Raw genomic sequence first — 72,089 nt, 5'->3', positions numbered from 1 at the left:
CTCACTGGACCATTATTCCATCATCATCATTTTATCACGGTATGATACAGATTTAGCCTTGAGTAGACCTGTTCGTGGGCCGGGTAGCCCAACGGCTTCATGTAATTGGGCTTGTGGGCCTGACCTCGGGCCTAACACAGTAAGCCCGACTGTGTTACGGGTAGGGCCCAGGATTTGTCAAAAAAGCCCGGCCCGACCCGACTCAACATTATATATTTTATAAAATATATAATATGTATTTTATATATTATATAAAATATATAAATAATATAATATTTATTGAAATATATTTATTTATAATTTAATATATACATTTTTTTATTTTTTTCTTTATAATTTCTCTCTCACTCACACTCTCTCTCTATTCAGCCACTTCAGCAGTAGTAACAAAATGGGATAAATTTCGGGTTCGGGCCTAGGCTCGGGCTTCGGGCTTTTTATGAGGGCCGGGCTCGGGCCCAAGTTGTAGGCCCGATGGTCGAGCTGGGCTCGGGCTTGGGTCTTAGAAAAATCTGTTAATACAGAGTGAAAGCCTGGCCCGGGTCTAGCCTTGAGTATGTTGGGCAGGCTTAAGTTAAGGGACATCACCGCCATTTTCACCTATACAATTTTTGGGAGAATTGATATCATCTTTAGGTAGATCTCTAAAAGCTTAACGTACTCTTTGAGGAGGGGTGGTCGACCTCCTTGGGTGGCTAACCTTGGCACTGTTAGACCATCATCCTTTGTAGGGCGCCCCTAGTTAATGGCTAGCATGGCTACCAGGGTTTCTCATGGGCGCACACATGTTCATGGGAACAGTGCATGGATCGGCATTGCGCCTCCACTCATTAAAGGGAGGTTTGGCATACGGGTTTGGCTTAAGCATGTCCCTACACCTTGTCAGCCCCTTGCCTAAGTTGAATGAGCTACTCCATTGCCCATAGCGCATATGTGTGTTTCGACCCAGCGGTTGCCTATCATCATTAGTACATCAGGTGCCCGTCATCATCGATATACAGGAGTTCCTTCACATCGGTGCCAAGTCGCCTCTCATCTTGGCCATCCACCTTTAGCACGTAAGTGACGCCTCCCATGGATTGGCAAGTACCCCGGCCATGAGCCTTGAGGTCATGATTCAGTACTACTGAGCTTGGTGAAACTATCTCATCTGACAACTCCTGGCCGTAAGCGCACATAAGGCTTAGGCTTGTCTTGGACGCTGCACACGTTTCTTCTGCGGTAGATCTACCCCGTGACAATCTGGTATCACGTGTTCTGCACGTATAACTTTGTAAAGCAAGTGATGACATGCTCCTTGGAAGAGAAAACAAGCAGGAATTCAAGCAGCTGCCCCGGCTGCTGGACTGCTGGTCCACCGAGAGAAGGTATCTAGTCAAAGCTGAGTGATTTTAAGATCAGCGAGGCGCCAGCACTGGATTTACGGAATACCGGCATCTCTTTACTGAGGGACCCCTTCTGCGACTCCTTACGACCATGTGATGGCGCGAGTTGCTAAAATGTTTAGACCATGTCTGAAGCAAAGAAGATGATTCGATAGCCTTTCTTTTATTCCATCTTTCATGAGTGTGATATATATTAACCTGCTCTCTTCCCAGGGCCTCCACACAAATAACAATCTTCACTAAACAAAACCAACCTCGCACTCTGTCTGTGTTCACGTAATGGCTGTAGTAGAGTCTGCACCCAAATCGTCGACAACGCGATTGACAGAGGAACCACCAGCACCACAAAAACTGCAACCGAGGAAGAGAGATAGTAGCCTGTTTGGCCCACTTGACGATAGCGGCATGATAATGGCGGATGTCATCGCTACCCATGCTTCAGATGGTCGATTGGTCGACGTTAAAACTAAATTGCTTCTGCAAGTCGTCGAGGACATCTTGGAGCGTGCCTCACCAACTCGTGCTGCTCATGTGGTAATATATACGTTTAATTCCCTCATAAACAGTTTATATTAATTTGACAGGATTAGTTGATGCCAGAGTTAAGATCAAAAACCAATTAACAGATGGGCTTCTGTCAAGCGGAGTCCAGATTTTTTATAGGTTTCAGAATGACATTGAGGTAAAGGTTGTCTGTACTCTATAGTCGGGACTGGGTTTGTGAATTAATACAAACTCAAATCCCTGGATTTAAACCAGGTTGGCACCATTATCCAACCCAATTAATCGAATCCTCTATACTCCGACTGGGGAGAAATCCTTCTTCCCTCAGCTCTATATAGGCAGTAAGAATACTGGCTACTAAATTATTGTTCGTGGTTTAATTTTTGTGTAGACGCAAGCCCACATGGAAGCCGTGGAGTATATGACTGAAGAGGGTATACACGGAGTGGTAGCGGACACCATTCGGAAGATTGGATCTGAGGTTATTTAGTTATATTTTATTGCATATTGATTCCTTTTAAGTTTTACCCTTTTTAATTTGGAACTAAGGCATATCCCATTCTATATTATAGTTTTCTGTTACCACTAGTTAACAAATTAAAATGTATAAACAATTGATGGGAAGCAGATTCAATTTCACTGCTCCGGCACCGGCAGAAGGGATTTACATCCGTTGGCTTTAGACCTGTTAACCACGTTATCGATGTACTCGTGGGACACCAAGGCAGTTATAGTCATGGCAGCATTCGGCATCAACTATGGCGACTTCTGGTTAACGTCGCAGATTTGCACCACCAACTCCCTGGCTAAGTCCCTTTCTGTACTTAAACAAGTACCCGAAGTATTGAGCCATGTAAACAAAATGCTGAAACCTCGTTTGGATGCTCTCAGCAATCTCATCAGGGGAATGCTAGACTTGACAAAATCCTTGACAGAGTTCTATGATCTTCCCGTCGGATATCTTTCGGGCTTTCCCGCCATGTCAATGGCCTCGAACCTTGTCCCTACTGCTGTGTATTGGATTATCAGAAGCGTTCTGGTCTGCACTTCCCAGTTCAATTCTATATTGAGCGTGGGTCATCATCAGTAAGTGTACTCTTTGACCTACAGTTAATTAGAACGGTTATGACGGCCGTTGTAATAAATTAAACTTTAACGGAGATAGCTGCCAACAGTTAACGTTTGTGATACATTTATAGGGACATGGGCTCGTGGGATGTTTCGACATTGGCTTACAAGCTTGGCGACATTCATGCACACCTCAAAGACCAACTAACACGTTGCCATAAGGAAATCGGTGAGTGCTGGTTCCACTAAGTTACTTTGCACAAATATAGCACAATCGAATTCAGATAGTAGTAAATCATAATCAGTAATCCCATCCCATAAGTTTTTTTTTTGTTATTGAAGCATAAATCTACAAAATTAAATATACCATCATTGCCATCATCATCATCATCATCATCCAACCCTTTTATTAGCAATGTAACATTGCTGACAGAAAGATACACTGTGTAATGATGCAGAGGAGAGGAAACTGAATGAGGTATATCAGACGCTGGTGCGCCTCTTTGATACAACTCAAGTTGACAACCTCAGGGTTCTCAGGGTGTTGATACACTCGATTGATGACCATCAGCCTTTGCTTGATGGTTTCACCAAGACAAGGGTTTGCTTTAGATCTCTCTCTCTCTCTCTTTCTCTCATATATATATATAAGAACAAAAATAATAATAAAGCCATTGTCATATAAAAAGTAGAGATAATAGAAATTAACAATAGATTGGGTTAACATAATCTGCCATCCAAGAAACTGGGCCAACCAGAGTGCACATGTTCCATAAACAGGCCTTAAAATTAGATATCGAACTAGATCACTGGCCTTAAAACTGTGGTCATTGACACATTGATGAGCGGTACTACTGGTCGTGCTATCTGAAAACTGTAGGAAATCTGGGCTCCTGAAATTTTGAATGTATTTGGAAAAGTAACTTCTCTTTGTTTGTGATTGTGAGTGTTAGAGTTTCTTAAAAAAAAACTCTACCGTGCATGACACAGGTTGGGGTGGAAGTACTAGGCAAGAAGACTGTGGTACTGTTGATATCAGACCTTGACATTACAGCAGAGGAACTTACGGTTCTCGAAAATGTATACGGTGAGTTATCCCAACAGACAAAATCTGAGAAAGCCTATGAGATGGTATGGCTACCAGTTGTGCAGAATTCAAGTGGATGGATGCCAGCAAAACAGCAGGAAACGTTCAAACGGCTTCAATCCGCCATGCCTTGGTACTCACTGCACCACCCTTCACTGCTTCATCCAGCAGTCATCCAATACATGAAGGAGGTATGGCAGTATGAGAAGAAACCTCTTTTAGTGGTGTTGGATCCTCTAGGACGTGTGGTATGTACAAATGCGATCCACATGATGTGGATATGGGGGAACGCTGCCTTCCCCTTCACCAGGAAGAGAGAGGAAGATCTGTGGAATCAAGAAAGATGGAGCATGGTGTTCGTGGTGAATGGAATCGATGAAACAATGCTTTCTTGGGTAAACTAATTTTCTATTCTCTCTCGCACTGCATCTGCATGGCTGGGTTTGCAGTAGGGGTTGGCTTATGTGATCACAGGCCACCCATCAATCCATCATCCACAGTTTGTCTATTTTAATTTTGTATAGATGAATGCAAAGCCTTGATTCTTCATAATAAATCCCACATCGACCAATTATAGGAATCAAGGCTTTGCATCAACCAAAGAGAATGAATTAATTATGCGCTGTTACCTGAGTTGATTCTAATTAAATTTTTTATGATCAGATAAGAGAAGGAAAACCCATCTGCCTGTATGGAGGAGAAGATATAAACTGGATACGGAAATTCACATCGACAATGCGAAGCGTTACAGATGAACTGAAAATCAGCATAGAGATGATGTACGTGGGAAAGAGCAATCCCAAGGAGCGGGTGCGAAGCAACATCAACGCCATTTCATCAGAAAAACTGAGTTACTATTTGCCGGAGCTGACGTTCATATGGTTCTTCTGGGTGCGATTAGAAAGCATGTGGTACTCCAAGACGCAACAAGGTCGAACCATCGCCGACGACAACATAATGCGAGAGGTGATGTCGTTGCTCACCTTCGACGGTAGTAACCAAGGGTGGGCCATCCTTGGCCACGGCAATGGAGAGATGACAAAAGCTTCAGGCAATAGAATGCTGGAGGCGCTTGAGAGTTTCCCTACGTGGAAGGAAAATGCGGTGAGGGATGGGTTCATACCAGCGCTGGCTCGAGTCCTCGCGTCCTACCACAGCAAGGAGCACTGTGCATCCCTTGTGCTTCCGAGGGCACTAGGGAAGGACGTCCATGAACACATCACTTGTGCTGAGTGCAATAGGCCCATGGAGAAGTACGTCTTATATCGTTGCTGTGATGAATAATGATATGATATGAGCCCATTTTCCTCTACGGATTTCGGCCGGCCACCAAATATGTCTCTCTCTATTTTGCTTAATTGCCCCCAAAAAATAAAAATATATATAAAAGAGAAAAACCCCTGTCATGATCTATATTTGGTTGTAGTTTTTTGGTAATGCTATTGAGTCGTGGTTGTCTGCTTCTACTGTATTATTACTATGTCTATGACTATCTGGTGGTGTAACTTAGTGTGCCTTTTGGTGCCATAGATTAAATAAGAGCTTTGATTTCTTATACTTGAAGGTTGAAACACGGTAATTAGGATCTCTCTCTCTCTCTCTCTCCCTTCTTGTTGAGGTCTGCAGTTTATAAGAGCTTTGATGGTGGAGTACTCTTGAAAAACTAAGATGCCGTTTGGTGAGTCTTTCTAAAAAAAACTTTCAAATTAAAGTTCGTTAGGTCAAAAGAATTGCCTAGCCTTTGAGAGTTGGTTTTTGGAGATCAATACCACCTGGTAACTTGTGCATTTGAAAGATCTTTTCAGAACATAGCAAGACAAAAGACTGGTAATTAGTTTTGTCTGAAGGCATATGTTCATAAGACGCACGGAGTCCCATTAATACCTATACAAGTGCAAAGTAACAGATGGATCCACAAAAGAATTAATATTTTTTAAGAAGTCATAAATATATTTTTTCTTTTAGCATTTTTCATCATTTTAAATAGTTTTAATAATTATAAATTTTTTATTTGTGATTTTTCAATTATTTAGAAAATATTACTTTGAAGTATTGCATTTAACTTGTTTTTAATTACTTATGATTCATTATTAATTTGTATGAAATTTATTATTATTTATTATTTTATAAATATATTAATAATTTTAATATGCTTCTTTATTATAAATAAATTTTAGTAAATGTTTTTTTATAATTTTATAATTCTTAATATGCAATACTTTTATAGAAATATATTTTACACATTTGATAATTGTTTAATTGCATCATTTATTATTTTTCAATTTTATAATATGTATTACTTCTGATTAATGTATTTTGTATATTTTAAAGTTACATATTATTAATTTGTTATTCTCATCCATTATTTAATAAATTATAAAATTAATAGCTTTATTAATTATTATAAACAAATTTTTAAAACATTAGAGAGTTCTTGTAAATTTATTGCAATCCAAGACAAACGCGCTAGCGCTTGGAAGCTAAAAAGAGATTTTGAAAGCTTGAAAAATCAGGATGCTTCATTTTAAGCTTATATCTTTTGAATTTGGTCATTCAGACGAAGGAGCCTTTTGGTCTTTAGCTTTATCCATGAGTTAGAGGCTAGAGCCTTGTGGTTGTGGAAAGAACCAACAAGAATAATTAACTGTGTCCCGCAATGACTCGTACGTTCAGTGATGATGCAATTAATAATGACACTTTAGTTTTATTGGTTATAGGGAAAAAAGAAAAAATGATTTCAAGGGAGGATGAGGATATTACTTGACCAGGCTTTATAGTTCATTCCTCAGATCTTGATGTCTCCGGTTGTAGTGACTCTGTGTTGACCAGATTTACAAAAGGATGGTTACGGGCGGATTGTTTTAATCCAAATATTTTATTTCTTTTATGAATGGCGGATATTTTCTAATTAATCCGATTTGTTGTGTTAACGAATAACGTTGTCTTCATTCTGATTCTGAACTTTCTGCAGGTCTATGGCTTTAGAAAGTAAAGTTTGAGCCACTGACTACGTACTTGGTTATTATCTGTCAATTCTCTTATTGCATGCAACATGAACTTCTGCTAAAGGAAAAATCTATGATATCGGATGAGAAGGACCAATCAACTTTCGAGTTTTTGTTTCGGTGAATACGGATTATGGCAAGTAACCGGTTTTAAAAATAAAAATTAAAATCACATTTGATTCTTAAAACAAGAATTAAGAAAAATGTTAACTTACGGAAAATTATTGACCGTCATTCTCCCTGATATCTTCAGCTCACCACCCCTGTTGAATCATCGCTGACAGTAATGGTTTCTCTTCGGTGTCACCTCGTCACCCTTGTGCTTCTTCAAGTGTTCCTATTGGTCTTTCACCCTGTGGTAAGCATTGTCTCTCTTCCTTTCTTTTCTTAATTTTGCTCTTGCAGATTACTTTGATGGGTTTGTACTGATTAGTTTTATTTCTCTGCCAATTTATATATGTTCATCATTCTTTCATTCTTGCATGATTTGGGTCTTCATTGCAAGTCCGAGTTGGCCGATTAATGAGATTTTTCTGATAGAATAACGTTCGTTTGGTCGGGAGGAAGATCCTGATGCATGATTCTCCTAAAACGTCATTAAGTGACGATCTGAACACATTGTGTCTGAAAAAGGGCCTGGATAGGGGAGAAAAATGCATGTTGCAAATATCCATTTGTGACTGGGTATCATGTTCTGCAGTGTTACTGATTCTCTCTTTGGTACTTCAATGATTCAAAGAACTAGTTTTGAGATTTTTTGCGTTTTTCTTGCTAGGCTCTTGTAAATTTGATTTGTTTAGAAAGAGTTATGGTCATTTTAGTTGTAGGGTGCAAGTCTGTGATGAGATTACAAAACTTTTATTTTCAGGTTTTTCTTGCAGTTGTTTTTAGTTTGTTTAGTTGCAGTAGAATTAGTAGGGTGTTGTTAGAATTGTTTTTAAGTGTTACAGTCCTTATTTGAAAATCCTGTGGATTACCTACAGGTTTGCCTTAATTTTTCACTAATTAGAAATTTTGGTTCAGTTTCCTAGTTGAGTTTGGTACCATTACCTTCTTTGGATCGTTTTCTCTTTGTTAAATAGGTTATATCTGGCGTAGGACCCATAGAATGGTGGATATCATTAGTCTGAATGTGCATATCAGCATATTCTAGTTTGCAGCTTTGAGATGTCATGCTATTATACAAATACCTCATGTTTTCTTTAAAATGTAGATTCAAGATTGAGGCTAATGGGTAACTGTGTAATTGATATTGCTATAGTTTTCCAACACCACCATTTCTCCCTGGAAGTTGATTATGTCTTTTCTGATCCTTCCCATCTCCTTATTATAATCCACCTCTCAAGGTTGATCTCCATTTGGTCCATATGTTGTAATCACCTTCTGGATCCTCTGTTTTAGCTCCTATATCAGCATTTCCGACCAATTATTAGTTCAACTGTCTTACTATGTGGTGATCTCCAAGGAGAATAAGAGACTTTCAAATAAGCATTTGGCACTACCAGTTGTAAAAACCTCTGCATTTGTATTGTGAGTGCAAATAGTAACGGTAGTTGAGAGTTTCACCACATGAAGGATCACAAGTAACATAATATTCAACCACAATAAGGATCTTCAAATCAACACAAACACTTGTGAGTTTAATTAACTTATTATGAAATCTTTTAGGTGCAGCAGAACTATTGAGTTTCCATTGAATTGGGTACTTGAAATCAATGGCTGAACATGTGGTCTTTGTGAACCTTTCATACTAAATCTTACCAACAGCAATGGGTAGCTGATGTTATTCCATAGCATTTGGGATTAAGGATTTTTTTTTTGTTACATAAAGGTTGTACGTGTTGTACAGAAAGTAAATTGCCAAATCAATAATTTATCTTCATAAACCATGTTTTTTTCACTGACAACACACATTTGAAATCCATCCAAGTAAATATACTATGCTGGTGTTTGGTACCATGGTTGTTTCTACTTGAAATGCTGCAACACCAGCATCACTTAGGCATTTTGAATTTAAATATCAATTTATGTTTGGTTGATATTGTTTTGAGTTACAACAGTGATAAAACATTTCTACTAGAAACATAAACTTAGGGCTGTTGGGGGAAACACTGATGTTTCCTCCATCAGCTGACCATTTGAAGAAACAGTCCAATGACCTAGCTCTTAGTTGGCATCCTAAGTAGCAGTGTGGAAATATATTCTGGTGCATCACATAGTAGAAAAGATGGATATATACCATCGAATACCCATAAAGACTGCTTCGAAAACAAAGTTTTTTTTTTTTTCTTTTTTAGTGGTGGTGGGGGGGGGGGGGTGGGGTATAAGCTTCTAGAACCATTAGATCTGATATAGATATTAATCTGTGTAATATTAAGCAACTCATCAGAAAGCATTTATTTTTAAATTTGACCATATGGATGAGAGTCAGTATAGTAGGATGGTGTCACATTGAATATAATCATTTCATTTAAACATTTTAAGTAGCAATGCCCATACAAAACACAATACTGCTCAAAATGAGCTCGGATCTTCTAACCACAAACTCTTCCGACATCCCTACCCACAAGACACTACAGCTGTTCATGGGGAGATGTTTGCAATACAAGCTGGTAGTGTCTTGTGAGTTGGAGATCCGGAGTGGCTCAAAACTTGTTCAATGCCTAGTCATTAAAAGTACCAACCAAGTCAAAATGCCTGAAATGGTAATGGTACCAAACACAACCTATGAAAGGCAATTTAAGAAGGTAATTCCATATGTGATCCTCAAAACCCCAAGTTGGATGAGAATGGTGTTTCAAGGATTGGTTCAATCTTTAGATCTTGATCTGCTTGCATTATTTACATGTATGGGAGCATTTGCATGGTTGTCATTGCCATGAGCCAATCTGTTGATGATATTGATATATTGCCTTGTAAATGGGATTCATACTTTGTTTCTTATCTGTTTAAACATTAATTCCTGTTGGTATTACTTGCAACAAGAGGGTTATTACCTGAGTCTCTGTCATAGGGTATGTGTATTTTGCTTCTGCCAGTAGTCGTTTGTGAATTGTAAGTAGGCTTCTTATGTGGGCCAGTTGTGCTTTAGCCTTTAGGTCATGGACTTTTTTCATTGTTATGGTTTGAGTTTGTGAAGGGGATATAGAATTCATATATTATGTATATTGCATGGTGTTGGCTTCTGCTGCTAAACAAGTAAATGTACTTGGGTATTTAGGTATTAGGGAGTGTGTTGTCTCTTTGAAAGGGATACATCATTTCGAGAATGTCTCTTTGCCCACAATATTTCACTCGAGAAGTAATTATTGGTAGCCAAATGAGCACCGTGTCTGTAGTTTTTCTGGCTGGATTTTTTCAGAAACCGGTAAGCCTGCTATGAAAATGATCTCAGGTTTCAATTTTTGGGGATTTAGTAAACTGTTAGTGTGAAGGGTAGTGGTAAACGTAGCAGATATGGCCTACTAATATGGCAAAAATACTTGTTCTTGGTGAGTTGGTGTGGAGTAGGATACCCTAGAACACTGCAGCAATTTGTCTTGGCCCAAAATAATTGTTGTCTTCCTACCCCATATTTAGCAAGAATATCAGCCAAATTATTGGCAATCGTGATCCATTGAAATTTCATTTTCATATCCTTAGTTAACCACCTAAATTTTTTATCTCATTACTATAACTCCTCGTTTAAGCTTCCCTTCTTTGTAGCCATCCCAATATCAACTTCGAATTACCTTACACAATCAGTCTTTTAATATTCAGACTTCTTGCTTTTTTGTTTTCCCTCTAGAGTGGCCAACACTTGGTTGTGGAATCCCACAGGGGCTTTAATGTCTGTTTATTTTTTCGATATATGCGGCCCCAATGGCTGGTGGTTTATTTCCCAAGAGAGAAAATAATATTTATGAATACTAAGCTTTTTTGCTTCAAAGCTTAGAACAGAGGATTCGTTTTAACACCAGATTTAGCTCCTAAAACCCCGGGGGGGGGGGGGGGGGGTATTGTTGGATAGTGAGCTGGATTGTTAAGTAAGGAAGTTAAAGGATGATTGGTTGAGCTTTCAATTATATTTTCTTTTATGATACTTGGAGTTGGGGAAAACAAGTATATACATGAACTTTGGGATCTCTGTGAACTTAGAGTATGTTAGCCACTTTATTTTACTTTAGAAAAGATTTGGTTTTTGATTCACCCTTAAGCTGCTCTAAAGAAATGCAGAAAAGAAGACAAATATAGTTTGAATTAAATCAATCATCCTAGTGTTGATGGAATCACTGAACGTCTAATATAATAATCAATCAAACCAACCAAATCGTTTGCATTGGAGATCTAGAGAGAGAGAGAGAGAGGACTGCATGCAGTTGTATTAATCAAGGAATATTATTGTTTTGAAAAGGCAATAGTTCCTTATCAGAATTGGATTATTGTTTGAGTTTAATAGCTTTTGGTCCAATTCATTGTATTCTACCATATGCCACAGTCATAATAAAAGACAAGTGAATAATCATAATCACATTATTCTTTAAAATTTATTTTCCAAAAATTATGGTTAACCTATTTAGTACGTTTCTAAATGTGTTTTCTGATATGCTTTCTTGTTTGGTATTATTGTTAGGTTCCTGACCGATTGGGTGCACCACGTGAAGCATCATAACATGAGCTAGCATCCTTGTATAGGTATTGCATTTTAAGCCTTGCATCTTCTTGTAATATTCTCTGAAAAGGTTATATGTCACTATTCTTTTTAAAGGATTTGGTTTTATAAACAGTAAATTTCTCCCTTCTGTGCTATATTTGTTTTGCAGGTGATGAAGATGTAACTCTTCTTCCCCTGTTTTTTTTCCTATTTTACTTTATTCCTTAATATATACCCATAGGAATCAAGAAGCCACACAATTTTTTGACAAAAAATGCAAATACCTAGCTTTCTATAATTAGCCAGAGCAAGATATTTTTGTAGTAAACTTTTAGCCTGTAACAAGTGGCTGTTTGATTGCAGAAAATATGGAATCGACTGCCACCTGTTGGATTGCAGAAAATATGGAATTGATTGTTAGGAAGATGTTTAGTGATTGCAGAAAATATGGAATTGACTATTAGGGAGATGTTTAGTGATTGCAGAAAATATGAATCGACTGTTTGGGAAGTGAGGTTATTTACTAAAATATGGAATCGATTGTAGAAAATATGAAGAAGAAGAAGAAGAAGAAGAAGAAGAAGAAGAAGAAGAAGAAGAAAATACCTGTAAATGAGAGCGAGGGAGATGAATAACCTCTTGCTGCTGATTGAATGCATTGTGATCTATGGATTTACGATTTCCAGAGGGAGAAGTTTGAACAGAGTAGGGAACCGGAAGAAGATAAAGAATGGGAAAACGGAAGATTCGGTTAACGGATAGGTTAAACAATGTTTTAAATTTTAATTAATATATAAAATAATAATTACTGGTTACTTAAATAAATCCGGTAACTGCCGTATACGTGGCAATAGTAGAGATTTTAGATATGATATGGTTTTTCATATCATAGTCGGACCCTCTGCTAAATTATACTATCACAATTCCAATTGATATAGGCGCACATGACAAGGCCTCGGATTGTGCCATGTGGCATTTGCCCAATGTGATTCTGGCCGTTCAACTCTAATTGCCTTTAATGATTCTATGGCAAGGTTAAAAGGGGTGTCCGGTTTAAGGTAAATTCTGGTCCGACCCCTTTCAAGCATTTGACTAATTTGATCGTTGAAATTTCTACCCTTGAAATAATACCTGGGGCATCTGATGTATACTTTCTTTTAATTCACAGATTGACTTAACAACTTCGACAGAAAGTGAAACTACCTTATTGCTCTCGACCCCATCCTTGACAGCAACACCAAGTCACCAACAAACAAGTAACAAGGCAACACAATCTTCACGGAGTGTGGTTGTGGTGATCGCAGCGTCTGGGCCACGGTAGATATTGGAACCAATCCCTTCTCCACACCATGACCATGACACAAGCTTGAGAGATGATTCCACACACCATTAAATATTTAAATCTGAGGGTCGTCTATTCTAGTAGACTTGACTGGTAGATGGAAGCGATGGCCGATGGCCCCCAAATATACAAAGAAGCCAGCGAACAGCGACGTAAAGCGCACTGTCACAAATGGATTGGATTAGATATTTTGAGGTGCTCCCGACCTGTGGCTGTAGTGGCTTGTTGGGTTGGGACAATATTGAAGATATCGTACTGCCCAGCATGCATGCCGCATTGTATACGAAATTGTGATTTGCTCCTCACACCAACCCCACACTCATCGCAGATCTCAATTTTGGGCTTCGATGTATCGTGACTCGTGAGATTGGTGTGAGGTGGGCTTTGTGATGAATAAATCTCATCTGCTGTATTTGTATACGTCGGTCCTACCAATGGGATTTGATTTATCTAATCTCCCGAATCAAACGAAGTCAATGTCGGGAGATGTAAGTTAAGCGGGCCAGTTAGAATCTGCGGTCCCACCATGATTTTCAAAATCGGATAGGACCAGATAGTGGGGCCAGAAAAACTGGAAATCGGTCAAGTGATTGGTTTTGTTTTCATCAAAATCAGATTTTTACCAAAAAAAAACATTGATTTGATCAATAAACCGCTGATTCAAGCGGTTGAATTATTGAAACTATTCAATGATTTTAACCATTTCTTATTTTTTATTTTTTTTACTTTTTTGTCAGAATGAACCGACCGTTTGACCTGAAAACTGAACCCCTGACTAATTCGTTATTCAACCATCTATGCATGTAGAGAGCAGAATTATTGTATAATTCTGTCTAAGTCTACCCACAATACAGTATTTCTGTAATCCTATCTACTGGAAACATCTCTTCGCACATAATAGTTGGTAGAATGGTAGGAGAATGAAGTGTGTTTCCAAAAAGTGTGGCTACAATGTTGTATAGGTAGATGTCGGCAGAAGATCCGGATTTTTTTTTAAAAGCCAACAACCGTACTTTTGTCTTGGAGTCATGAATAAATGAGATTGGCTTCTGTCAAGGAGATAGGCTACAGTCGGTGTAAGGTCTGTTCGAATAACTGTTATCCGGTTTTTCGGTAAAGCAAACTCGCATCGGGAATATTTCTCCATAAAATAAAACACACGAGTAGAAAAATATTTTCGATGCAAGATTATAAAGATTATTCGAACGGGCGTTGCCTTTAGGGAAGCCAAACTCTGAATAAATTCCCTTTCTCTCTAAGGCTGTGTTTGCTTTGATAATTGATAGCATGGTTCTATGTCAGTTTTTTAACTGTTTGACACGTTAAATATTAAAGATTTGGAATAATTGTCAAGTTCAATGATTGTAATAGTTTTGAACTGTTTTACACCTTATTAGCTAGCAATGCAACATTGATTGTTGGAAAATTACAATTTTTCTTGTTCAGTCCATTCAAAATTTCAAAAATTTTATTTAGTACAGTTGGAACAATAACAAATCACAAGCGGGGAAATAAATAAATCAAAATTCAACGGGTAGTAATTCATAGGTGGAATTGTAAATTGTTGGTAAATAAAACCCAAAAATCTCTGACGTGGATTGAATTCTAAATTTCAAAATTATATATGGCCAAGGTTCAAAATTCCACAGTTATAGCGTTCATTTTCGTATGTATCGGACTGTTTCGGTCCTATATTATTAATACAGTTCCAAAACAGTAATTTCATTAAATTATATTTAAGGAGGGCCAAATTATCACTCATTAGTTTTGTATATACTCCAATGTTTAAGTGCAATTTCTCTCTTTCTCTTTCATTAATTAGTTAATTATTCCTGTAATTAATGCATAATTTTAAATTTGAATTTCGATTTTAGCGTCTAATTGGAATTTTCTTCTCATTAATTTTGTTAATTAATAACCAAATTCTCATTTAACAAAACTACAAACTTTGCAATAGCTAGATAAATTATATTGATTATTTTAAAACTAATGTATATCAATATACACTTTAGGTTTTTTTTTTCACATTTTAGTTATTCTATCATTTGTCAATAGTTACTGTGTCCCGATATCTCAAATTTTATATAAACCATTAAATTATAGTTTTTTTACTTCTAAATAACTTATTAACAATCATATAAAACTTGTAACTATTGTTATTGATATAATTTTTAGGATTTATTTAAGTTTTTTAGTATATTTATGTGTATCTTGATTTTTTGTTCATATACATACATATCCAAAGCGTATCTCGACATGTCTCTTAAAATTATCTTTTCGATACACCTTATGTTTCCGATACTTTAAAGTTTAAACCTTGCATATGGCTATGAGTAACTTGTACTTTGGGGGCAGTGTCACTTAGGAGTTAGGACCTTAACTGTTAGGAGACATTTTTTTATTTTTTTTTGGATTTAGAGAGGAGGAAGTTGGTCAATTGACCAAGAAATCCATGATTTTTTTTTTTAGATTTGCATGGGAACCATGGAAAATTTTAATTTTCTTGGGTATCATTTACCAATCTCACCCACCCAGGGGGAGTTACCAATACTTGGATGGGACAAAAATACCCCTTTTAATAATGAAATTTTATGGTTAAAATGGCCATTATCTTATTTACCTAGAAAATAAAAGAACATGCGAAAATGTTTTTAAAATCCCAAGAACATGCCTAACTTATAGAAAATTGACATATAAATAAAAGAACATGTGATGTCTTGTGCATAGGTCATTCTTGAAGATGATAATAGGGGTAGAGCAAAATTGACATATAAATCTTATACCCACATTTCTATTTTTAGTAGGGTTGTCAATGGGTTGATTCCAATAAATTCGGAACTAACATGACAAGTGATGAGGGGTGATTTGGCACGATCTATCCATACATGGACACGTGGAGATAACCTACTGATTGGACATCGATTTAGCACTTTCTACCACCTCAGTAGGACAGGTCACCTCGGCCAGGACCGAGGTCTGAGCAACTCGTTGTGTCCTGAACTGCCAAAACGACATTTAGCCAACTTCTAGAAACTAGCCAGTTGTCTCTGAGCTTCACGGGATCACGCCGCACGTCCTTAGGTCTTATTTTCTTCCCACCTGGATCAGACAGACACGATAAGCCTTATTGGTTAGTGTGAAGTCCACCTCCTAGTGCGGAACGGATACCTAACAGTGCGGGCCAAGGATCTCAGAGGTGTTTCATGACGCCCACGACAACTCATCTATATAAAGGCACTTACCCCAGTGATATAAAATACACACAATAAGCCTTATTGGTTAGCGCGAAGTCCACCTCCTAGTGCGGAACGGATACCTAACAGTGCGGGCCAAGGATCTCAAAGGTGTTTCGTGACGCCCACGACAACTCATCTATATAAAGGCACTTACCCCAGTGATATAAAATACACACAATTTAGTGCATTCTGGCTCTTTTACTACCAAGCTTTTAGCTTGTATATGCTAGATATTAACTTAGTATATGTTTGGCATCGATGTTGTAGTTGCAACACCGTTTTCTCTGCTGATGTGTGGGTTGGAAGCACCGTTTTCTTTGGAATCATTGTTGCCAAGTAGGACGTTTCCTAGAGCAACAACTTTTTTCTATTTGGTACCAATGCTCCAGTAAATGTTTTTTGCACTTCTACCCATTATCCAGTGCCACATCACTACCACATTACTGCCCTCTTGGTAGCAATTAGCTGTAGCTCCGGGAAATGCCAAATTTGGCATTGTTCCGGCCATGTCTTCCCGATTTCCAAGGCATGGCTTGGAGCACCGTTTTTTATGAAAAAACGGTTCCGAACAGATGACTGTTTCCTGGAGCACTATTTTTTCCTACATAGCACTGGTGTGGCGTCGTTGCTCCAAGAAACGGCAACGATGCCAAACAGCCGCTTAAGCATCAGAGCAACCACGCCAGGTAAGCCACCCCAAGTTCTTTGAAGCTTTTCTGTCTTGCAATTCGACCGGCCAACCAAGTGACTGACGTTCGAGCTGCCATCCAAATAGGAGCAACCAGATCACGCACCATCAACAAGAATTATTAAGGATTCGAAACTGAATCGGACTCGATGGGGTTTGTAATTTTAGACCCATAACCAAATTGACCGGTTCTCAGAAAATTGGGTTTTGACTGAATTCAAGGTAGTTCTTGAACTGAGGTCGCAGTCAGATAATCTTGCCATCTAGAACCATGCTCCAAGATCTGAAATCAAGAAAGCAGTCAAAGGCTCGAGGAGTTATCCCCAGGTAGGTACTCTGACGCTCAAACTAGTCGAGAAAAGTGGGTGATCGGGCCAAGCAATTAGAGAATGGTGCTGGTCCAAGCAGAGTAACGGTATGGAAATTGAAAGTGCCCGGGTTGCTTTACCCGGGGTGGGCACTCCGATGCTTAAGTTAGCGAATTAGAGATTTTAAGATAGGTAAATGTGAGAGAGCTGGAGAGCTACGAGAACTAAATTGTGCATCTCCCCCCCTGGAGTTGGAGGTAAGGCCTTTATATAGGCATTGTTTGGCATGAGCATCATGCAACACGTCCGGGATCTCCGGGAGGACGTGCCTAACTACTCCGAAGTCCTCAAAGGTAGTCGAGCACGTAGGCCAATCTTTGCGCCTTACTCAGTTTCTCCCAAAACATTCAATGTGAGAGCTAACTTCCGAGAGACCCAGGAGTGATGGGATGCATGTAGAAATCGATGGTGAGCATGTCTCGTAGGTCGCCACCTGGACCTCAATCAGGTCGGCAAGCCCTCGAGGGAGGTCGCTCCCCACGTCGACGTCGCTTCAGCCGATATTGACGAGGTACCACATGCCAGCCTTGGATGAGGTGTTGCTAGCCGCCCTGAGTCGTGGACGAGGTCGCTGGCTAGGTTTCTACTAGGTTGGGGGTGGAGGCAGGTCGCTAGGTCGGTGCTAGAGGCAGGTCACCAAGTCGACGGTGGAGGCAGGTTGCCAAGTCAGCAATAGGGGCAGGTCACTAGGTCGGCACTAGAGGTAGGTCGTCAGGTCGGCACTAGAGGCAGGTCGCCAGGTCGACGCTAGAGGCTGATCGCCAAGTTGGCAACAATGCCAAGTCGCTAGATGGGACTCCTTCATTTTGGTTAAGGCAAATTGTCGCATAAGTACTTCTAAGTATCACCCAATTGTTTCGAGATGCCATGTATCATAATGTTAGTGGAGGACTAAATCTTCCCACATCAATCTCTATTGGGGGACTGATCTTTTAATCCTCGTCTCTTGTTTAATTTGTAAGCCTAGACAGGTTAATGATCCGTACTTGGCGAAGCAGAATTGATGTAGCCGATTACTTTGAGTTGGGATAAGGCTTACAAGATGATGTTTGTTCTGAGCCCAAAACTGTGCAATCGATTATTACCATTCCAATGGGTTTAATGGCAAATGGGAAAAATGTTTCGTTGTAAAGAAACCGGGTTCAGTCGGTGCAAAGCCCGTTCTAACACTTATTATAGGCTTGCATTGAAAATGTATATTTATGGGAAGAATAATACAATAATTTTATAAATTAAAGAAAAGATAAATTAAAAAAAAAAAGATAATTTAGACATTTAAAAAATTTTGATACATTTAGATGAAAATCTTTTTTGAAATTAACTGATATAACGTTTGTCTAACGGCTAAAATTCAAAAAATCCTTATAGCAAATTAAAATATAGAAGGGTTTTGGTCGCTAACCCTAAAATCCAGTAAGTGCTTTACTGTCTGTTTCTCTCTTTGACCGAACAAATCTAAAAGGGTGATCTAATTTCATTGGCCGGTTCATCCCCACCCGTCAATACGGCAAACAGAAAATGGGAGACGAAAAAAAATCTCTTTCCATCATCCATCATGTATCACATTTATTGAAAATGACTGCTTCCATACAAAAAAAAAAGTAGTGAAGCCAGTCTTTTCGTAGTATTTTATTATTACTTTCTCCAAATTCCAACGAGGATTTACTTCTTGCCTCACGCAACTACAATTTTACTATCCGATTTTACTATTACATTTCATTGGTTGCAGTCAACTCGTCTCTCGTCAACGACCCCACCATGAAACCATCCTTCTTAACATTATTGGCAAGATTAGCCATAAAATTTTTTATTTAATTAATTGAACAAATATAGATTTTTTATTTAACATTTGATTGTTAATAACGAGTAGGAGTGTCAATGGACCGGTTTTGGGTTGAATTCATCTAAACCAAAATCAGTTTGGACGGACCAACAGGATATATTAAATTGGATCAGTCCAGATTTAATGGTCCAAAGTATTTATTTGATTCGATTAGACCTGCTCCATCAATAATTAATTTATATTTAATTGGGTTAGATTGAACCAATATCTCGTCTATTGGTAGGAGATAAGGATTTAAGTGTTAATGGACAATATTCTGATTGAAATAAATCTAAATTAAAATGAATTTAAATAGGTTGGACGATCCAAACATTAAATTGAATAGATCCAAAACATTCATTGAATTGGATTGAACCTGATCCATTTATAATGGATACATAGTGGACTGGATCAGATTGGATCAAATTCAGTCCAACTGACACTATTATTAACCAGATGAGTCATCCTTTCTACCTTCTCTATTAAGAGTTCGGCTTCAGTCGGGGCAAAGCCCATTCGGGCAGCTTTTACTGCCTTGCATTGAGAATATCTTCGTATTTGTGTGCTTTACTTCATGGGGAAGATATTATAAGGGTGTGGGCACAAATTTGCCCTGATAGAAGCCGATCTCATCTATTAAATACCCTTTTGAATGCCACTTCATCATATTTAGATACAAGGGCCCTCCGATTGGTTTTGTTTTGTTTTGTTTTTTTTAATTTATTAATTTGATTCAAGATTGGATACGTGGATGAACCCATATTGAAAACTTGGGCCTTTTGGGCCAATAGGACTCAAAAAATGAAAAGGACATAAATTAACCGAATCGTGAGCACATTTGTTTTGAATTGAACCGATCTATTTGGTCTTTTAATTTTTTGAACTGAAACCGAATCGATGCAACCGATTAACCAAATTTTCAGTTTTTTTATGCACTTGAAATTAAAAAAAGAGGGAAAAATAACTTGAAACATTTCCTAAATTTTTTATTAAGCATTTTTATTAACTGAAATTGTCAAGGACTAAAATTTGATCATTCCTTGTTTTTTCAAAAAGCTAGCTAGCTACTCATATTCATCATTCAGCTATGAAGAGAAAAGAAAAACAGAAAAAAAAAGGAACCCTAAATAAAGAATTCATTTATATATCATCAGTTTTAACAAACTTCCTCCGTCTTCCGTAATTGAAGCGATTACGATTTTTGGTAATAAAAAATCCAAAAGACTTCAATATTATCTCAGTTTCAAAAACAATGGCGGACTTTGAAGTGGAGGAATTAAATATACAGAATTATAACAGTTTAAACAAGAAGGAATCATGAGAATAATAAGATACATACCTGGAAACATGTTCCCAAATGAAGTCAGAAAACCTAACTCAATTTTCATGTTAGATTTAGCTCTCAAGAGTGCAAGTATTTCCTTTTCCCTCCATGGATCTATCAGTTCGAAAGTGGATTTGAATCATAGGAGCTCCATACTTCGAGTCATTTCCCTCTCTTCTTCTTATTCTTCATTTTGAAGGGGAAAAACTTAGTAGAGCTAGAACTGAGAGAGATGAGAAGTGAGAATAGTGAACAGAACCGAGAGAGATGAGAGATTGAGAGGTTGGAGGTCGTCGGTCAGTCTGGCCCGTTGGGGGAAGAAGAAGAAGATAGATGAGAGAAAATGACTGAGACTCTAGGAGTCTGAGAGAGAGAACTAAGAGTGAGAGACACTAAGACAGTTGGTGTGTTGGCCAGAGGCCGTCGGTCAAAGGCTCGGAGCGTGGAGGTCATTAAACGTCGGTTGCTCGGTCGGAGGAAAGAGGCCATCGGTCCGTTGGGGAAGAAGATAGGTGAGAAAAGAGAACTGAGAGAGGGAAAGAGGAAAGGCTGATTAGGTTAAAATCCAATCCTTTATTTGATTATATAAATTATATATTATTAGTATATACCGGTTGATTCTGTTAACCACTATTTTTTTAGAACCGAAACCAAACCGAAACTATCGGTTTTTTAATAATATCAAACCAAAACCAAACCATCCAGTTTGATTAACCATTTTTTCAGTTCAATTTTAGTCAATTGTTTTGGTCGATTGAGTTTTTCGGTTCTTTTTCATCACCCCTAATAAAAAATTGAGCCTTTTGTGCCCAACCATCTTCATGCGTGGATGTACCCATATGTGATAATGTCTCAGCCTCGGATCATGATATGGGGCTCCAAAGTCTAAACCATCTGATCTGCAATTCAAGTGTTCCGATAGGGGTGTCAATTGAATTAGATTTACTCAAATCCAATCATGTCCAATATGAATCCATTACAAATGGATTAGGTCGAATATAATTTATTGAATACTTTGGACCATTTTGGATCTGTTCAAAGTCTGAACCATCTAATCTGTTCAAATTGGTTTTAATTTAGAATCTTTCCAATCCAAACCTAGTTCATTGACACATATACTTATCTTCAATCAATTGACCAACTTGGTTCAATCTGATCCAATCCAATACAAATTTATCATAAATGGACCAGACCCAATCCAATCCAATAAATACTTTAGACCATTAGGTCAGGACCTGTCCAATTTAATGTCTTATTGATCCATCCAGTCCATTCCAATTGATTTTTTTTTTTTTTATTTGGATGGGTCCAATCCAGAACTGGTCCATTGACATCCGTATTTCTAATTAGACCTGGCAATCGGGTTGGGTGGGTTGGGTTCGGGTTGTGTTAAGGTATTTTGGGTTGATTTAGGGTCGGGTTGGGTTGTCAAATACTAGACCTTAACCCTAAATGTTCGGGTTAGGGTTGACCCATGGGTCAATTCAGGTCATCCCAAAAAATAATTGAAATTTAAAAAATAAAGAAAAATTACATGAAAATGTCAAAATTAAAAGAATTAACCTTAAAATTCAAAATATAAAATAAAAACTTGAACATTTAACAATTTAAAGAATAAAAAATAAAAAGTAAAGACTAAATAAAAAAATTAAAGAGTGAAAACTTCTAACAATGCATAAATAATCTTAATTAGACTTGACAATCGGATCAGCAGATTGACCCATGACCCAATCCAACCCAGTTTTTTTCATGTTAAGTCGGGTCTGGTCATTTTCACATTCGGGTTACTAAATATGAGACCCTAACCCTATTTTTTCGGATTGGATTGGGTTGGGTTCGCAGATTGGGTCAACTTTTTGCCAGGTCTATTTCCAATCAATGTTTAACCCTGTTTTACCTTCGGTTTTCCGGGTCAGTGGTCTTTTACCCTTTTTTCCGCTGAGTAGGGCTGTTCATAAGAATGCCCAACCAACCCGGACCGACCCAACCCGAGTCGGCCGGGTTTTCATCCGTACCGGTCGGTTTTGGGTTGGGCACATACATAAACCAAAATCTCGGGTTGGTTTCGGTTTTCTTGCATGAAAACCAAAACCAACCCAACCCGAACCGAACTAGTATTCTACTAGTTTGGTAGTTCCTATTTCCTAGTTTGAGTAGTTTCGTAATTCCTAATAGTCTTCTACTTTTAGACTTCTACTAGAATTAGAACTCTAGAAGGCCCATTAGGCAATTACAATTAGAATTCAATTAAGTGTCCTTTTTTAGTTTTTTACATAGATTAGAATTTAGAAGGTTTCTAAATTTTTATTTTATTAATTTACCTACCTAGATTTACCTAGTTTTTTACTCTAAAAGGCCCATTATTGACACTTGTTTTTACATGAAAAATTTATTGATTTTATTCTTTACCTGAATTAAATTTAGTTTTATCTTGGACTCTTGAATATCAAATTATCAACTAATTCAGATTTTATTTGGCTTTGTATAGGAGCAAAATTGAAACCGACCCAAACCGACTCAATCCGACTCAAACTGACCAGATCGGTTTGACCTGTCAGTAGATCGATTTCGGTTCCTACCTTAGCTAACCCGACCAGGTCGGGTCGGTTGGGAAAATCCCAAGAAACCGACCCAACCCGTGAGTCCGGATTAAAAAAAGGATATAACTCATCTCTAGTTAAAAAAGTCATTCGTGCTCAATGGGGCGGAACTGTCTGGTCGGCCCCACTCCTTCAAAATTTCCACGCCGCTTTCTTTCGAAATCCATTTATTTATTTACGACCGGCGAGTTTCGATTCCAAAGCCAATCTCCACTACCAGTCTGCCATCTACGCCGGTGCTTGGCACCGCCGATCGGGTACAGACAGAAATGGGTTCCCACCTCTACCAATATCGCCTTTCTTTACTCACTTTTCTCTCTCTCGTCCTTCTCGTTCACTCCAACCTGAATCTCGAACCTTCAGATTTCGATGCTCTCTCTCTTATCCACAAAGACTTGGGTGGTTTCAACAGTCAACGCTATTTATCAGAGAATCCGTGTTATTCGGCCGCTGGTATCTTCTGCGAGAGGAGATTCTTCGGTGACTCGCCGGTGCTCCGCATCACAAGAATTGTCTTGGAATCGCAGCAGCTCGATGGATTTCTTTCTCCTGCAATCGGTCGTCTCACGGAACTCAGAGAGCTCTCTCTCCCTGACAATCACCTCGTTGACAAAATTCCTCGACAAATCATTGATTGCCGGAAATTGCAAATCCTAAACCTGCGAAACAACCGCTTTTCTGGCAGAATCCCATCAGAACTCTCCTCTCTCGTAAGCCTCCGATCCCTTGATCTATCTTCAAATAGCTTTTCGGGCGATTTGAGCTTTCTGAAACATTTTCCCAAACTAGAAAATCTTTCCCTTGCCGACAATCTGTTCACCGGAAAAATACCGGCATCCTTGCGTTCTTTTCGAAATCTCAGATTTCTTGATCTATCCGGGAACGAATTCCTGCAAGGTCCGGTGCCTAAGTCGCTGAACCGGGTCCAACACTCGAAATCCGGTTTAGGGATGAAGAATATTCTCCCTAAGCGTTACATACTCGCTGAGAATAATACGATAAAGAATCACACCAATTCTACCGTGAAGCCGCCTCTCAGTAAAACTAATTCCAGTACAACCGATTCTAATGAAGCCAAAGCTCCTTCGTCTTCAGAAAAAACCCATAAGCAGGACACGAGCAAAAAGAAGCTCAAGGGCTGGATCTTCGGATTCCTTGCCGGTGTGACTATAGGACTGATATCTGGATTGATTGTGTCTTTATTGTTTAAATTACTACTCATTTGCATAAGAGGCAGGGTCAAAGACCCGGGCCTTGCTATCTTTAGTTCACTGATTAAGAAGGCCGAAGATTTAGCATTCTTGGAAAAAGAAGATGGGCTTACATCTCTGGAGATCATTGGACGAGGAGGATGCGGAGAGGTTTACAAGGCTGAATTGCCGGGAAGCCAAGGGAAAATTATAGCAATCAAGAAGGTAATACAGCCCAACCCCATCGATGCAATTGAACTAGCAGAGGAAGACAGTAAGCTTTTGACGAAGAAGATGAGGCAAATTCGTTCGGAAATCCAAACTGTGGGTCAGATTCGGCACCGAAACCTGCTCCCTCTGCTAGCCCATGTGCCACGACCCGATTGCCACTACCTGGTGTATGAATACATGAAGAATGGGAGCTTACAAGACATGTTGAATAAGGTATCAGAAGGGAAGAGAGAACTGGATTGGTTGGCACGACACAACATTGCGTTGGGAGTGGCCGCCGGCCTTGAGTATCTCCATATGCACCACAACCCTCGTATAATTCACAGAGATCTCAAGCCTGGAAACATACTTCTCGACGATGATATGGAGGCACGCATCGCTGATTTTGGGCTAGCGAAGGCGTTACCAGAGATGAACACCCATGTCACAACCTCCAATGTGGCTGGGACTGTTGGATATATTGCACCTGAGTACCACCAGACACTCAAATTTACAGACAAGTGTGACATTTACAGCTTTGGCGTCATTCTAGCAGTGTTGGTTCTGGGCAAACTGCCTTCAGATAACTTCTTTCAGACCACAAAGGAAATGAGCCTGGTCAAATGGCTCAGAAACCAAATGATCTCTGAGAATCCGGGCGCGGCCATCGATCCCAAGCTGAAGGGGAATGGGTACGAGAACCAAATGCTGCTGGTTCTCAAAATTGCTTGCTTCTGCACTGTGGATGATCCAAAGGAGAGACCCAACAGCAAGGAAGTAAGGACTATGCTGTTTCAAATCAAGCATGAAACATAGTACCCTGTCCAATGGTGAACCGTGAATGTAATTATATATATATATATATATATATGTCGGTGTATTGTTTTGTGGTTTTAGCGTTATGTTGGAAATTAGTTGGCTGTTAGTTATTTTTATCGTAGCATATTAGTATGAGATTTGTTTGATGATCAAAGAGCTCCATCAATGTAAAAAATATAATTTTAATTTTAGGATTTCCATGTCCTTTGCTTAAATTCATGTCCGAAGGTTTATTAATGACTGGAAAATCTCATCATCTGCACTACTTTTCAAACACCTACCTGTATATATATATTTAATGGGACTAGTCATTTAATTTGTTATTCCAACTACCAAGATAACGGTGAAGCTCTCAATTGGGATTATCTAATGGGATTCCTTCGGGGCAGAGATGGATTAGGAATTCGAATGGAAGGAAATATATCAGAATTTCAGCACCTGTACGTGCAGGTAACGTTTGAAGATCATGCGGAGGGCTACTAACTACTTCTCCACTAGTAACATATAATCTCCATTCCCGATTTGAATAGTTTATCTCTAAATGAATCAGAAATTAAGGTTATTGACAACAGGAACAAAACCATTTTATGGTGGCTCAGTTGATAGAAATGGGATCTCTTGCTAATAAATAGAGATGGCAATATCCACCCTGCTCCATTGAGGTGGATATTGAGAAAACTCGAAATTCTGGTGACTGGAAACAGGGCAGGAATAGTATAAGAATGACTGGAGCAGAAGGAATTTCAGTTCCCCTCACAGACACAGAGATGGGATTGAGATTTATCGTCCCGTTAAAATACAGCATACAGGGCTGGGTATATGAATTCGAGGTTCGGGAATGGGATTATGGGGATAGGGGCCTGTCCCACACTCCCACTCGTTGCCATTCCTATTTGCAAATTGTAGCGGAGTCTTTGTTGACTGGGTTTCGGGATGATCACCCAGCGTTGTGTACGGTGTACCACATGGCACATGAAGCAAAAGAAAAACACAAAGGAGATATGGTCATATGGAGACCTGGTTTTGGTTTGGAATACAGAGCATCTTAGCTCTGGATCGTTCCAAACTTCCAATACCTTATCCTCATACTCGAATGATAATGAGCCAATGATGAATTCCCAATTCACCAAGATCTACATGAACTGTTACGGAGAAGGATCATGATCATTTCGCGCTATCAACAGATCGGCAGATCCCACGGAACCGGGCCAACCCGATCCAATTATATAGAGTCTGGTCTCCATCAAGCATCATGATTATAATTAGGTTGGGTTTGATTTTGATTGTTTTGAATCAACTACGGTAGTATTAAAATAATTTTTAATGTTACTTTACTCTTCACTTACATTAATTTATTATTAATCTTTAGGAAGTAAAAGGTTACATTTTATTTTAATATCTTCTATTCATATTAGATTGGTCTTTTCTTTGCATCACATGGCTATTATCCGTATAAAATCAAAGGATAATTTTCACCTTTTCTCATCTTATAACATTTTATTTATTTTTAAAAACCTTCACCTATGATACGACATCTTTTTGTATGTATAAATAGATAAAAATTTATGAGGTAGGGGAATTTAAAAACTTGCTATATAGAGTGGTGATTCCCTCATATGGGGGAATGGCATTCCAACAAGAATAGAAATGGGATTTTGATTTCGTCCAGTCAAACAGTTGGAATTGGAATAGCCCGATTTCGATTTTAGATCCCTATTCCTGTAAATCTAACATGGCCTAGCATCTAATATCTATTTCTCATGATATAAAATATGATGTTCTTATGTCAATTGTGATTGCATATTATAAGGTCAGACCTGATAATCACAAATAATCAATGTTTTAAAAAACGATCTAGAACTGGAACTATTCTGACCATTGATTTCTGGGTGACAGTTCAACCGTTCCTTCCAAACTGATGGTCTGTTCTGTCAAAATAAATTAAAAAATAAAAATAATTAAAATTTAAAATGGCAAAAAATCATTAAATAAGTCGAACGAATCGACAATTCAACTGCCCGAATCAATGTTTTATTGACTGATTCAACAAGTTTTGGACAGGGACCAGATTTCGAGTAAAATGGAACCGACTACCTAGATGGTTCCCGGGTAAAAATGGATCCTTTTCAACTCTATTTCCTGTGTTCCAGGGGTGTAAATTCTGCTGCAGCTTCTCTTGCTCTGAAGGGTAGTTTTCAGCAATGTTTTGAAAATCGGACTGGATCGAATGGTAAGACCAGAAAAATTGGAAATCGGTCATTTGTTACACCCAAAAATCGTTTTTTAGCAAAAAACTGTTAATTTAGTCAAAGAACCATTTGAACCATTGAACTATTGCACCCGACGTGAACAATGGGTTTTGGCCATTTTTTGTTTTTTTAATTTAATTTTATTTTTTGTCAAAATGGGCCAAACAATTGATGTGAACAGTCAGACCGTTTGAAGCAGCTACTGTTGGGCTTTCTATTGTGTTAAATTCTGATTTTATCTCCTATTTATCCGGTAGCTAGGTGTTGGTTATTTTCTTTTAGTTTTGTCATTCCATTCTTTTTATTTGCTGCTGTCCTTCTCGGTTCTTTTCTGTTAGTGGAATTTTCTATTTGTCAAAAAAAAAAAAAAGCAATGAAATGAACTGCCTTTTATTTTATTTTTTATTTGTTTAAGTGTAATCAGTATTGGTCTCGCCGGCTCGGTCAATCGACGAAAAGATAAGACGGAATTAAAGTATGTGAACTATAAAAGTGGTGAGTAGTCCGCCTAAATAAACAATTAAAAGAGTGGGTTCCTAGAAGGCGCAGACAGGTAGATAATAATCCACTATGACTTGGGAAGTCAACGAACGAGTATCTCGACGAGACAGGATAGAATGTGTGTGGATGTCATTGTGCGTGTACAGTTGCTAAGCAGGCAATGCATGAGTCTTCCTAACAGTCAATGTTTGTATTTGAATTATCAAAACATTATAAGCTTCATCGTTGAGTCTCAACTCTCAAGTTTCAACACGTGGCAAAGCAATTGAAAACGAAGGCTGCGTTTGGAAACGGTACAAACAGAGTATAAATACCGGTTTAGAGTAAATTTTCATTCTTGTTCACTTTTGATTGTGTTTGTCAATATTATATTTATGCATTAATAAATGACAGATTAATACATATTTAATATTTACATTGATATATAAAAGTGCATCAATACAAAAGAAGTAAAATTGCATTCAAGTGGGCTTTTGATAAAAAATGGATAAATTATAAAGACCCCCCTATACTATAGGGTTTGTGACAAAGACCTCCTGTACTTTGTTTTGCGACAAAGACCCCTCTATACTATGACTGTGAGACAAAGACTACCTTCCATTAGCTTTCCGTTGAAATTCGTCATTTTAATCCCCATACTATCCTTGTAATAAATATTCGAACAATTGGGAGAAAAACATCGTTCATCATCCCTGACCTCATGATACACGAACAATAGCGGCGAAAAACACTATTCATCTACCAAACATTGTCTCTCTTTCTTTTCCTTCTCTACTCCACTTGCTCATTGTTTCAAAACTTCATTCAGATCTCTCTCGCCTATGACAAAGCAGCTTCTTCTCTTCTGCTCCTTCCGCTGAAAATGGCAGCCCACCTTCTGCATCTACTACTCTTGCTTTTATTAGCTAAAACGTTGCTCCTCCAATTAGCTTTCGTCGCCGATTTCGTCTTCAACAGCTTCATTTCGTTTGATCTTTTATTCTACGGCACCGCAACGCACGAATCTCGTCTACTCGTCCTCACAAACACTACCGCCTTTACCATTGGTCAAGCGCTTTACAATTCTAAGAAACCTACAAGGGCCCCCAACACGTCCGCTATCCTCCCCTTCTACACCTCCATCTTCTCCATCACTCCAAACAACGGTCAACTCTCTGGCCACGGCATCGTCTTCATCTTCGCTCCTACCAGTGGAATCAATGGCACCACCTCTTCTCGATATCTCGGCTTCGTCAACCATACCAACAATGACAACCGCAATAATCACTTGTTCGGCATCGAATTTGTTGTGTTAAAAAATCAAGCATTCAACGATATCAATGATAATCACATCGGCGTCGACAAGAACTTGTTTACGTCGATGACCGCCGAGCCAGCCTGTTATTGAGGTGAAGATATGAATAGCCAAAACGGGACCTTTCATGATTTGACTCTCAATAATGGTGTTAACTATCTAGTATGGAGTGATTACTCAAATTCTCTGCTTATTGTCATTGTGGCCCGAGCTGGAATGAAAAAGACTCAGCAGCCTTTGATTAGTACTCCTGTCAACTAGGGGTGTAAACGGATCGAATTCGAATCAGATTAGGCAATATCTGAATTCGAATCCGATTAAATATTTGAATATTCGATTCGATTTGAATTTGATTAATTAATTATTTTAGATAATTAATAAATATATAAAATAAATATTTTATTGATATAAAGTATATAAATATATAAATTATTTATATAACGTAATTGATTTATATATTATATATAAGAATTAAATAATCAGTTGAATTCGGGTATATATATCGAATCGAATAAGGTCATATATGAATTCGAATCCGATTAACTATTCGGTATGAATAGGATATCCAAAATCGATTGATTAAATATTTGAATTATCCGAATTTGATTCGATTATGTCGAATATCGAATTCGAAATCGGATTTTTGAATACCGTTTACACCCCTACTGTCAACCTCTTTGACATTCTCCTGGATGAAATGTATTCTGGTTTCACTGCGACGACGGAACGGTTAGTTGAATACCATAGGGTTCTTACTTGGAGCTTTAGTAATTCGAATGCCTCCATCCAAGATTCTTACTTTGAATACCATAGGGTTCTTACTTTGAATATACCATCATTTGTTCCTCCCAAGAACTTTGTTTTTCGTTCCAAAGGATTCATTGCAGGGATTATAGTGGTGGTTCTCTTTGTTCTTGCGTGTTCTGTGGTGATATCTCTACTTTTGGTTATGAGGATGAGGAGAAGGTGAGGGAGAGAGCGGAGATGGAAGATGGGGAACTGGAGTATTGGCCCCATCGGATGAATTATCAGGAGATTCACATGGCGACAAAGGGTTCTTGGAAGAAAACGTAATCGGGTTGCAGGGAATGGAAAGGTCTATAAAGGGGTTTTGACAGGAGGAGGTTGTTGTGAAGTGCATTATCCACGAGACTGGTGAAGGCATGAGAGAGTTCTTTGCTGAAGTACAGGAACTTAGTTGGAACAACGTTTCCAATGAAGCTGATCGATGTTTAGCTAATAAAAGCAAGAGTAGCCGATGCAGAAGGTGGGCAGTCATTTTCAGGGGAAGCAACAAAAGAAAAGAAGCCACTTTGTTGCAGACGAGAAAGATCTGAATGAAGTTCTGAACCAATGTGCAAGTGGAGTAGATAAGGAAAAGAAAGCGAGACAGTGTTTGGTAGGTTTATACGACAATGCCCCTTATTTGTCACTGCTGCTTCTCGTGTATCGTGAGGTTGGGGAAGATGAATAGTATTTTTCTTCCAATTGTTCGAATATTTATTACAAAGGTAGTATGGAGATTAAAACGGTGGATTTCAATGGAAAGCTAACGGAAGGGGGTCTTTGTCTCACGATCATAGTGCAAGGGGGTCTTTGTCGCAAAACAAAGTACAGTGGGGTCTTTGTCACAGACCCCATAGTATAGGGGGGTCTTTGTAATTTGCATATACTTTATTGGAATTTGTGTTTGCATTACAGCTAAAAGTCTCTTTGGTAAAAAGGTAAATTTTTCTATACAAAATTAACCCAACTTTGCAATTTATATGGACTGTTTTACACTATATTTGGATTCACACTTATTTGCATGTTTCCAAACACAGCAACGTCTTAAAACTAATGTGTAAATGAAAGAAATGGATACTTGGAAAATTTTGTTGGGTGCAATGCTCAACTATCAATAATGGGGATGGGGATGTTTGGTCACATTGGTGTTTATTGAAAAACGTCATGACACAGTGGCACATGGGCATTTGTGTTTATTGTATATGAAATCACTGTTTAATTTTACCATTTCACAAATAAATACTAATTAAGAAACTGAAATGTTTGGCCTTTTCTGCAAGGGACATTAGGGGAAACATCAAATTTTCGTAATGCCCTAACATTTCTTGAAACAAAATGCTGATGTGGCATGGTTGTGTTAATTTGCAGTGGAAAAAAATAAATGTTTAAAGTGATGCACAACCAAACAAAAAAGCAAGAAACATTTAATCTAAGATAGTACAAAAAATGTCTAAAGTAATAAATGGCCTCTGTAAACTCCAATGGAACCAGATGTCTACAATATTTAGGGAGGCTTGGATCTGCAACACACAAGCTTTCCCCACATCCTCACCTATGGGATATCACAGTTACTCATTGGGAATATCTCCCTTATCATTCATGGATATGTTATTAATACAAAACAGTCGTGAATGATAGGTACGGGTGTGAGAATTTGTAGGTAATAGATCCACAATGTATTTAGGGATATCAATGAATTGGGTCAAGTTGTAAACCCATACTAGCTTGACCCTACAATATTAGGGTCGAATTGGCCATAGTCAGATTCCAGGTTGAGTTTTGTTTGAAATAAACAAATAGTGTATTATAATATGGGGATGTGGCAAGCTGCATTTGGTACCCTAGGTCAAGTCAGATTCCGAGTTGGGTTCAGGCAAACCCATACCAAACCTAACCCATTGCAATGTTCTAAAAACCGGCCTAGAACTGCAACCACTTTGGCCACTAGTTTCTAGGTCAATAGTTTGAACAAACAACCCATTTTAATTTAAAAAAGTAAAAAACAATTAAAATAAAAAACGACCAAAACCATTGTTCAGGTTGAACGGGTTAACGGTTCAATCACCCGAGTCAGCAGATCACTAACCAAGTTAACGATTTTGGCCAAAAAAAGGGTTGTGTGGAACGGGTTAACAGTTCTATATCAACGACATTTTGAAAACCATAACCCATTGACATCCCTATCTTTTCTTGATGGTGAATTCCAATTAACTAAACGCGATAACTATTTAGCACAATGTGATATCTATGGTAATGCCCCATGCCGGTGCTAAAATATATAGGGTCTACAGGGAGAGGTTCAACAATTGTGAATCCCATATATTTTACTAACAGGGGGAGCTGTGTGATGCATGGGAAAATTTGAAAGTTTGAATAATTTTATTTACTATTAATTAATTCATAAATTCATAATAAAAAAATGTTGTTAATTAACTAAAAATATACAAATTTATTGTTAATATTTAAAATTTTAATAATTGTAATTTTCATTTAATATTGATATTTATAAAATAATTATTGTTAATTTAATATGAACAAATATTTTTTTAATAAATTTAACCTTATTAAAAATTTGTAGTAATTTTAATAACTATTATTATTTGCATTATTTTTAAATGAAATTTTGATTGACTTTAAATAAGTAAAAATAATTACAAAAACTAACATTTTTATTAATTTCACTAATAATTACAATAATATAGGAGTGGCAACAGGGTGAAGAACCCATCCCCATCCCGTCCCCAATATCAGGTGTATTCAATCCAAGGCATACATTCCCCGTTAGGGATGGAAATCATCGAATTTCCAAAACCTCGTTCTTAGTGTCGTGCAAATTCAAGGCAAGGCAACTACTCTTTATCAAGGATGGGGAATCCTTGAATTTTCCATGCCCCATCCCTAGTGTTGGACAGGTTCAAGGCAAGGCATCCACTCCCGTCAACCCAATATTCAATTTGATGACAAAAAAGGTCGAAAAGATATATTGAGTATCAACCACATGGTAAATTTCTAAAAGTGCACTAAATTGTCTTTAATTTTCAAAAATGTAATTTTATGAAAATTTTGAAAACTTATTACATTTGTGCAATTTTGAAAATTTATTCAAATTTATTTTTAAATTGTTATTAAATAGTTTAATTTTTAATGGTCTACTTACAGAATTACACTAATTTATTTTTTAATGGTCTACTTACTAATTTATCTTAATAGTTTGTGTAATTATTGATTCAAATTACAATTTTCCCTTTCCCATACTCATTTATCTTTAATAATTTTCAATAATTTACAACGACAATTACACAATTTTTCAATAGTTTTCCAAAATCTATCAAATTTAATAAATTTTCCTAAAATTTCCAAAATATTCCAACACTTTTCAATAATTATTTAATAAATTTTAAATAAACTTTCAAAATTTTTCCAAAATACAATATTATAGCTTTTAAATTCCAAAATGTTATTTTACAAAAACATAGTTTTATGAAAATTTTTGGAAAATTTATTACATTTGTGTAATTATGGAGATTTATTGAAAATTATTTTAAATTGTTATTAAATATTTATTTATATTAGGTAGTTTACTAACAAAATTACACTAATTTTTCTTTCACTTTCCAATATAAATTAATTAATAATTTCATTTCCTAACATTATAATATTTTATTCCCCCACTTGCATTCTATTATTAACTATAATAATAACAATTATTAACATTTTATACATTTTGATAATTGTTAAATATAATTCTCAATTTTATAGAAATTAGTGAAAAGGTTTTCAATTTGTATAAAATGTTGTAAATTAACATGAGTATAACAGTATTTACCCAAAATACTATAGAATATCATGATGAATTAATTAATAACAATATTTATTAATTTGTGATAATTTACAACCAGCTAGAAACTTTATCAAATAAGCCCGTTGGCACCTTACAAGTGTTAATGATCAATTACTTTTCTCTATTTTTGTATTATAGTATTCAATTTGGAACATACAATACTGCGTGCAATAAAAATAAATAAATAAATTTCCAAGATTTTCTAGTGATGCATCAAAGCCATACTTCGGTCCATTGAGAATCTACAGTAAGGCTACGATAGAATCAAGCCTTAATCAAATAGTTCAAGCTTGAATTCAATTAGGCTCGACTTGAGTTCAAACATTGGGGTAAGTTATATTAGTTATAATCTCAACCAATAAGATTATACTATATATATATTTCAAGCTGAACTCAAGCCCATTGAATACTTAATTGAACCAAGCTCAAGCTGAAAAATATAATTCGAGTCATACTCAAACCTAGTAGTATTTTAGTCAAGCCAAGCCAAGACATGCCAAAGTTAGGCTCAACATGGTTAGATTGCATCCCTAATCTATAATTTACCATGTATCAACAATATCATATTGATATTTTGAAAACTTCATCATTTAAATGAAAAATTTACTGATAAAGCACAACTTAGTCTCATCTACGCTAGGCTTTTGGCTCATATACGCCCAATTAATAAGAATTAAGCAAGATCAAATTTAAAAATTTGGCCCCAAAAACAATTCTCTAATTGGAAGATTTATTGTCAATACCCTTCACTTAACACAATAGTGGCGTCTTCAAAAAGGCTCTCAAAAAGGGGTTTAACCGATCTTTATTCTTGTTATAAACTCCAACCAAACAACAATAAAACCGGAAGGGAGTGTAATATTACACTGGTTTGACATTTGCACCACAAACAAACACAGCCTAAATAACTTTGCATATATTTTAATCATCTGCCACAACAAATGCAACTCATATTCCCATTTTACTTCAAGGAATGCTAGAAAAGAATTCACATTACCACCCTTGAAACAAGCAATGGACCCAATACCTAAAAATTTATGAAAAAAAGACAACTTCTATCCCCAACACACTTCGGTGAATTCAATAATTTATGTCAATGATCGATATTTTGGACGAGTGATAGAACGCGAAAAAAAACCCTGTGAGCAATAAAATCATATACATACCAAACCAAGCATGAGACATTCATTTTTGAAAACTAAATGGTACAGATAATGGCATTGGACATTGCATTCTTAATGTACAAGTGTAATATTGAAAGATGATCGGTTAATCGGCCTTCCATGTACCTAAGCATTAAAAAAACCGATAAAGGGGCAACAGAAAAGGTCGGCAGAACCCGAGCATTCCTAAAGAGATTAGACCTACGCCCAGAGTTGATTGAAATGAACATGACAATGGAAGATATTGTTCATGTAACATAATGGTTTTTGAGATCAATGAATAGAAATCACATTGCATGGATAAAAGCAATGTACCAACCAGCTGGTTAGTAAGGTCTCCTGCTGATAGTAGCGGAAACTTGGGCTTGAACCCCACTTGCAACTGGGTTGAGGAGTTATGGATGATGGCTTGCCCCCATTGTGTATTCCTCCAAAAGAAAAACAAAATAAAAATAATAAATAAATAAATAAAATTCAGCTACATATGCAAGGTTCTAGAATCACTTTTACCCAAACATTACCTTGGTCCTTGGCAACTCTACCTGTTAAGTATGGAGCAAGTTTGCTATTCAAATCGTTTATTTAGCTTCTCTAATCAACCAACCATAAGACATGTCAAGATTGCCTGGAGTCACTGAAACGCTCTAACCGGATAAACATTCACGAGCGGATTGGTATATTTGAGAAACATGCCCCCATTCTTCACGTACAAGTCATCTATCGCACACTAGCACCTCTTGCTACCCTGATTAGCCTAAAAAAAGTATTCTAAAAAATAAGATTCTATGATCATAAATACAGATACAGTCGGTGCTTCTCTTCTGTTAAGTGCTTCAATCACAACCTCCAAGTTTTCTCCATTTCTACAAAATGTGAGATGCCTTCAATCCTAACCCAAGTGATTTCTGGGCATTTGTTACGTCTTTAGGATCAAAGAACTGGGTAAAAAATACGGGTGAAAAAGCTCAAGTTGCGGGAAACGTTGTAAACCAATGCGGGAGGACGAGGCTTCACAATGGTGTCAATGGTGAACACCCATTGAAGAACTGAAGCAAACTCTGGTAGCTGTATTTAAGCTCTCGATCAATTTCTTCGTCATCCCCGGCTGGTTTGTGGCTCTAAGCTTAGCATCTTGAAAATTTCAGGACTTTCTTTCATCCTTCCATGGCAGAGGTGAGAAGCTCTTTCTTCATCTTCTGAGACTGAGAACGTTTTTCAAGCATTTAAATCAGATAAGTTCTTTGGTCCCTCTTAATTCATGGCTATTCTGCAGCTCAAATGTCCTTAAAAATTATAATAGACGAATGGAAAGATTAGTCTAGGGTTTCAGTTGAGAACTTTGTAGTAGAAGATCAACCGTGTTTTCAAAATGGAAGGATAAAATAGTTTGTGATGGAGGGCCTAAACGTTTCATTGGAGAGCTATTCATGTTATGTGAGGCCACCTAAAAGGGCACATGCAGGCAGTTTGTGAAAATCCAGGATACATATAAGTAGTTTCCATAATCTATAGGATAAACAAGTAATTAATCCTATAATTTATATTAAAAAATTAAAAACTTGAACTGTTGATATTAATTGGATAATCAAGCAATACATGGGCACATATAACTGATATAGACCAAAGGATTAATCCTCTAGAGTAGGGGTGTCAAAGGACTAGATTCAGATGGGACCCAAGGTTAGGTCGTATCAACCAGTGCCCTCTTTTTTAGCTTTTACTTTTTCTTTTTTTTTTTGCTTTTGGTTCAGAAGGGCCGGTTTAAGTTCTGACTAACCTCTGAACCAGGCATTAATCCGATACATAGGGGCATATCAGGATGGGTTGGACAGTCCAAATTTTAAAATCAGATTAGACTGGTCCATGTTTTTATTGTTCAATACACTTAACAGACCAAAATGGACCAACTCTATTTCTCACCAAACCGTCTGAAAGTCCATTGAAGCCTTGAAGGCGATGGTCTGAATATTTCATCGTTAAACTCTTCGAAGTTAGTCTCTCTCTCAAACCATCTTTCAAATGTTTCCCATCGTTCATCACCACAAACAAGATGGTCATCCTCCTTTTTGGAGGGTGGGCCAAGGTCGCGGACGCCCTAAATACATTTCATTCCACCTTCAGCACTGGCGAGTGGCGATGCTTATGGCATGGCCACTTCTCCATCTACACACCCTCAATAATCCGTTGCACCCAGCTCCAAGGGATTGATCCTTGATCTAGATTCACACAAACATAGGTTCGTATATAGATGATATCCGTTGGGCTTTTATTTAACACGACAGAGAACATCAACAAGATTAGTCTACCACCTCTTCATTGGCCAACAAAACCTACGTGGACGAAGATACCAGGACAACCCTGAATCAATGCATCAAGTGGCTCAATACGCAACCTCTGGATTTTGTTCTTTAAGTATGCCTCAGTTCTCAGGACACAATCTCTGCATCAGAAATGACAGAATTAACTATCACTCGGGAGGCAAACAGTAGGAATTTCATATGGGTAAGTCTAGTGGGACTTGAGTTAAACTTTGAATTCAGGGTAGATGACTTGTAGACAGGTGGGATTTGAATAATAGCGCAAAACAAAAGACTCTTAGTGTGAAAATGGGAACCCCAGATAGATATTCTATCACATAGGCCTACCTCTACCTTCCTTGGTTGGAATTCAGAGACGGCAATAGAAAAATAAGGGTCTTTTTGGTTTATAGTTAAAACCAGAATCCGAATCAAAATCCAAATGGTCCATTCCTATAGTCTGTTTGGTTGAAACAGGAACGGGAATGAAAATTAAGATCTGCAGGAATGGGATTTCATTCCCAAGGGAGGAAAAAGGAATTGCCATTCCCTCCCTCAAATGGGGGAATGGCAATGAGATTTCGATTCCATCCAACCAAACAGTTGAAATCGGAATAACCCATTCCGATTCTGATTCCAAACCCCTATTCTTGCAAGCCAAATAGGGCCTAAGTCATTATTTATATTTTTGTCAAATATATCTGCAAATTCTTTATATTTTCAGGTTTCAAAAAATTTTTGAAGCATCGTTTAGTTTGGACCGGATTGAGTCCAATCCAGTTAATTTGCATTTCAACTGGATTAAACTGCATCCGGTATGTATTAAATTGGTCCAATTCATTTGTAAATGGACCAGTGCTGGCAGGATCGGATTGGAAGAAATACTGTCCAATTGACACCTCTACTCTAGAGAGAGATTTTGAGGACAATGATACATGCAGAACTGTAACCACTACAAGTACATATATGTAGCCGTTACCCAGAGAAAGGAAGCAGAGGCCTGCATTGCACAGTGTAAATTTGCTTATCTATGCTTTTGTTGACACGTCCATTGGGGTACAAGTTCCTAAGAACGCAACGCCTTTCAAAAGCAAGACCTAGGATCTGAACAAGTATCCTGTACAATATGACAATGAAGAAAGAATTGGATAATCTAACAACAGAATAACACTGGACCGAATCATCTATGGCACCAACAGAACTAATAAATAGTTATAAAAAAAACACCAAACTAGATTGATAAAACATGTAACTGTTGAAACAAGTGCAATCGGAATTGGCAATACAGGTCAATATGCATCGGTTTTGGGGTTGAAACGCATGATGAACACATTGCTTTCTCATAGATATATCAGACACAATCACCCATTTCCCTTCATATTAGACCAATACAATAGTTCACTGATACAGGTACAGGTATAGATTAATACAAAATAGACAAAGACTGATTATGCATCGATATAGATGCAAATACAATTTTAAGTTAAAACCGTGTATTTTTTAAGTTAAATTAAAATACTGTTTACAAATTAAATGTTAATAATTGCAAAAAATGTATTTTATAGGGTAAACATGCAAGCCTTGTATTAAAAAATGGTGATAGAAAAAACTTCACTTGCATAAGAAAGAAAAAAATTGGAGCTCAGTCCATAACAATACTGAAGTAAAGAAAGAAATAAGTAAAGCATATTTTCTGTTGCTGGAATGTCACAACCAGATCCTGAAGCATTGACATCCATGTAGAAAGTCATTACTTGAAGAGAATAATAGATCTGAATTGCACAAAAATCACAATAGAAATTTATTTATCTATGCTTTTGTTGACACATCCATTGGTACAAGGCCCCAAGAATGCAACGCCTTTCAAAAGCAATAGGATACAATTACACATTTAGAGTATACATGCATCTACTCCATCAGCACCTAGGCAACACATTAGCAACGAAATTTTATGTTATATATATTTATCAACGATGAAGAAGATATTATTAAAAGGAATAAGGATTCGAACAGAGAGATAATGCTGAGATCTAACTTGCATCAATTGCTGAACCACAGCATATAAATTTACTGGAAGACCATAGCGGGCTAAAAAAAACAGAATACAGAGATAGGGAGCCGGCAGGAGATATAAGGAAAAAATAGACAGATAGATTAGCATAAGATGGGTAAGCATTCAAAGATTTTATCTGCTAGTAATTTGGACGTAGCACATTTAAAGCCTGCAGTGTATAAACCAAGGAAGATTACTTTGCAGTCAAGTGGAAGATCAATTGCAAAACCATTTTCGATAAACAAACTCGCATACAACCATAAATGCAGGACCAACTTATAACTTGTGCTGAAACAGTGGATCTTATGCCTTGTGCTATTGCGTTTCAGTGAATTGGATTTCCGCAAAATATATCAGAAACAATAACTAAACAGCACTAAAAACAAAAGCATTTTAAAATATCGGATTGCTGTGCATAAGAAAAATACAAAAGATCTAGGTTATGAACCAGTGAGGACTACAGAGGAGACTAAAAAAAGAAAACTATGCCTAATTTTCCAGATTATCGACGTCTTCTTATTTATCACATTTTGTATAAGGAAATGAAAAGAAAGGGGAAAAACTAGAACTATATCTTAACGAGAGAACGCAATCAAAAGAGGACTAGAGACCAAATCGAAAAACCTAAGGATCTTGTCTCCTTCTCTATTTTCAATCTACCGCTCGCCATCATCCCTCTGCATCTGCGTCCGGCGATCCGGCGCAAGCAAGTAAACGAAGAGAAGGGCATGGAAACTAGGGTTCAAATTCCTTTTATAGTTGAGTTGCCTCATGTAATTTATCAGATTAGAATGGTATGCTCATGTAACTTGCCACGTTGGCTTCAGATCCCAATCGGACCGATGGAAATACAAACACGTCACGGATGAAAATACAAAAAAGTCCCCCTGTACTTCTTTTATATAGGGGTCAGTGAAAAAGTCCCCCTGTACTTCTTTTTTGCGATAAAGAACTCCTGAACTTTAGCCGTTAGACAAAAATCCCCTTCCGTTAATGTTTGGTTAGTTAACTTTAAAAAAATTTTCATCCCACTGTCTAAAGTTTTTAAAATGTCTAAACTACCCTTCTTATACTATTCATTATCTTCTCCCATGTACCTCAAAACTAACATCAAGCACTCGCACACTGTCCCAAACCCGACCATCGCCAGTCAATAGTGGCAAGACCTGTGCCATTTCGGGCCTCTCCATTCACTCCCAAAGAACATAAAGTCCCATTCTGGCAAAGACCTGTGCAACCCATCTTGTGTTCTTTGGGAGTGAACTAAAAGGCGGCCCTGATATGGATAGATTGGTGGTGGGCCATGACTGGGTCTGTGTCACGATCCCGGTTAGGGACATAACGTGAGTTTCGTTTACTTTGAAGGAGACGATAGACCTCGATAAAAATCAAACGGTTTTACAGAAAATTCTTCAATTGATTCTCAAAACCATACTTACAAGAATATATATAGACTCCAATTAACTCCCAAATTACCATGACTCTCTAGTTGACTAAACTCCCAACTTAAACACAAGCACCATAGACGTTTCACATACAATTATAGAAAATCAAATTAATCCCTATACGTTACTAATAATGTGTCCCATTTTTAAGCAATCCCAGATCAGATCGGATTAAAAGTCTCTTGCAGCATCATCGCTCATGCCAAAATTTCCCCCTTTTAATTTATTTACTTATTTCATTGTATTCCTCTCATCCCCTGCTGAACAACATTCGATCAACAGCCATAGAGACGGCGACGAAGCTCTGCTGGGCCGACCTTTATAAAATTATTGTTGGCAACGAATCTAGTGATTACGATATGTGTTTGCTTGCCATTTGAACTATTGGTTTTGTTGCTCCAAATGTTGTTTCCCATGTCTCAAATTTCTTGATTCTTGTTTATTTACAATTAAATTGATCTGTTATTTGCTCAGAATCGGTTAAAGTTTCGTTGTACATCACTTAATCGTCTTACTCTGCATGAATACGGTGCTCACCGTGAGTATATGCGTGATTGCTATTTGATATACTATGGAGGGCCTGCGCGGGACCCACCGAACCAGCGGGCGCCAGCTCAATATTAGAAAGGAAAGACTCTTATGCCAATCGACGTCGGATGATGGTGGATATCGGACGGTGGGCATCGAAGGCATTGACATCGGACGACAAATCACGTTTCCTACTTGTTTTATAAATCTGAATTACTTAGTTATTTTACTCTACGAATTTACCAATGTCTATTATAAATACTTCTGTTTATGAGCTTTAATAACACACATAATTTCTCTATTCACTTCTCTCCCTACTAAGGCTCTATGCCTAGTTTTTTTCGTGAGGCTTCAAGTCCGAAGCCGACTCGATCGTCCGGGTGCTTGTATAGTTAGTCCGGTCGAGTGCGTCATGCTGCGTCAAGTAGTATTAGAGAGGGAGTTCACCCAGTCAGATGGCCAATCAAGACGGTAGCAGTCGCAACCAACCCCGTGACGGAGATCAGGGGTTACAAGCTATTTGGAGAACAACCGAAGAGCAGTACACAACCACGCGTAACATTGAGCAGTAGTTGGTAGAGATCGCTGAACAACTACAGACTTTGTTACGGGAGGATGTTCCAAGGAATAAGGATAACACGTTGCACCAAGCTGGAGGAGACGACCATGGTAGGCCAATCATCGATCCTATACCCAGGAACCCCATTCTTGATGATGATAGTGACGACGAGCAAGAATTCGGCGTTGCTCCAGTTATTCCCGGTGATGGTAGAACCGGTCGGAATTGGCAAAATCCCGACAATTTTAATCATCGTCGGAATAATGATGAAGTTAAACTCAAGGTGGATATTCCTACTTTTAGTGGAGATCTGGATATAGAGGGCCTTCTAGATTGGATCACCGAGGTCGACCGTTTCTTCAAGTACATGGAGATCCCGAAAGAAAGAATGGTGAAATTAGTAGCTTTTCGATTGAAGGGGGGAGCATCGGTCTGGTGGAAACGAATGAGGAGACTCAGATCAGAGAAGGAAGAGGTCCAATTCGAACATGGAGGCGAATGAAGCAATTAATAAGAGGTAGGTTTTTACCTCCTGATTATGAGCAGTATATGTTTGAGTCATATCAATGGTGTGTGTAGGGAACAAGAAGCGTGAACGAGTACACCTCAGAATTTCTGAGGTTGGCTGAACAGAACCAGTTATTAGAAAGTGACAATCAACAGGTAGCCTGTTATTTGAGTGGTTTGAGACCTACTATCCGAGACAAGATTGGTGTCCAGATGGTTCTGAGCGTGCAGGAAGCAAGGAACTTAGCTCTAAAGGCTGAGTTAATGTTCCAAGAGAGGACCCGAGCCGATAACTATCGACGGTATAGTGGGAGCGACAATAGGCCGACAGTAGTCGACAAGGCCAAGCCAACCCAAGGAGCACCACCCTCCCACCCGCCGAGTGTAGCTAACGGCAGTAAGACCGCCGTAGGAGGAAACACTCGAGGTAATACTTCAAACCTTCCTAAAGTCGTTAATCCCTATGCAAAACCTACTCCTTTTAAGTGCTTCAAGTGCAATGAAGTGGGGCATAGGTCTACTGACTGTCCCAGAAGAAAGGCGGTTAACATGGTAGAGAGGGATGAGGAAGAAGTGTGTGACGATGAAGTATATTGTGGACCCGATGGGGAGGACGAAGAAGGTACCTATGAGCATGAAGAGTACACGTGTGTAGTGAGGAAGCTAATGCTAGTTTAGAGAAGCAAAGATACCACACAATGACATTGGATGTTTCGCACTAGGTGTACTGTACAGGGTAAGCTATTTGAATTAATTATTGATAGCGACAGTCAGGAAAATATTATCTGCAGGGATGTGATACAGAAACTGCAACTACTTCCTGAGAAACACCCGAACCCTTACACGATTGGGTAGATCAAGGAAGTCGGGGGCGTACGTGTGGAGGAACGCTACAAGGTTCCATTCTCTATTGGTAAGTACACTGATGATGTTTATTGTTATATTGTGGATATGGATGCTTGCCATATTTTGCTTGGTAAGCCTTGGCAGTTTGATGCAGATGCCAAGCACCTGGTTAGGAAAAACACATACCAGCTCGAGAAAGAGGGTGTGCGCTATACACTATTACCCATGGCAGAAAAGAACCAACCCAAGGCTTTAAAGGTAGAAGAAAGAAAATTTCTTATCATAACCTATCGTCACTTTGAGTTTGTAAGAGGATGTAAGGATACCCGTGAGGTCCACTTGCTGGTGGTAAAGGGAGAAAGCGTGAGTGAATCACTAGGGGAGAACAAAATCCCAGTGGAAGTGCAGGGATTATTTGACGAGTTTCATGACGTAGTTCCTGATGAATTACCTAATGAGCTCCCATCCATGCGAGATATCTAGTATCACATTGATTTTGTTTCTGGAGCTAGCCTACCTAATCTGCCACATTACAGGATGAGCCCTAAAGAGAACGAGATTTTACGGGAGAAGGTAGAAGAATTGTTAAGAAAGGGTCATATCCAGGTTAGCATGAGTCCGTGTGCAATACCAACATTATTAACACCTAAGAAAGATGGGAGTTGGAGGATGTGTGTCGACAGCAGAGCAATCAACAAAATCACTATTGGCTACAAGTTTTTCATTCCCAGGCTGGATGACATGCTTGATCAACTTGATGGGGCTATGGTCTTTTCCAAAATCGATCTCAGGAATGGTTACTATCTGATCAGAATCCGTCCCGGAGATGAATGAAAGACAGCATTCAAAACCAGAGATGGATTGTTCGAATGGTTAGTCGTGTCTTTTGGACTAACTAACGCACCCAGCACCTTCATGAGACTGATGAATCAGGTACTATGCCCTTTCATTGGTGAATTTGTTGTGGTATATTTTGATGATATCTTGATTTACAGCAAATCTGTCGATGAACACATAGGACATATCCGAGAGGTATTGAGTGCATTAAGGGAGAACAAACTATATGCTAATCTAAAGAAGTGTACTTTTATGAGTGATAGTTTGTTGTTCTTGGGTTTCATAATAAGCAAGGACGGAATTAAGGTGGATGAGGAGAAAGTGCAAGCCATTAGGGAATGACCAACCCCAACGAACGTCACAGACGTAAGGCGTTTTCATGGGTTAGCAACTTTGTATAGGCGGTTTATTAAACGATTTAGTAGCATTGTAGCCCGTATCACTGAGTGTTTGAAAAATGGTAAGTTTCAATGGGGAGAAGAACAAGAGCAAAGTTTTGCTCTCATCAAAGAGAAGTTGTGCACCGCTCCTGTCTTAGTATTGCCAAGCTTTGACAAATTGTTTGAGGTTGAGTGTGATGCTAGTGGAGTCGGCATAGGGGCCGTGTTATCACAAGAAAAGAGACCAGTTGCCTTCTTCAGTGAAAAGCTGTGCGAAGCCAGGAAGAAATGGTCCACTTATGATAAAGAATTTTATGCTATCGTAAGAGCATTAAAGACCTGGGAGCACTATTTGATTGCTAAAGAATTTGTCCTCTACACCGAGCATCAAGCTCTTAAGTATTTAAGTAAGCAAAAACAGTTGAGGAGTGATCTACATGTAAGGTGGTCTGTTTTTATTGATAAACTCCCATACAAAATTATGTATAAGGCTGGGCAACAGAACACAATGGTCGATGCTTTGAACAGGCATGTGGCTCTCATCAAGACTCTCAGTATCGAAATTGTGGGTTTTGAATGTTTGGAGGATCTGTACGCCCAGGATGAAGACTTCAAACAGATTTGAGAAAAGTGCATGAATCGGCATTCGCAATCCCTTCTTATACTGTTTAAAGTTTTTAAAATGTCTAAACTACCCTTCTTATACTGTTCACTATCTTCTCCCTTATACCTCAAAACTAACATCAAGCACTCTCACACTGTCCCAAACTCGACCATCGCCGGTCAATAGTGGCAAGACCTGTGCCATTTTGGGCCTCTCCATTCACTCCCAAAGAACATAAAAGTCCCATTCTGGCAAAGACCTGTGCAACCCATCTTGTGTTCTTTGGGAGTGAACTAAAAGGCCCTGATATTGATAAATTGGTGGTGGGCCATGACTGGGTCTGTGTCACGATCCCGATTAGGGACATAACGTGAGTTTCGTTTATTTGAAGGAGATAAGAGACCTCGATAAAAATCAAACGGTTTTAAAGAAAATTCTTCAATTGATTCTCAAAACGATACTTACAAGAATATATATAGACTCCAAATAACTCTCAAATTACCATGGCTCTCTAGTTAACTAAACCCCCTACTTAAACACAAGCACTATAGACGTTTCACATACAATTATAGAAAATCAAATTAATCTCTATCCGTTACAAATAACGTGTCCCACTTTTAAGCAATCCCAGATCAGATCGGATTAAAAGTCTCTTGCAGCATCATTGCTCATGCCAAAATTTCCCCCTTTTAATTTATTTACTTATTTCATTGTATTCCTCTCATCCCCTGCTGAACAACATTCGATCAACAGCAATTGAGACGGCGATGAAGCTCTGCTGGGCCGACCTTTATAAAATTATTGTTGGCAACGAATCTAGTGATTACGATATGTGTTTGTTTGCCATTTGAACTATTGGTTTTGTTGTTCCAAATGTTGTTTCCCATGTCTCAAATTTCTTGATTCTTGTTATTTACAATTAAATTGATCTGTTATTTGCTCAGAATCAGTTAAAGTTTCGTTGTTCATCACTTAATCGTCTTACTCTGCATGAATACGGTGCTCACCGCGAGTATATGCGTGATTGCTACTTGATATACCTGCCATATTATTTGGAAGCAAATAATAAATTTACGTTGGGTGTCAAATATCTCTTTACTGCGGTGTGATGTGTTGTCATGCGAGATGGACAGAGCGGGAAGGATCCCCAATCCGTTCCTTTGGGTTTGCAACGGCTTGAACCTACATGTGTTGTGCTAGATGAATGCTGTGAACGTCACAGGTGTGAGACTCTGAATTACCTGAGCTCATTACATGAAGAGGATTAATTCAGTAAGCAAAGCAAAAGGGGAGGGGAGCGTTTACGAGAACTAGAGCTGAAAGAAGGAGAGAGCCGACTCTAAGGAACTGAGAGGTCGTGGGATTGATCATTTGATCGTAGGCTTTCTGGACTCCCTCACTGTGTTGGCCGGAATCGTTTTTCTCTCCGTTCAAAACACAAAATTAAAATTACAATCATTGAGAAATCCACAGGAAAAAAAACATAGCTTTTCCGATTCTAACTCCAGTTGGTGACAATGAGCACCGGTTGAACCCCAGCCTCATTGGCGAGATTTGGTCATCTCTAAGCCAAGTCCGTGCCTAAGCCAAGCATAGTTCAGTCATGGTCACCACTGAACAGAGTAAGTTCTTGTCCCATGGCTTCGATCTCGCTTGGGCCGAGTCTGCCGGGTCCAACGGCTTCCTCCTCTGGCTTCAGCACATGGGCGACGGCTTAAAGGCCATCATAGTTGACCTGCTCTCCCTCCCTATGCCCATTATAGCAGCGGTATCGGGGCACGCTGCTACTACTGGGTTTATGCTCGTGCTTAGCCACGACTACGTCTTGATGAGGAAGGACAGGGGGTCTTCTATATGAGCGAGCTCGACATCGGGCTTACCCTTCCCGATTACTTCATGGCATTGTTGAGAGAAAAGATTCAATCGTCGATGGCTCGGTGATTGAAGGCCGAGGGGACGGTCAAAATGGGTTTTAAGAGAAAAAGGGCAAGAAAAAGAAAATAGAAAAAGTTTAGTGAAGTATTTTGATAATTAACGTTTTTCGTCATCTGAATTATCGGTCAAGGGGGTCTTTGTAAGGGGTCTTTGTCGCGAAAAAAAGTATAAGGGGAGACTTTGTCACTAACCCATAGTACAAGAGGGTTTTTGTAATTTACCCTTTAATTTATTTTCACGGCTGGCGTGTTCGCATATGATTGGGGATCGCATGGGAGTGATGTTGAACTCCTTTTCTGGCATCAATTAGAACTCTATTTTAGTCTTTTTAGGTTTTTCACGCTATTAGGATTTAGGATACAAGAAAGATCCTCTCGTGTTTCTGAGGCATCATTCTTTGATCTTTCCCGGTTTCCCCTTCCCTTTCGAGGGGGAACTGTGTTCCTGACTCCTGTTCTCTACTCCTCTTTTTAACTGTTTAGGTGTTGTTAGTCAGTTAAACTAGAAGATCTCTCCCTGGTTTCTCAATTTTTCTGTCACTCTACAAACATCAATGGCTGGGCTTCTGCATAAATTCCTCAAAAAACCTTACAATCTGAGAATCATCACAAGCTTGAACAAACCCCAACCGCCAAATCTTGCAGTTCCCTTTGGCCTTCATGAACCTAGTCTCAGTGGAAGCAAATCAGACTATCAATGTTATCTAAACCCTACGCCGGATGCTTTTGAACAACAGAAACCTACTTCTTCGCCGCTCTTGCAGATTTTCCCCAATTTCCCTTTTGGGTATTATTTGAATCCAATTCCTCAAACTGGGTTCGATCGAGTGGACATTGACTTTAAGGAAGCTGAGGTTGGGTCCGGTGATACTGAGACGGTTTGGGCTGACAGCGTGAAGAAGAAGAGGAAGAAGAAGATGAACAAGCACAAGTACAAGAAGCTCAGAAAGCGTCTCCGGCGACAGACTTAGTTCCTGGCGGTGGGAATTGTATATATATATATTCCTCCCATTCTTATTATGTAGGGATTTTGACAATTTTCTTCTCCAATCTCCATTAACCACTTGTTTAGTTTCTTTTTTTTTTTGTTTTTTGAGAATTTTGTTTCAGAAAATCGATATGGGTAATAATTTTGGGTACTCTCGTTCTTCTCTCTGTCTCTCTCTGCGTTCCGGCGTTCGTCAAAATTCAACAGCAATTTGAATGTAGTAAATTGCTTACATGCTTTGTTTATAGACTTGCATATATATACTTGTATGTACATTCTCAATGATAACAGTATAAAATTCACATCTGAATTTGTATATTAAGTATGAATGACAACCGTATGTATATGGAATATCGTACATCTTCTTAAAGATTAGCTTAGCTGAATACAATTGCTATTGAGTAGACTGTGGAACCAATAACAATATTTGACACTGGTCATAAAATACATGCATTTTGTGAGAACAAGGTTTTAAGTGAAGGTAATGGTTGTTCAGCGGGCTGTGGAACCAATAAAGTATGGGATTCGCTCCTTTCACAGTGGGAGGATGGGGGCCATGATTTTGTGGAATGTCATTAGTTCCACAGCCCGTTAAACAGTTATTTCATTCAGCTAATCCGAATTCATTTTGTGGCTAGTGTTGGGCATTATCATTGGTTTTACAATCATTCTTTTTTTTTTTATTGGAAAGAGCAGGGTGTTCAATTCTAGCCTGGTTTGACTCGCAAATTTCTTTAAGCCCAGCTCAAGCCCAGAAATTTGCAGCCCGACCTAAATGTAATGTTTCAGGTCAGGCCTGAAATGAACTAGCAATAATCAAGAAACAATGAACTCGGATAGATGCTGTAGATGTCGTAGAAAGGCAACAGGGAGCTGTTGCAAGAAACAATGAACTAGCAACTATCAAGAAAACAAAATTAAGAATTAATAAAATGATTTAATGAAACAGACACTCTGACAAAGAGAGAGAGATACCTATCATTTCGTTCCCTAAGCTTGGTAAGAAATTTCTCGTTATCGTCCTCAACAGCCTTGAGGATGCTATCCATGAGCAGCTTCTTGTCGTCGACACCAAGTTTGGTAATTTTCACCTCATTTCGAACAACCCTTCCACTATCTAGGACCTGCGTCAGCATTCCCCTCCTCAAACGGTCGTATGTGGGGAGCCTCTCCATAGCCAGCCCATTTCAACCCCCATGCCTCCCACTCAGATTAAAAACATCCGGCGGAGAGGGTTGCTTTGTTTGTGTGGTGTTTACTTGGGTGGTATATGTTGTAAGATTATCACAAAGCGGTAAACATTGAGACCTAACTCCTCTACAAATCAAAACCAATGCTTAAGCACTGCCAGAGAAGTAAAAAAAATCCTTCCGGTTAATCTAGCCCACTCAAATAGAGTGACCCTCTTTTTGTAGTTTTTTGACTCTTATTCAACTCTCCTTTGAAAAGAACGGAACGTCGCTATACAGATTAAGACGATATTTCAGACGATGTTCTACTCTGCAATGTTTTTTCTTGGGCTTCTCTTCTTAGAGAAGGATTGCAGAGAGAGATTTTGAAGAAAAAAAATTTTCGCCGGCGTGCCAAAGATTACTGCACTTTAGTCTTTAGAGAGAGAAAAGAAGGTTCGATCAGTCAACGACGGAGCAAATCTGGAGTCCAGCATATTTGAAACTAACAGCCTATGGAATTTATTTGAAACTAACGAAAAATTATTTTTAATGGCGTATGGATTTTATTTTTTTATCATATATGCTGAACACATTCACCCTTCATACCTTCTCTCTCTTTTTCGTCTCTTCTTCCCCCTCCCCTCTCCTCTCACCGCCCCTTCGCCTTTGCAGCTTCCATCCCTCGTTGATTCAATTTTCTGGTTCTTCTCTCTCCACCGGTATGTTATTGTATTCAGGCCACTGATTCAAGTTTCTCTCTCACATTTCTTCTCTCCCCATTGATACATTACTGTACTCGGCCACACAGGAATCCTCCTCGCCACTGCAACCCTCACCGCTACTGTACTCCAACATCATTGAGGACCAGCTGGGCCAACTTCTTTACCACCTCGAATGGAACAATAGCACTTCCTTCTACTACACCTCGGACTCTTCCAAGATGTGCAAGACTAAGCATTTCGAAGTGGGGATCCCTAAACCCAATTGACTAGATGGTACAAACCACCTCGGCCACCAATACGTCGATGGGTTCCTCTGCAATGCTTGGGAGAAGGTTGATTTCATTTGATAGTATTAGGTCGTTGTCACCAAAAGGGTTGTTCATTGACAGGGTGGTTCTCTGCACGAAGATCCGTTCATGTTATGACTTCCGAAGGAGGGAGTAGTACTCGAGGATGAAAAATGGCAAGCAAGCAAAGAAATGGGGGGCGATGTACATTGTTTTTGAGTTGGTCACCTTTTAGAATTAACAAGGTACTCCACCTTGTACAGTTGTACATTGCATGAGTCCTGGGGTTCTGATCTAACGGTGGGTTCCTGGAAAATGGGTCCTTTAAAGGTGAGAGGGAAGAAATGGAGGGGCGGTGAATTTCATACTGGAGAGAGGGAAGAAGAAGCGCAATTAGAGCGGGTACAACTGGGAGAGGGAGAAATGAAAGAGGTAGACAACGAGAAACGAAAGTGGAAGTAGCGGGTTTACAAAATTTAAATTGTTTTTGAGTCCACACCGCCGTTAGCATAGTTTCAAATTGAGTGGGCGAATATGACGTGTACAAAATGTATTGGATGAGACAGAAAACTTTCTGTCCCTAGGAGACATACGATCCGAGCTTTCCCGCAACAGCTGAAATGAGACTTCAGAACTGAATTCCAACGGAGAGAATCCGAGCTTTTCCGGCGACGTATTCCACTTATCAGCACCAACGGGGAGAATTGTGCTCTTCAAAAGATTAGAGCAGTGAAAGCGAGATGGGTATTTACGTCTTTTTATGTTCTGTTTGATGGCCCCTTAACAACATGTAGACCTGTTCATGGGCCGGGTAGCCCGACGGCCCGGCTCGGCCCGCACCCCGGCCGGGCTTGGTCATATAATTAGGCCCGCGGGCCTGACCTCGGGCTTAACACAGTAAGCCCGACTGTGTTTCGGGCCGGGCTCGGGATTTGTCAAAAAAGCCCGGCCCGGCCCGACTCAGTATTATATATTTTATAAAATATATAATATGTATTTTATATATTATACAAAATATATAAATAATATAATATTTATTAAAATATATATTTATAATTTAATATATATTTTATTCTTTTTTTATAATTTCAATCTATCTCCCTCTTTATTCAGCTGCTTCAACATTAATAATAATAATAATATAGGCTAAATTTCGGGCCCGGGCCTAGGCTCGGGCTTTGGGCTTTTTATGAGGGCTGGGCTCGGGCCCAAATTGTAGGCCCGATGGTCGGGCCGGGCTCGGGCTCGGGCCTTAAAAAAATTTGTTAATACACAGTAAAAGCCCAGCCTGGCCCGACCCATAAACAGGTCTAACAGCAGGGACTCTGGATTGTCACATTTCGAAAGTTTAAGAATTAGATTATCATATTTTAAAGTTCGGGGGCTAAATTGTCACTCGAGCCAAAGTTCAGGATACCGTACTTTATATATAGTATTTTATATCTAATAGTTTATAAAAGTTGAACCCGCATACTCCAATTTGAATTAGATCATATCCATTGGATATCTAGTGGGTTCAAATCGAATTTAGATAGATTACAATTAGATATTAAATAGTATAAATGAATTATACTAGAAGTGATCAAAACATTATATATTATTAATAGAAAGAGCTAGAAATCACTTTAATATTATATTTTATAGACAAAATGAATTGAAAATTACTCGCATAAAACTTGAACCTTTGACAATTTAGTGAAAATACAAGTTGAGACCAACTTCAATGATAGATATAATATAATTTTTAAGTATATATGAGCATATATATTTAACTTGAATCCAACCTGATTATAGTGGATCGGATAGACATAGATCCATATTTCATCCAATTATAAATGCATTGAATAATACCATTGGCGCAAGGTTTAAAGTATCGGAAACGCTATGCATATTGGAAAGGAAAATTTAAGAAATGTATAGGGATACGCCTTGGATACGCATGGATACAGATGAAAAATTAAGATACGCATGAAAACGCATGGAAATGCTATAAATACTCCAATAAATCATAAATAAACATCAATATCACTAAATATAAGACATAAATGGGCTATTTATGTATAAAAATAACATGTTTTAGTGAGTTTCATGAAAAAAAAAATTATAATCAATATACGAAAACAAAAACATACTATTTAATAAAGTACTCAATTCAGTTCCAATGTATTTGTTTGTTTTATTCTAAAAATTAAATTAAAATTAAGAAAAGTAAATATGTAATAGTAAAATTGAATGGATTTATGGACATAATAGATAAAGTAATTATTTTGCATGTTTCATTCTAATTTTCTAAAAACTGAATAGTTATTTATTTTTATTCAAATAATTATTTTGCTTCTAATTTTCTAAAAATTAAATTAAAATTAGGAAAAGTAAATATGTAATAGAAAAATTGAATGGGTTTATGGACATAATAGATCAAGTAATTATTTTGCATGTTTCATTCTAATTTTCTAAAAACTAAATAATTATTTATTTTTATTCAAATAATTATTTTTCATGTTTTATTCTAAAATTTAAATAAAAATTAAGAAAAGTAAATATGTAGCAAAAAAATGAATAAATTTGATTTATGGACATGGTAAATCAGCCATAGATCTACAACATACTCAGCCTATAAGGTTAAATTACATAAAATTAAAGAACTTATAAATATTTTTTATTCCTAAATTTTAAAATATATATAAAAAATCAATTGACCTATGGACATGGTAGATCATCCTTAGATCTACAACATACTCAGCCTATAGGGTTAGATCATATAAAAACAAAGAAATTATATATATATATATATATATATATATATATATATATTATTCCGAAAATAAAAAAAATAAATTACTTAGAAAAAAATTAAATTGATCTATGGACATGGTAGATCATCATCCATAGATCTACAACATACTCAGCCTATAGGGTTAGATCACATAAAATTAAAGAAATTATATATATTTTATTTATTCCAAAAATAAAAAATAAAAAAATCAATTATTTAGAAAAAAATTAAATTGATCAATGGACATTGTAGATCATCCATAAATCTACAAAATAATCAATTTCTAGAGGTAGATCAAATGAAAACCTAAAAATTTCATTTTTTTTCAGATTTTTTATTATTCTAAAATTTATTCAAATATTTACAAAGATTTACATATAGCAGCAAAATTAGTGGGATTTTTTGCACAAGAATAGCAAATCAATATACATAAAGATGTTTTCAAGTATCAAAACTAAAAAAAAGCCCAAAAACATTGGATGAAAATGTAAAAAATTTTGAAAAAATATCCTATTTTCGCTACATTTTAAACAACCTTGAAAAAGTTGTTGAATATTTCAATTTTATAGGTGTTTTGATGGGTTTTTTCTAGATTTGATTCTCTAGGAATGTAAAGAAAGTTTCTAGAGGGTTTGGGAAAGAAAGATGGTTTATGAGATGGGTTTAGAAGCCCTATTTAGAAGGCTATTCTAATTGTAACAGTGAATTCATCGTGTATTGGCCGAAACATACTGAAACAGGACAATACTAACCTGATGCGAAGTTGATACTGTTTAGGCACGGCGAAAAGAGACGGTACTTTCGATTTAGGCATCATCCACTCTGGCGGAAAGTCTAACGGCCTTGATTCAGCAATTCGCTTTGGGGGATAAAATCTCGTCTTTTCTCTGTGCTTTAATTTCTTGGATCACGTTAGAGTTTACGTTTTAATAAATGTCTATGAATATTTCTTGTTTCATCAACAAAAGCCCAGACTGCATCTGTAGCCTCTCTTTTTTTATTAGGAAGTTCTATTGAAGCATATATTTATCCAAGCCTCATTTCAGTTATATTGAGTTCACTACAAGAATCCCGTTCTGTAATTCCATTCTATTTATGTTCTATAGTAAGTTGTACTGTATTGGTTCTAAATAGCATGGGCATGAAATACGATATAGGATCCATGATGATCATAAGAGTTTGACAAAGATTTTAATATTGTTGATTTCTAACAAGGCACAATCCTCTTTTTTTTTTAATCTTTTTGCATAATCTTTTACAGACGTACATTGGGAATATATCCTTATTAATTTATAGAAAGATATTCTTAATGCAAGACTGTAAGGGACTATATAAACAACCTAAACACAGTCTTGCAGGGCCAAAACCAACTTCTTATTTTTTTCGGGCATAGGACCAGTGGTGTAAGATAAGGTCACACTAGCGGAGTTGAAGTCAATGGGAGGCTTGGGAATTGGGAGCCATCCGAGTTGGAACCTGGAAGCTTGAATTGCAAACTCTATATTTGACATTTTATTTATATATGTCGTGCTGTATAAGTAAGAATAAGATAAATCCAGGGTTCTCAAATGCAATTTTTTTATGTTTAGTGGATGATAGGTAAATTTGGTCTCTTTGTGCTAATTTTTTAGAAGACAGAAGCACACTTAAAGCAAAGGTTCAAAATATCTGGCCATATTGTACGTTACTTATCCATATTGGCGAATACCCCCTAATTAAGCATGGTTAGAAGAGGTTTTTCAATTGTAACTCAGCCGATTCATGGCCCCCCACTCTCTGCACAGTCTTGCTTCATTATGTCAATCGCCGTCATCGTAGATTTTTCCCGTAACTAGTGGTGTAAAATCGGGCGCCGGTATGATCATGTGGGCTATGTTTGGTTTGGGTTTTTGGTCTGCGGGTCGGGTTGGTATAGCATGATCAAGCAGGCGGTGCTGCCCATGGCCCCTATGCTGGTATGGCCCAGCCCGGTACGGTTCATGGTATGACCCAGCATAACCCATATATATTATTCAGGGTAAATTTCTTAAACTATCTTTATGGTTTAACTATTTGATTAAGTGTACTCTTACTGTTTCAAAATTAACTGACGCTATCCTTATTGTTTATAAGTGCCGTTAAATACGAATGGAAAGTTTGAAATGTCCCTTAACTGCGGGTCGGGTCGGTACTCTAAGTTCAACATCCTAGATTACTCTGGAAAGCAACTCAATCTCACACAGTTCAGGTTCTTCGAGAAACTAAATCAGTTCCACTCATCATGAGAGTAGAAATGATGAGTGAAGCCGACAATGTTTCAGAGATGAATTGCAATGAGGACAGAGATGACTCCACCTTCAGTCTCCTCCCATCCAAAATTTGTCTCGTATACCCCCAATGGTGACCCCAGCCCAAATCTTTCCCTCAACCCCAGAAGAAGACAGCAAGTAATGAGATGAGCTTCAACATCACAACTCTAGTGTTGATTAATTGTTGGAAATGAGATTCAACCATGTTACAGTGATAACATCATCTCTCTGCAACATCACCAACTCCTGTATCAACGTCTTTCTCCGAGTTCATCCACAGACATAAAGGCCTCATCCCCTGTTGTGATCAAAATTAAAGGAGATGAAACAGGTTGGCAGGGGAGAGAGAACGAAGGGGAAGAAAAAGGGGAGAGAGAGAGAAAGACAGAGATGGAGGGGTCTGCTGCTAGTGGCGGTGATGAAGCAGGGGATAGAGAATAAGGGGAAGAAGAAGGAGAGAGAGAGAGGGGTTGGACCGGCGTCTTTTGAGATCTAGTTCATTTTTCTCATCATTTTTGGTTTTCAAGTAATAGCAATAGTCGATGTTTGAAGCAAGGGGGCTGGGCTCGCCAACTACATCTTCAATCTCCGACGTGTCGACTAATGCAAGGGGGCTAGACTCGCCAGCTGCATCCTCAATTTCTGGTTCATTAGCTTACAGAACAACTTAATCACCGGCTGTATCCTTAATCTCTGGTTCATCAGCTTACAGAACAACTTCCTCAATTGTTGACTACATCCTCAATCTCCGACGCATCTATTGAAGCATGAGGCCTAGGCTCATTGGCTGCATCCTGCATCCTCAATCTCTAGTCCATTAGTTTACAGAACAAATCTCTCAACCGCCAACTGCATCCTAAACCTCCAACACGGGAAGAAGACAATTTTGCTTGCAAAATGGGTTGCGGCTCCAACACTGTTTCAGAGATTAATTGAATAAGGTCTCAGCAGTGAGTGATGGAGTTTGTTTCGTTCAGCTTTGATTGGGTAGAGTGCATAAGCCGGTGGGCATTTACCCATGTTATCCAGGAAGAAGTTGTGTCTGCCAAATCACGGTTCCACTGCTCCAGTAGTGTTTCAGTTGTCATTGTCCTCAAGAGGAAGGGGATGGGGGTAATATTGGGTTTTAAAAAATTTTAAATGTCATATGGTGTTACTGTGTACCGGTTTTAACGGATGTTAATGGTAAGGATAGAGTTAGTCAATTGTCAAAAACAATAAGGGTATACTTAGTCAATTAGATAAACCATAAGGGTACTTTAAATAATGTACCCTATTATTTATACATATATATTATATATTTATATAAATTATAATTATATGATAATATATAGTATATAATATATTAATAAAATAAATAATTGTTTTCAATTTTATTATATTAATTTATTTAATTATTGTATATATAAGCAATTGCATACATCAAAATTCATATAAAATTAAATTTTTAAGTTTTTTTTTCAAATTTGTTAAATAAATAGCTTTGGCCCAGTCCACGGCCTGCTCTGATCCAAGACTCGATTCATGGACTTGCCCGGCCCACGACATGGCACGGGCCCACATGAACCACACTTTACACAGGCCACCTGCGGGCCGTGTCATGCTGGCCCAGCACAGCCCAATTTACACCTCTACCCGTAACCAACTTCGATAAATTGGTATGACATTAATTGAAAAGCCACCATAAAAAAATGTGTAAATTGAACAGCTTGCGCTGTCGACAGAGCTCTTAATGATAATTCACAAGCAACGTATCCAACACCAAAACCGTTCCGTTACAGAATACTCTACCTATGTGATGTTAGTTCACTAACAACAATGTATCTAACACCAAAACTGTTATAACGACACAGCCCTGTTGATAACTCTGAATCGGTCATGCCCACAAACTTTTTTTTCTAATCTTTGAAATTGGATTAATTTGAATGCAATCAGCTGCCTGTGGAACCAATGATAACATTCTTCACCGGTTATAAAAGTACATAAGGCGAACAACCATTTAACTTCTTACTGTGTATCTGTGTCCCATATATTTTATCACTGGTTAGGGGCATTATCATTGTCTGTTACATAGTCGTTACTTCAGCTAACCCATAATTCAAAAGACATTATGGCCATATATTGGAAACAACTTCTGTGAATAACAAGAGAGATAATCTCAATGCATATTTATTGGCTGTATTTGATTTAAAAGAAAAAGATAGGAGAAGAGAGGGAAAGGTAGGGAAATAGGAAACAGGAAACCTGTACCAAATACACTTATAGGGGGGATTCTTTTTTCGGATTTTGAGAGGGGGAAAGTTGGTCAATAGGATTTTAGTTTCCATTGACCAAGAATCCCATGTTCATTTTTTAGATTAATGTGGGGACCAGGGAAAGTTTATTTTCCTAGGTATACCCATCTCATAGGTGAGTAAATAACTTCCCATCTAAGAGGAAAGTTGCCAACACTTGAATGGGACAAAAATGCCCCTTTTAATAATGGATTTTTAAGACTAAAATGGTCATTACTTTATTTACCTGAGAAATAAAAGAACATGGACAAATGCACTTACCCGAATAAGCGTTTCCCAAGAAAAACTTACCCTGACATCTTAGGGTAAGGATGTGGGAATTGGGAAGAGATTGTAAGTAGGAGATCGAGTTGCTGGTTGATATCCCAACCTGTCGAAGGTGAGCCAAGCAAAGTTTTATCCTAATTTATCCTACGGCTACTAAACATTATGCTTTAAGACTAGTGCTGTTAATGGACTCTTGAAGTCTGATAATGATTTTGCATATGATCCAATTTAAATCCAAATATATGTATGTAGCTAGCTATATAGGCTTTATAAGTAATTATATGAATTTTAATTAATAAGTTGAATATTTTATATTTATATACATTTATTATATTTGTATAAGTTTAAAAAGTAAATACTTTTTCTTCATTTTAGATATATTTATTATAGGGAAAATTTTACTTTAGTATCCGAACTTTCAAATATGTCACTGCAGTGCCTAAACTTTTAAAAAGTGTCAAATTGGTCCCTGTTGTTAATCGACTATCAATTATCTATTGAAAATGTCAAAACTACCATTCAAAAGAAGACACTGTTCATTGTCTTCTACCTTGAGACTGAACCGGTTAATTATCTTTAAAGAAAAAGAGAAAAAAACATGAAATATGATAGAAGGAAACAATAATTGAAAGCAAAGAAATAACTAGACAAGAATATGTTTCAGATCTAAAGGTAGAAGACAATGACTTCATTAGTCTAGAATCTCAAATACATCAACCGGTTTAGTCTCGAGGTAGAAGACAATGAACAGTGTCTTCTTTTGAGCGGTAGTTTTGACATTTTCAACAGATAACTACCGATCAATTAATGGCAGGGACCAATTTGACATGAAAATTTAGGTACTACAATGACACGTTTGTAAGTTCGGGTACTAACTTGACACTACCCCCGAAGTTCTGGGTAATAAAGTAAAATTTTCCCTTTATTATATTTGGGCTTACATTAAATCCAAAACCGATTCAAAATTCGATCTGACCTTGATATATTGGATTTCAGATTGGCTTAGTGCTTAACAGTTTATTAATTGGATCAAATTAGGACGCAGTTAGGTCTAATCCAAAATCATTCAATTACAGCCATATATCTAGGGGATATAGGGTCCATATCAGTGCCACATCTGCATTTCAAGTAAAACACAAATAAAACACGTTTGGTTAGACCATTTTACAATGGCCTAGGGCTGTCGATGGACTGGATATTGGTCCAAATGGACCCAATCGAATATGAATTGACTAGGTCCAATCCAATGAATACTTTGGACCATTCTAGACTAGTCTAATTCAATGTTTATACCATCCAATCTATTTTAATTGGTTTTATTTTAGATTGGGTCCAACCCAAAGCTGGTCCATTGACACCCATACTCTTATCCTCTGCCAATGGACAGGATATTGGTTCAATTTGATCCAATCCAATATAAATCTATTATAGATGGACCAGGTCCAGTCTAATCCAATCCAAATAAGTACATTAGACCAATAAATCTAGACTGATCCAATTCAAAATATATTATTGATCCATCCAATCCATTCAAATTGATTTTCATTAGGATGGGATTCATGCCAAACCCGATATTGGCTTCAGTCGGTACAAGGCTCATTGAAACAGCCTTTACAACCTTGTATTAAAAATACCTCCATACCTATAAACTTTATTTTATAGAGAGATATTCTCATTAAGATGGAATTCACTGACTGAAGCGAAGTTAACCAAACCCGGTCCAATTAATCCAATAACCAGCTTAAACTTCACATGGATATTTTCTCCAACAACTATTGGAACTATTGCATTTCAAATGATGTGATGCTTATGAAACAGATTCATCACAATCGTGTGTCTATTTCATCCTAGACGGCATGCCCCACACCTCACCATGATACCAGACACCCACTAAAATTCCCTTCTTCCAAATCTACCTAAAACGTACTATTTACTATTGGAGCTACGAATTTGGATTATTAATATTATTTTTTTTGAGAGGCTGGATTATTATTCAAGTATATGCTGGTGCAAAGTCTTACTTTAACCTTTTAGCCATTTGGAAAGTTCTGTGCAGCTTTAGACAACCCGCCCTATGACGATGGAGTCGAATCGATTGACCAACAGTACTCTCACCTTCCATGCTTCCATGGTGTGTGAGTGGACGTGGCTGTCTGCCGTTTCTCTGCTTTCAGATTCCAATTTGCCAACTTGTCCAAATTAATTTATAAGTCTGACAGTCCATCTCTCTCTCTCAATAAATGAATGATGCAGCTCCTTATCTTTATTTATTTATTTATTTTTTATAAAGGTGAGCTCTGAACTCTCTAATTGAATGAACTTGACGTAGACAAAGATAAGAGTGGAAAAAAAAATGAAGGTCAAAAGAAAGGAAGCAATTGGTATCTAACTCCGGCAGCTGGGCTCAGGAAAGTAGAAAACGACTGCACCATTTTGTCCATTTCTATTTGTGAGTTGTGACCGGCCCCCTTTTACCTCTAATTTCAGCCCTAGCCACAAGCTTGTTTTTTGTTTATGCGTGTAGTATTTTGTTTCTTAAAAAATTCCTGAAACCAGTGAAATGGTCTCGATACCTAGCTATAGCTAAGCTAACAAGAGTGAGAGAATGGGACACGAAGGAAGCTGCCTTTTAGCTTTTGTTTCGCACTTTTACTAGCAACAACTTGTTGAGGTTCGTTGCATGCTTTCTTGCTTTTCATGTTTCTAAACGTGATTCGTTGGGCAAGTGGGAGAGTTTTGAGTGGAATCAGGCCCTCTTCTTTCTCTTTCAGCCCCCCAATTAATTCTTAGATATCCAGTTAGAATGAAAATCGTATACTTTGATTTTTGAAGATCAAACTTCATCAAGTCAGAGCCACAGACTATGTAACAAGACAAAACTAATTATTGAGCAATAATTTGTCTCTCTCTCTCTCTCTTCAATTGAACAAGGCCCAAAATGGCCCACCTCCCCAGTTCGGATCAGACGTATAATGAGCACTTGAGAATTTTTTTTTGACACCTGTTCCTTAAAATAATCTCGGCCTACCTTAAAAAAAAATTAAAACCCACTTTTAATTAGACCTAGCAATTGGGTTGAATATGTTGGGTTTGGGTTGGGTCAAGACACTTTGGGCTGATTTTGGGTCAAGTTGGCAAATGCTAGACCCTAACAATAATTGAAGATTTAAGAAATAAAGAAAAATACAGAAAAATGTCAAAATTATAGGAATTGGCATTAGAACTCTAAAAATAAAATTAAAAACTTAGGACATTCAACAATTCAAAGAGTAAATACTAAATAATAAAGATTAAATAATGGAAACTTATAACAATACATAAATAGTCTCAATTAGACCTAACAATCGGGTTGGCAGGTTAACCCATTACCCAACCTAACCTATTTTTTTTTTTTTTTTCAGTTTGGGTCGAGTTAGGTCATCCTCACACTCAGGTAGCTAAATATGAGACCCTAACCTTGTTTTTTTGGGTTGGGTCGGGTTTGTAGCATGGTTTTTAAAACCGACCTAGAGATCGAACCGATCAAGGGTCCGATTATCGGGTCGAACGGTTTGACCATTCGAACCAAACACTCGACCCATTCTGACAAAAAAAAAATTAAAATATAAAATGGCCGAAATGGTTCGAACGGTTAACTGCCCGGTTCAACGGTTCATTGACCAAAATCAACGGTTTTAGGGGAAAATCAGGTTTTGGGGAAAATGGAACCGGTTTCCCAATTTTTCCAATCCAACCGTACGGTCTGGTCCGGTTTTAAAAACCATGGTTTGCAGGTTGGGTCAACTTTTTGCCAGGTCTATTTATCTTGTGCCTACTAGATCCGGTCCCCTACCTCCCCCGCTGGTGGTGTTCTATTGGGCGTTAGGACTTGAGCTGCCCATATATAGAAACCGAACCAGCCCCCCACAATGTCTCACACCACATCCCCGCCGTGTATTGGGAACATCTACTGATGATGACATCATCAATATTGGTATTATCATCGGAAGATGTTCCGAATTCATGGCGGGATGTGCTGTGGAATGTGGAACGTTGTGGGGGGCTGATTTGAAATCATATATATAATATTTGAAAAATAAATATTCACTTTTCATTAATATTTTATGATATTTTCTGTATTTAGTACATTTTTATATAACTTAAAATAAATACTCTCTCTTCTCCACTATCGGAATCTGTCTATACATGAGCTCTAACTCTTAGTCTTACCATTGCCACTAAAGAAACGGAACATATATAATTGCATGTTAGCCAGCTAGCAAGTTGCAACTTATCCAGTGAATATTGGTGATTGCTCAAAGAACCAATACCATGACCACTGTTTTGGTTAGTCTCGTTTTGCGGATCATTTCAAGAACAGATGCAAAATTTAAAGTTTGGGCTGTTAAACAAGCTGTCATCGGGCAAAGAGTGGCTTTATAAACAGAACCCACAAGCATCACAAACAACCTCTCTCTCTCTCTCTCTCTAGCTAGATCTCATGACGTTCATGTCATCGTAGTAGATATTATTTTTTATAATTTTCTAAGGGATTCAGATCAAACGAGAATCTTGGGTGTCATGGTATTCCAAACCAGGCGGCTAATTTCGTGATGTCCTTCCCTAATCCCAAGTCTTCCGTGGGGCGGTGGCGCGGCCTCTCTTCAAAGTTTGCAAGCATGCATCACTCATCTCATTTTAATAACTATTGATCACTTGATTTACAATCCAAAGTTCCGTTATTGAAGCAAATTTTGTTAAGAGCAAAAGCATCTCATTAAATTCTTTTCTTTTGACTCAGGAGGGGGAGACAGGTTCCTGTCTCTTGTTTATCTTTTATCTTTAATTTCATCAAATACGTGTTATCTGTGTGATTGCAAGCATCACTCATCTCCCACAATAAATTAATGAAGTAGTAAACAAAGTCTAGTAAGTTTAGTCAAACAATTAAGTGAAGACAAAAAAATATAGTTTAAACATGTAAGACAAGAAACTAAAAGGAAACGAATCAGTAAAGTTATCTACTACTATTAGGCTGCACTTGAAATTCCTTACTTTTAAGCAGTTATCACTTTTTTTGCTGTTAAAACCTCAATTTTCATAATGGCATTTTAACTTCAGAAAGGTTCTTAATATAAGTAATGCCAAATGCAGCGTTAGTCTAACTAAGTTCAATTATATTTTCCTGACAAAATTTTTATGCAATGGTATTGGAAAATTTGATTTCAAATTCAAGATTCGAATTAGATTCATTTACCCCCCTTGTATTGATGATCCTGGTTTGATATTAATTTAAACTCACACCATATTCAAACACAAGAGCCAAAGTGTATACAGGGAAATACGAGACAGTAGCTTAATGTAATGGCCCTTTCAATTTCATTAGACGAAATGGGTACTAGCTATAGGCCTACAGCTAAGTCTTCATCTCGCCAATTGTTTTGTTTGAATTCAGCAGATTGAGAGCCCCCGGCAATACTGTGTTAACTAACAGTTACCATTAAAGAAGCCAGGGGGTGAGCACATGCAAAAGGAAGAAAGCTAAAGAAAGAAGAAGCTTCGGAAATTCGGATTGGAATCCCAGCGGCAAATTTGCATGTGATATTGTAAAGATGAAAAAAAGAAAGCAAAAGAAGAGGAGAAATTAATATAAATGAAATAATTAAGAATTGAGCTTATAGGCGTTGAATAAATGAATTGTCCTGTCTTATGCGTGCAAACAAACAAGTGGAGTGAGGCTTCAAGGTCAATCAAACTTTATTAACCTCCTCTTTATTGTTTGCCAGCAACCGATCGACCAAGAAATTAAATCTAACCCCCGGTTGAGCTATATATTCACTCTCTGATAATTACGCTTTTTCTGGATGCTCCGATGCCGATGCGTCCAAGTTTTGGTGAAGCTTCGAATCCATACTGTGTCAACCTTTCATTTTCTTTTTTTACTTACATATTTTGGCAAGTGGAAACTCGACAGATGAACACAACTCATAAATCCCTTCTTTAATTTACTTACCTACTTATCAAATTAATTAACAATGGTTCCTTATTCTTTAACAAAAACTAATTAATCAATATTAATAAAAAAAGACACAGGCTGACCACTCCAACGCCCATGCCTTCCAAGTTTCAACATTCTCCCATTTCTCTCACCTACTAGTTGTTCGTTTGACTTATTCTCATAATAATTAAATTAAATTAAATTAAAATGATCACACAGGCCACAGCAATTGCAATTTGCAACATCTACACCGATTATATTTATGTTTATATACCACCCATCATCAACTGTATTAGATTTGCTGGATTTAGAGGATTGGATGACTCGTTAAAACGCAGCTTACAGCGTTCTTCTCAGTTCTCGCCTCTCAGTGGACTCTCAATATTAGCTATTGTTTGTTCTTTTCCTCTTGATGCATTAGGGCATTTTCTTTGCCACGTGGCAAGGTGCTGCCAGTTGATAAATAATCTGGATTTTTCATGAGAATCATCCATCCTTGCCAAGTGTCTCTTAGCCTCCCGGCTCCAACCAACCCCAAAGCAAAATTCCCGCTTCTTGTTCACCGTGGAGATCACCCCAACAGATCGCCAATACCAATCCAACAAAAATAAAATACATAGAATTCTTACATATTATTATTGTTATATATTTACATATAAAAGATAGATAAGATAACCGAATTAATCTGCTTACCGAACAACTAACCGGATTAATCAAATTTTAAGGAAAAAATGATTGAAATTAATCAGATCGAACAAATAAAACGCCAGATTACTACTTACTACCTGTTGAATTGAAATCTCTTGGCTAGTCAACAAATTCCTACAATAAACAAACAGTCATATTTCGAAAATCAGAGACCGCTCGAAAACCAACCAAAGAAACAGTGAAACAGTACTCTAAACACCATCTAGTTGTGATCAGTTGCTCTTTTTTAAGTTTTTCAGAATTTCCATCTCACCGTGTCTGAAGAGGACAATGAGCTCCTGAGATTGGAAATTAGAACCTGCCACACTTTAGTTTCTCCGTCTAGACTTCCGCTACAAACTGAAATGGAACCAGACGAGACGCTGTCCGACAAAGCTACTAACGACTTCACCGGCCTCTCGTGGCCTTCCAATACAGTCAAGCAACAAAACCTACTATCCCTTCCCCGTCGCCAAATCCTCACTGTTCGGTCCGACGACCCGCTCACCAGGAAATCTGAAATGTTGACCAAACAAAGTATCGCACCCGTGTGCCCTCTCAAAGCCCCAGTAACGGCCATATGGTGAGCGCTGTCTTCCCTCTCCCACACCAAGATTGAACGATCACAGGCTCCCGAAAACAGAACCGATGCATCAGAGGTTAAAGCCAGCGCGTTAACGGCCGATTTGTGCTTCTCTAACGTGGCTATCAACGTGTGTCGTCTCTCTCCTGACGTTCTTCCCCATACCCTAATGCGTCTGTCCGCTCCGGCCGTGTAAACGGTTCCGTCGACAGAAACAGCAACGGCGTTTATGGCATCTTCGTGCGCTTTCACGGACTCCAAGCAACGGAGATCCGACGCCCGCCATACTTTCAAGCACTTGTCCCAGGAAACGGAGTAGATTAAACCATTTCTGACGGCGAGGCCAGAGACAGCGTCAGCGTGTTCAATCCATAGCCGTTTCTTGTGACGTCTGACGCGGACGTAGTTCTTCGGTAGAACGAAACGGCGGACACGGTCCTTGACGGTGGGAAGCGTCGCCACGTGCTGATGTCGTTTGGTCGGGGTTAGCTGCCAGACTCGGATCTTAGAGTCCTGGTGAGCGGTGAAGGCCTTCCCTTCCGAAAAAGCGAGAGACTTAACGGAACCCGAGGAAGAATTGCCGTTGAATGCATCGATGTGCGCGTAGTTTGTTAGACTGTAGACGTTGATTTCACTGCCCGAGGCGACATAGAGTAGGTCACCGGAGACGGCGAGGCAACCAATACAGGTATTGGGTTTGAGTGAGGAGACGCAGAGGTGGGAGACGGAGACTTGTAGGGATTCCGGGGAGATTTTCTGTAGGGAAGGGACGGAAGGAAGTGTGAGGAGGGAGAGATTGCTCTGTAGAGTACTGCAGCTGGTGTCCTGTGATTGTGAAGCTGTTGAGCTGCTGGGGATTTCGGAGAGGCTGCAGCATGGATCAGAAAGCAAGAGTTTTGGAGACGATGACTGTATATGCTCATTGGAAAGCGGAATGGTCGCTTCGGTGGCGGTGGAAGAACGAGGAAGGGCCGAGATTGTACCTATCCAGGATATCACCTTCATGCCGGCGGGATGAGAGAAAGAGATCGAGGAGCAGGACTGTACGCAATGATATCAGAAAGAGAGGGATTGTTTATGTATGAAACTGGAATAGAGATTATTGGAATGGACAGAGAAGAAAAGCCACGTGGCAAAGAGAAAGAAGGAGAGATAAGAAAATGACTTGGGTCCGAGGTTGAGGACGAGAGGGAGCATGGCAAGATTCTTCTCGTTAGAGTTACTCAACGCAGCCAATAATCACAGTCCTGGGCTTATAGCTCTGCCAGAGTAAAAAACAAAAAATCGATAAAAATGAAGCAAAATATAAAATGAATTGAAAATAAACAGAGTTTACATAGATTATACAAGCACGTATATTCAGATATTATTATAATAGTTAAGATGTGGATCAGGTCCAACCATATATGAAGGAAGCAGAGTTGAATTGTCCTTATCGGATCATATCGGATTCCGGAGGAACATGTACAAAGTTGCAGCGCTAGCGATAAGAGAAGTGGAATTGGAACGAATTAAATGCAGAGGAAGGAAGAAGGATGAGTGATTTGAGTGTTAGATGTTTGATACAAAGATGCACGAGTATGAAAAGGAGATGCATGTGCATTTTCCATGGCTACATTATATATAACAAGGTCAAATCATATAGTGTACGGCCCTGGATACATGTGTCGGTGAGGAAGACTTTCCCTGGCTGTCTCGTATCATTCTTGAAAGCCGATTGCCGAGAGTCAGAGAGAGCCCTGTAAAATATTTAGGCTCCGTTTGTTTGGATACAAATGTTGAATCGAGATATTTATGTATCTCCATTTATATTTGTAAGTGTTTGTTTGATATGTAAAATAGTAATGATTATTAGATGAAAAATATATTTTTTGACATTTTTTGTGTTTTGAGAAGAAAGCATTACTATACTTATTTTTTGAATTCAATTTTGTGTTATTTTGATAATTAATTTTTTTGATTAAAATTAAGGCATTGGAGCATAAAATAGTTGAAGCATTTAATGATAGACTCACACTTTGCACCCAATTCAAACAAACAAGGCGAGTGCAAGAACAACATTCAAAATGTGAATCGTATTGCATTCATAAACCCAAAAAAAAAAAAAACGATAAATATGCAATTTGCACAACACTCCCACATGATTTACACCTCACATCTCATGCATGGCGGGTCCCAGATTTATGATGGGTACAGGTTTTATGATGGGATGTGAAGTGTCGGATCAAACAATGTATACAACGTTTTTAGTTTTTTATTTTTAGAATTAAAAAAAATAATTAATTAACTATATTTCATTATTTGATCACAATGATTGAATATATTATAATTCTATGGATGATCAATCATATCCATAAAGAAATTGAAATTTCTTATTTAATAACTATTTTTTGAATAGATTATATAATGTTTATTTATTTTTATACTTTTTGGAAATGAATAATAAATAATTATTAATTATATTTTCACATTGAAGTTGTGCCAATGCATGTTTTATGGTTGGATAGGAAAGTTGGGTTTTTCCTATCCCATAAAACATTAAAACTTAAGAATTATAGTTAAGCATAGGATTTTTAATGAAATTATAATTAGCTACAATATATTTCTTCATAAACCATTAAAATATATTAATTTAATGTATATACACCTCATTGAGGTCACATATTTAGTGTTGTTGATGTATTTTTATGATTTATTAAAGTATTTATAATGTTTCCAAGCATATCTATGCATATCTTAGTTTTTCTCTGATACGCATGCATATATACAAGGCATATTCCGATACATCTCTTAAAATTGCATTTCCGATACAAATGACGTTTCCGATACTTTGAACCTTGATTGTTGGTATTCGTTTCTCAACTGCAGTTCACAAACACACAAACATGCAAGCCAAAATAAAATTATTTAATTATCCTTTATGTTTCAACCTCCTAAAATACCCTTTAGATTTTGGAAGTTTAGTTTTCGGTATTTTGAGGCTGTTAAGTTAAGGTGGATCGGAAAGGACAAAAAACTATTTTACTCATTGAATTTAGAAATTAAGTTTTAGGTTCCGATTTATTGAAAAAACGCTTCTACATCAGTGTTATATAAGTGTTGGTGTTTATTGTGCATGAAACCAATGCTTGTTTTAATATTTATTAAATAAATACTAAAAAACATAAATGCTTGGAGTTATGTGCATGTGGTATTTAGGGAAATGTCAATTTTATGTTTTCTCCAATTTTCTTGAAATGAAATTCTTATGTGGCATACTTTATTAGGTGTTAATATGAGGTTAAAAATAAGAAATGTTTAAAGTATTGCCCATGTAAACAACAAAATCAAGAAACATATAAAGTAGAGTTTTTCAAATAAACTTTTAAAGCAATAAATAACCCATCTATAAACACCCATAGAACTAAACACCTACATAGTAGAGACACATATTAAAGTGAAAAGCACTTTCCTATTTCCCATTTCAAATAAAATCCTTTTTCAAAAGAAAAGTTCACTGAAATAAATTCAATTATTAGAGCTGTAACGTGGGTTGTGTTACTCGTACGATATGTATCGTGTTGGGCACAATCTGATCAATGTAGCAACTGGATCGTATACTAGGCTTGGATTTTGAGGCCTATGAATCAACGTGGTACAACATCATACACACACACATAGCACACACACACACACACACACATATATATATATATATATATATATATATATATATATATATATATATATATACATATATATTACATATATAATGTTATTGTATTTTTTTCAATTTCTTGTTTATCTTGTTAATTTATTTTAACTTTTTAACTTTTTTAAAATAAAAAAAAACATGCCACCCACAGACCGACCTAGGTTCATGTCACAAGCCATGATGGGTTTCCCTTTTGAGTAGGGGTGGCCACGAGCCGAGTTTCTCATGAGCTATTTGAACTCGGCTTAACTTGGTTTAAACCAAGCTTCGAGCCGAACTCGAGCATGATATATAGGCTCATTTGCTAATCGAGCCAAGCTCGAGCCCAGTGAAGCTTGGCTCATGAGCCTAGTATAATAAATAAATATTTATACATATACATATAAACATATATAATAAATAATTTTTATTTTATATAATAATATTTTTATTTTTTATGCATAATAGTAAATAATTTTTATAATTCTTATTTTTTGTATATAAAATAAAAAATTTTTTATATGTATATTTTTTGTTTTTATACGTATAATAATAAATAATTTTTATAATTCTTAATTTTTTGTATGTAAAATAAAAAAATATTTTTTATATTTTTAAAATTGGCTTGTAGTTGAGCTCGAGCTGAACCGAGTTCAAACTTGCGAGCTTTGAATTGAGTCGAGCTTGAATTCAAGTTTCTAGCTCGAATAGAGTTCAAGCTCAAACCTAATACAGTTTTAGCGAGCCGAGCTTGAATAGTGAAGAATTCAGCTCGGCTTGGCTCGAATCCACCCCTACTTTTGAGTGGTTTTGGGATAGTTAGGCACAACCTAGCATGACCCACATTACACCTCTTCCGTGACCTCGGTTATAGTGAAATCATTTGTTACTATAATATCCGATGAATGTATGAATGTATGACATGATCAAGTTGCTGCACATCAGCTTCTTTTAGACGTTATGCTCATGGAATTATACTAATCTGAATTATTCGAAAATAAAAATAAGGTTTACAATTGTTAAAGATGCTTTAAGAGCTAATTCTTCACATCAAATGACTCACCAGTAATTTTCAAAAAAAAAAAAAAAAAGACTCACTAGTATTTGAAATAAGATTTTCATTTTATGAAATGCTATAAAGCAAAGGTATCAACATGTTAAAGGATTAAGAGCTGTTTGAATGAGTCATACATGAAGCTACCCAAGTACTACAAAACTTTATTGACCAACAATCTGGCCTCAATTGCCAAGATAGATGTAGAACTCCCTGAAAGACGGTCAATTGCCACATTTAAAGGGGTCTTCATAAGTTTAGCTGCAATGAGAGGGTATTTTTGTAAGGATGCAAAAAATTGTTGGCTTATATGGATGATATATGAAGACAAAAAAAAAAAAAATAGAGGGGCAGAGGATGCTCATCTTGTTGATTGTTGGTCTCAAAGGAAATAATAGAGTATTTCCAATAATATATTACATTGTAGTGTTTAAAGTAAAAGAATCTAAGTGATGTACATTACCATGTATGATTTGATGAACAATGTCCTAAGGGGTTTGACTATGTTACCAAAAAAGTATACATCCAATCAAAGCTCTTTCAGTACCATATCTTTCTAATATCATAGATTTTCTATTTGAATAGACGATTCAATATCATATTTGAATTGTCGACCAATAATTCTATCCAACATGAATTATGAATATAAATGTAGGTAGGTGAGGGTGTTAAGGTTTAGACCACATGTGTTTCATATGTGGATGATGTGACGAAAATGAATGTACAATCATATACTTATTGTGTCTGGAATATAAATGGCCTTCCATGTGCTCATATGCTTTGGCTTTTATCAGATACATCAGAAGTAAGATTTCAGATTACTATCATAAAACATTCCACCATGATACATACTTAAAATTCTATAGCCATGGGTTCCATGCAATTCCTGTGGAGAAATATTAACCAACATCAAGGTTAACCCATTACAATCCTCCAAAACTCAAGAAACCTAGTAGACCACTAGTTAATTACAACCCATGGCCAATGTGGGAGTAAGCTAGAAAGTTCATTGTGCTAAATGTAATGGGTTTGGACATTATAAGAGGTCCTGTAAAAGTCCTCTTCTAGCCAAGATGGAATCAGCTCCAATCTCTCCTGCATGGGTAATTCTTATCCTATTATCATATGGGATTCTATTATTACCTCATAGTGTTTTGTTTGTTGCATATGTGTTCTTGCATTTTTAGATATCAAATATATGCAGGTTAGCCTTTGGCTTGGTTGTTATAAATGGGCATTAGTTGTGTTATATATGGGTATCCTGCATTAGTTGTGAACTATATGCATGCTAGCTAGTTTTTGTTTGTTATATACGGATATCCTCACATGGCTTATTTTGAACATTTGAGCTAGCCTCTTTGACCAAGTTAACCCATGCATATCATCTTGTATCTTTTGGCTACTTGTTTTTAATTTTTTTGAAACTGGTTCAGAGGGATCGATTTAAGGTTCATTTACCCCTTAAATTAGACCAAACCCCAAAACTCCTTCTATAAGGATGTATCGAGAAATGCCCAACCGATACACTTCGATATGTTGCGTTTTTTTATCCTTTCCATGTAGTGTTATGTATCTATATGTTTGATTAGTATTAATTGCGGTACCAATTTATGAGCAAGTTAATTAGTGATTAATCGTCATAAGTCATAATTAATTAGGGTACCAATATTACAGAGCTAATTAGGTGTTTCTGTGATGGACCCACAGAACACTGCTGAATAAATCTCTATCATGCTAGTTGCCACCTTCCCATGTAGGGTTGCAAATGTTTCAAATCAAATTTGATATGAGATTATTTATATGTGATCTTTATTTGAATCTGATGGATTTCATCACCCAAGTTCAACTGTGATTTGGTAAAAGTAAAGTAAAGTAATATCTGTATCTAATCTGACTCCATCCGAGTAGAACTAGCGTTTAACAAAAGGTTCATTTAATAAGCAAAATGTGTACAACTGTCCCAATTAATACACACTACATATCCATGATGTAAACATTTTTAATAGCATCTAAAATCCTTTGAGATAGTTTGGCTATCTGATCTAAGGTAATCTTTCCAACTTGCACTGTTGATACAATATGTTTTAAACCTTTGTTGACTAGTAGAAGTTATTCCTTTCACAACCCCTCTATTTACTTATTTATTTTTTCTGATTTCTAGCTTCACGTCTTGAAACGGGTATCCACACCAACAAGTTGCAACCATCTTGTTCCTA

At 37.5% G+C, this 72,089-nt stretch overlaps 2 protein-coding genes, 2 long non-coding RNA genes and 2 pseudogenes across 7 annotated transcripts; 4 read left to right on the top strand and 2 right to left on the bottom strand.

The window, feature by feature from the left end:
* Positions 1-1,592: 1,592 nt before the first annotated feature.
* On the top strand, positions 1,593-5,599 carry LOC104591550 (protein SIEVE ELEMENT OCCLUSION B-like). Its single transcript, XM_010250419.2, has 7 exons — positions 1,593-1,919; positions 2,281-2,370; positions 2,518-2,975; positions 3,089-3,186; positions 3,416-3,558; positions 3,948-4,439; positions 4,708-5,599. The coding sequence occupies exons 1-7, from the start codon at positions 1,665-1,667 to the stop codon at positions 5,326-5,328; spliced, it is 2,157 nt and encodes a 718-aa protein (XP_010248721.1). The 5' UTR covers positions 1,593-1,664; the 3' UTR covers positions 5,329-5,599.
* A 1,590-nt stretch (positions 5,600-7,189) lies between these two features.
* On the top strand, positions 7,190-13,560 carry LOC148791996 (uncharacterized). Its single transcript, XR_016085133.1, has 4 exons — positions 7,190-7,407; positions 11,662-11,723; positions 12,046-12,740; positions 12,851-13,560. It is a non-coding gene; the product is annotated as an uncharacterized LOC148791996 (long non-coding RNA).
* A 9,612-nt stretch (positions 13,561-23,172) lies between these two features.
* LOC104591552 (leucine-rich repeat receptor-like serine/threonine/tyrosine-protein kinase SOBIR1 pseudogene) lies at positions 23,173-25,472 on the top strand (annotated as a pseudogene). Its single transcript, XR_016085189.1, has one exon. The product of XR_016085189.1 is annotated as a leucine-rich repeat receptor-like serine/threonine/tyrosine-protein kinase SOBIR1 pseudogene (transcript).
* Positions 25,473-35,551: 10,079 nt separating this feature from the next.
* Positions 35,552-40,195, bottom strand: LOC104591553 (uncharacterized). 2 transcript variants are annotated; one of them, XR_016085284.1, is made up of 3 exons: positions 40,090-40,195; positions 38,392-38,529; positions 35,552-37,555 (listed from the first exon to the last, which is right to left on the bottom strand). It is a non-coding gene; the product is annotated as an uncharacterized LOC104591553 (long non-coding RNA). The 2 variants fall into 2 exon arrangements; XR_002022361.2 differs by having other exon boundaries at positions 35,552-38,529.
* Positions 40,196-46,289: 6,094 nt separating this feature from the next.
* Positions 46,290-47,233, top strand: LOC148791995 (enoyl-CoA delta isomerase 2, peroxisomal pseudogene; annotated as a pseudogene).
* Positions 47,234-64,650: 17,417 nt separating this feature from the next.
* LOC104591554 (Transducin/WD40 repeat-like superfamily protein) lies at positions 64,651-66,770 on the bottom strand. 2 transcript variants are annotated; one of them, XM_019196804.2, is made up of 2 exons: positions 64,838-66,770; positions 64,651-64,698 (listed from the first exon to the last, which is right to left on the bottom strand). In XM_019196804.2, the coding sequence occupies exons 1-2, from the start codon at positions 66,149-66,151 to the stop codon at positions 64,684-64,686; spliced, it is 1,329 nt and encodes a 442-aa protein (XP_019052349.1). In that variant the 5' UTR covers positions 66,152-66,770; the 3' UTR covers positions 64,651-64,683. The 2 variants fall into 2 exon arrangements, with proteins under 2 accessions (XP_019052349.1, XP_088760342.1); XM_088904216.1 differs by having other exon boundaries at positions 64,651-66,407; positions 66,548-66,755.
* Positions 66,771-72,089: the final 5,319 nt, after the last annotated feature.

The sequence above is a fragment of the Nelumbo nucifera genome, chromosome 4 (genome assembly GCF_055504915.1).
Source record: "Nelumbo nucifera cultivar China Antique chromosome 4, China Antique-T2T, whole genome shotgun sequence".
NCBI classification, from domain to species: Eukaryota; Viridiplantae; Streptophyta; class Magnoliopsida; order Proteales; family Nelumbonaceae; genus Nelumbo; species Nelumbo nucifera.
Note: the sequence above shows the minus strand (reverse complement) of the source record. Positions and strands in the feature narration are given on the sequence as shown.

What these genes read in the sequence shown, in the direction of transcription:
- LOC104591550 (XM_010250419.2), top strand. Translation starts at nt 1,665, where the DNA reads ATGGCTGTAGTAGAGTCTGCACCCAAATCGTCGACAACGCGATTGACA. An exon ending in TTGAGCGTGGGTCATCATCA is followed by an intron (nt 2,976 to 3,088) that starts GTAAGTGTACTC and finishes ATACATTTATAG; the next exon opens with GGACATGGGCTCGTGGGATG. An exon ending in ATGGTTTCACCAAGACAAGG is followed by an intron (nt 3,559 to 3,947) that starts GTTTGCTTTAGA and finishes TGCATGACACAG; the next exon opens with GTTGGGGTGGAAGTACTAGG.
- LOC104591554 (XM_088904216.1), bottom strand. Translation starts at nt 66,151, where the DNA reads ATGAAGGTGATATCCTGGATAGGTACAATCTCGGCCCTTCCTCGTTCT.